Source organism: Mirounga angustirostris, unplaced genomic scaffold (assembly GCF_029215605.1).
Source record: "Mirounga angustirostris isolate CCGP_5_RB_7025 unplaced genomic scaffold, mMirAng1.0.hap1 SCAF_10, whole genome shotgun sequence".
Classification (NCBI taxonomy): Eukaryota; Metazoa; Chordata; class Mammalia; order Carnivora; family Phocidae; genus Mirounga; species Mirounga angustirostris.
This window is the reverse complement of record NW_026991718.1, coordinates 1704668-1776756: the sequence shown is the minus strand read 5'-3', so window position 1 is coordinate 1776756 and position 72089 is coordinate 1704668. Positions and strand designations below refer to the sequence as shown.

The window sequence follows — 72089 nt, the reverse complement described above, 5'->3', positions numbered from 1 at the left end:
CCAGGCGCCCCTAATTGATCTTTTAATGGTTTGTATGCTCAAATCTGAAAATAGCAAGAGCCATAACTGATAAGTACACATCTACCCCAGGGAGTCTCAGACTATAGGCTCCCTTGAACCATGCTGGATTTCAGCTAGAGGCTAAACCCAGCACAAAGAACATTTCCCAGCAGGTATCTTAAGGCATAGAACAGCTGCTCAATAATATACGAATATAGATTGAATAAGTTCACCAATGAATGGGCCACTGACATTGGGTTCAATCCAAATCTGCCATCTTTTAAATTATGTTCTTGTCAAATTACTCAAAAAGTTATTCAACTGCAGTCACAACCTCACTTTTTCCTCAACTTCTTCAAATCAGTAGTGATTTTTTTATAACTATCATATGATTGAAGAGACTGTGTCCCAGAGAGATTAAGTCACTTGTACAAAGTCATCATTATGATTTGAACTTTTCCTTACTGGGAAGGAAACAGTTTGCATGCAAGCAAAGTTAGATACATACATATTTTAAAGCCTGGAATGGCTCTGTAGAATATCCTAAATCTTTACATTTTTAGAGCCCAGCATGTTGGATTAGGAAATAAACTTAAAGCTTCTAGGTCCCCATATACTCTTGTTTTCTTCCTACTTCACTGCCATTATTTTTAATTTCCTTTGATAGTTCTTCTTTACATTCTTGATTGCAAAGTTTTGGACTGTCCCAGTGCTTATTCTTTTGGAAACATCTCCCTCTCTCTCCATCTCTCTCTCTTTTCCTTAAAATTCTACACTGTTTAACGCAACTCCTCTGTAATCCCATCCAGTAGTATATCATTGAATACCATCCATACATGTTGACTCTGATATCTATATCTCCAATATGGATCCATTCTCCAAACTCAAACCCATACTGTATCTCCAACTGCCTTAACTAGTATGCCCACTTGACATTTTAGTAGTCATTTCAAACATATGCTTCTTTTCATTCTAATCATTCCTTCCTTCCTCACTCTTAATCATCCTCGTTGATGTCAATCTTTCCAGATACTCAAGTCAAAAAAAAAAAAAAATTGGATTCATCCCTGACTCTTCCTTTTTCTGACAGTCCATATACAGTCGGCATATTTAAAGTACATCCAATATTCCACTACTTCTCATACTCATTATGTGTTAGTTTGGGTCCTCTGAGAATCAGATACCAAGATAGGATTAAACATGCAAATGTATTAAGGAAAAAGGCCTTGAGATAAAATGAGAATGGAAGCTGGAGAGACAGAATGAAATGCAGGTCTGACTCCAAGTTAAAGGAGAAAGAGAAGACAAGAAATTGGGTCTAAGTGGTTTGAATGCAAAACAATTTTTTTTAATGATTTTATTTATTTATTTGAGAGAAAGAGAGAGAGAGAGCACAAGCGGTGGGGAAGGGCAGAGGAGAAGCAGATTTCTTGATGAGCAGGGAGCCCAGTGCATGGGGCTGGATCCCAAGACCCTGAGATCATGACCTGAGCTGAAGTCAGATGCTTAACTGGCTGAGCCACCCAGGCACCCCCAAAACAATTCTAAGGAGAGCTTGGCAAGGCCATTGGAGGGTCTTTAAACCAAAGTCACCTGTGAGGGGATTTCTGCATTGCCCAGAGATGAGCTTGTCTTAGAATCTCTGCCACACTCAGTCACTGGCTAGGCAACCCATGGGAAATGTGGCCCTGTTGGAACTCACTGATGGATTTCAAGAGTGTTCCCAGTGGTCAGAGATCTGGGAGGTGCGTTCTTATGGTGGACACATAGTGCCATCATCTTGCTCCTGGCCCTTATCATCTCTCAGTAGAATTATCAGAATAACTTGTTAACTGATCCTATTTATTTGCCTTTCCCTCAGTTCACCATAACTTCTACCGTGCCTCTTTCAAGACATAAGTCAGATCTTGTCACTGCCTACTTTATTTATTTATGTTTTCTACTTCCTCCAGAGGGATGAAACCATATGAGGGCAGGGGTTCTTTCTTTCTTTCTTTCTTTTTTTTTTTTTTTAAAGATTTCATTTATTTATTTGAGAGAAAGAGAGAACAGATGAGAAGGGAGGAGGGGCACTGGAAGAAGGAGAAGCAGACTCCCCACTGAGCAGGAGCTTGATATGGGCTCCATCCCAGGACCCTGGGATCAAGACCTGAGCCTAAGGCAGATGCTTAACCTACTGAGCCACCCAGGTGCCCCAAGGGCAGGGGTTCTTATCTAACTGCCACATTGTATTGTCTATACAATTATGGGCATGGATTAAGTGCTCAGAATATAGTTTTTGCATTTATAAATGGTGATGATCCAAGACTTCTGTGTAAGAGAGATGGGCATTCAAATTCTAACTTTAACAACTATTACTTCTCTCTGAAGAAACCAATTAGCTTCCATACCTCAGTTTTCTCAGCTGTAAAATAGTAGATTAATCCAGTCCAGAAACCACTATATAAGTTTTGTGGGTACTAAAACAAAACAAAACACAACAAAACACAAATCTTTATAATCTTTCAGATGTTCCAAAATCCCCTTCATCATTATGATCCTTATCCAGTTAGAGTGGAGTCTGTCATCCTCTCATTCCAGACCCAACTCTTCAGGTAATAATTCAGTTACAACACAGATCAGATACACTTTCATTCTGAGGTACTTTGTTTTTAATTTCCTTGTGGGATTATAAATTACTTTTCCTTCCTGACCAGAGATATTTCAAGAATATAAATTAATGGACATAGAGTTTTTATTAATTGGGATTCAAAATTCAGCTTTGCCTCAAACAGTATGTAAACAGAGAAAAATTATTTTATATGTCTCAGACGCAATCCCTTCATCTATAATAGGGTAGCGATACTTTTCTGTCCAATGGGTTCTAATATAAGGTTCATAAAATGTGTAAGATAGATTTAATCAAGTAGTTAGTACCCTTAAAGATGCCACTTTACCTGAAGGTGATGGAAGGTCAGTGCTTCTTAATAAAGATAGTAAAAGCATTAGATCATTTCCATATACCTGAAGGGCATATTTTCCTACTTGATACAGCTTTGGTTTCTAGCACATCACTGCTCCTACACTGACTAATGAAATGAAATATTAGTATTCCAAATTCAGTGTATCATAATTCTAGGATGACTGAAGAATAAGATAAAGTCATCATCAAATAAGGTCATCTGTGCATAAAACACATTTATCCCCCAATTTCTCTCCAGGAGACACACTACTCCTGACCTGAGATGTCCTATGTCAATATGATGTACTGGATGAATTATTTCCTGTTTAATGTTAGGGCAACAACATGTCTTTTCTTTATTGACCTTGATATCTCATTTTTAGAAATACAAGCATCAGAGTTTCAAAAGACCTGATCATGGCCTTGCTCTACCTTTCTTCCAGTGGATTTTTTAGTTGCATCTCACCGTCTACTCAAGAGCCCAGATCCTCCCTGCTGTTCTATACTTTCTGCAGAGTACAGACTTATTCCTGCTCTTTAACTATGCAGTCAAAGATAGAGGATCTGTAAATAATTGGTTTATAAAAACAGACCAATGTATAGTTTGCTAAAAATTTGCTCATGGATTTTTAAAACATGGAGCCTTATTACAAAGCCTGAAAGTATAATTGATTACATTTTGTCACAATAATTTCTAGCCTAATTATTAATTACCTAATTCATATACTGAAATTTCAGTCATTTGGTCTGGTGAGATGAGCATCAAAAAAAGCCAATCCTGAGGCCATGGTGCTACTAGCTGAGAGCAATGGAACCGCCAAGTTCTTAAAAATATATTTTTTTCCCAGAAACTATGTTGATTAAATCCAACAAATGCAATTATAATAAAAGATATATATATATATATATATTTAAAAATTTTATTTATTTATTTGACAGAGGGAGACACAGCGAGAGAGGGAACACAAGCAGGGGGAGTGGGAGAGGGAGAAGCAGGCTTCCTGCGGAGCAGGGAGCCCGATGCGGGGCTCGATCCCAGGACCCCGGGATCATGACCTGAGCTGAAGGCAGACGCTTAACGACTGAGCCACCCAGGCGCCCCTAAAAGATATATTTTATTAATAGACTTATAATAAATTAGTAGTCATAGCTTATCACCCACCTGGAACACACTAAAAGTGGAACGGGGGTGTAGCTAAAATTATACCAAGACATCAGCAAAAACTGGATCTGTTCCAGACAAACTAGGGAGTAAATTCATCCTGCACCCTTTCAGTACATCATTTCCAGTTTCCAAATAAGCCTGCAAGCATGCTAATAACTTGCCCAAGATCACACCAGCTTATGTAGAACCTGAACACTTTTTCTCCCAACTAGAAAATACATGTTCTTTGTATTGTGCTACATTGCCTCCATACAAACATGTGCTTCAGATCCATCCTTCGAAAAACATCACATAAAATAAAGAAGGAATAAATGAATGTCTGTGTTGAAGACGCTGCTGGACTAGAGGTTATAGCCCATTGTGAAACACAGAGCATGGCTATGAGAGAAAGTATATATATATATATAGGAGAGATCCACTCTGAGACAGTTACTTCCATGGTAACATGGTGACAGACCAGTTAGTTTGTAAACACATCCAAACACATCCAGAGCAATACATCTAAAAAGCTGGATAAGCTATAAACTATAAAACATTTTTTTTTTTTTTTTTTTACAGAACATTCATTTTGATGCATGGCAGAGTTTTTAAGGGGAGAACAGAAGTATCCAAGCTCCCAAAATATGAAAGAAAACTAAATAGTAAGGAAGTCAGTGGGTACTGTCTTGGCTACATAGAGGGTGAATTTTTATCTTTAGATCTAAAATACTTAAGTTTTTAAAGTTATAAGGTGTGGGGATACAAGACCTGGGGCTCCCTTGAGCCAGGGAAGATAACAGAGACCCTTACCTGTCTACTTCTGAGGTGATGGTTCTCAGTGGGGGGTGGTACCATTAAGCTAGTGCGTGCTGGTAATCTGTATGGCTATTTTTGTTTATAACAGAATATAGGACACTACAGAAATTTAGAAAATTGATAACTTCTTATTTTTTTTTTTTTTAAGATTTTATTTATTTGCGAGACAGAGAATGAGAGAGAGCATGAGAGGGAGGAGGGTCAGAGGGAGAAGCAGACTCCCTGCTGAGCAGGGAGCCCGATGTGGGACTCGATCCAGGGACTCCAGGATCATGACCTGAGCCAAAGGCAGTCACTTAACCAACTGAGCCACCCAGGCGCCCCAAAAATTGATAACTTCTTAAAATATAAAAAGTTAATACAAGCTTATTGTAGAATATTATTTTAAACTGTTAATATTTCTTAAATTCTATTTGGAAACTCAATTATATATCCATAATGAGAAATCATCAGAAAAATAAATACCATAGATTTTGTATAAACATTAATCATAACACACATGATTATCAGGTTCAACCAAAAATGTAAGCATATAGTTTGCAGAGCACTGAAAAAAATTTAAACAATCTCTAAAACATATAAGGTATGACTCCTTTTTATTACATAAATATCTTAATTTGAATATATTGTCTTAAATCATATACCTAAAAATAAATATATGCTGGGTTCTACTAACAGTTCCACGTTCAGGAACTGTGAGACAAGAAACTAGAGAAATTATCATATATTATCTTCAGGCTCTTTGATGTGGTTTGTAAAGAGGAAACATCTGTTGGCATAAATAACAGCTCATTTGAAAGTACAGAATGAGATCTTTAATAATCAATATTTTGTATTCACTGAAATGTCAGTATTTATTTTCTGTTTCCCATTCTGGTTCACTTTATAATCCTCTCTGTGGATTATGTGTTCAATTTAATCACTAGAGAGTGTTAGGTGGAATTAAAATTGGCACAGTCTTTGTGGTTACACAGATCTCAATATCTGTCTGACCAAAGACAAATGCCTGACCTCCTGGAGACCCTGTATTTTTCTTATTTTAAATAAAGATAAGTATGCCTATCTTATAGGATAGGTGTAGAATTATTAATTGTGCATGCATGCAAAGCCTCTGGCATAAAGTAGATTTTCAAAAATGTACCTATTATTATCACTATACACCAGAATTACCTGTGGGATATTTTTACAGTTCAGAGCCACGTGGAAGAAATCATAGTGTCTAGTAATGTGGCCATTGCGGAGACTGCAGATACGCGCAAACAGCAACAGACACATTTGTATTCATATTAGATTAAGGACAGCCACATAAAAGTCTTTTGCTTTACAAATATCCTTTCCAAGCCTCACACATTGCAAAAGCTTCATTTATTTTTCCCCACAGGCACCTCAGATTAAGATAGAATTTATTTGGTGACTACCTTTCATCTGGAAACTTCTTCATTGGCTTGATTTAGGAAAATCTTCAAAACCGTTCTGATCAGTCTTTAACGTTGTGTTACAGGTAATTTAGACTGAGCTTCAGTGAGATAATGTTCTCTTTCTCAGATGACACAAGTAGTAAGCACAGAAGTGAAGCCTGAACTCAGGTCTCTAAGACCCACAGTCTAACCCTTTTCAATACCTAGCTCCAATACCCGCTCCTTTTGATGTCTTTCATCAGGTGGGTTTTCGGTTTTGACTTTCAGCTGGCCTAGCATGTCCTACCTAGCTTCATCCCGGCACTTTTCACTCTGATCTGCACTTTCCTGCTTGCATATTTCTAACACAGAGTGTGGGGTACTACAAGGAAGGGACTCTTACTGTTCTACAACCACACTGTTATATGCTCACTTAAAAAAAAAAAAAAAACAAAACTGAATTGTTACATAAACTGGGCTTGGTGCCATTTCCCATCTTTTCCATGAAGATGTGTTGGACGAGGATGCCGGGGTCAGTGTCAGAGCTTAAGCTCTGTGATTCAGAGTCTCACTAGCCAAAAGAGATATCATCAAAAATAACCGAATAATCAGGTAGAAATTACATTTTGAAATATATCTCTGTGATTGGATTCAGACAGAGGGCAGTTCATAAATTCTTCAAGAAGAAATATTTTCTCTTTATAGCAAGTTGCAATGCATAGGCCAAGAGTTTGAGCCAAGAACTCAGCTACTCATTTAAAGTAAAATTGGGGGGTGCCTGGGTGGCTCAGTCGTTAAGCATTTGCCTTCGGCTCAGGTCATGATTCCAGGGTCCTGGGATCGAGCCCCGCATCGGGCTCCCTGCTCCATGGGAAGCCTGCTTCTCCCTCTCCCACTCCCCCTGCTTCTGTTCCCTCTCTCGCTGTGTCTCTCTCTGTCAAATAAATAAATAAAATCTTTAAAAAATTTTTTTTAAAAAATAAAGTAAAATTGGAACTGTATGATGTTGGGCAGTATTTGTCCATCTCAGAGTGTTAAAAAGGTTTTTATTTGTTTTCTTTTAGTTTCATAGTATTATAAATACATTTCTTTTTTTGAATAAAATTATTTTGTTAAATGATTATAAACGTACTGAAAAGTTACAAGTACTGTAAAAAGTTTTTTCTGAATCATCCAATAATAGGCTGCCTGCATGATGTCTCATTAAAACCAAACACTTCAAAGTAGTTTCTTACAAACAAGAACTTTTTCTTAGATCACCTCTATTTAGCTCTCAAAATTAGGAACGTAACAATGAATCATTACTACCCTTTGAATCCTCAGACCTTGTTCAAGTTTTGCCAGTTGTTCTGATAATATACTTTGTAAGAAATCAATTTCAAACCATATATTGCATTTCACTTATTTATGTTACGTTTCTTTGGACTCCTTTTTCAGTTTTTCCTTGCTTTTCTTGACCTAGATACTTTCAAAGATTACATGCCAGTTATTTTATAGAATGTCGTTCAATTTAATTCGATGTTTCCTCCAGGTTAGGTTACCTCTGCAGGAGTGTCTTGCCTTGGTCAGTGTTGGCCATGGTTAAGGCAAGGCTGGATCTTGTGCAAAGGCTCTACAACCTGATTAGGACACACTAAGCGCAAGACTCACATACTCATTGACACTTGGCTCTTCTAGACTTCTCTAGACTTTGACCCTCACCATTTCTCCCAAGACACCCACTCAATTCACATGAGACTGCTGTCTTTTTTTGGCCTTGCTTAGTGAACAACTTTCACATGGTCTCAACCCTGACTGAGAACTGAAACTGGTTTACTGTATTAGTCAGGGTTCTCCAAAGACACATAACTGATAGGGTGTTTGTGTTGTGTTTTAAGGAATTAGTTCATATGATTGTGAAGGTTTGGTGAGTCCAAAATCTGATGAAGGAGGCTGGCCAGATCAATTTTGCAAATGAAGTCTGAAGGCCATCTGCTTGCAGAAATCTATCTTGTCGGGAGAGGTTAGCATTTTGTTCTACTCAGGTTATCAACTGTCTGGATGAAAGGCCCATTCACATTTTGGAAAATTATCTGCTTTATTCGGAGTCCACTGATTTAAATGTAAATCTCATCCAAAAACACTCAAAAAGAAATGTCCAAAATAACATTTGACCAAATGTCTGGGCACCATGGTCCAGTCAAGTTGCCATATAAAATTAAGCATCACAGTTACCTACTCACCAGATAGTCAGAAGCTATCTTATATCAGATGGGCCAAGACCCATTTTTTGCTCTGGTGAGCCCTTCTGTCCCATGTCACCACTGTACCCTAAGAACAGCCAGAGGCTATCAGAGTGTACATTCTAAGGACAAGGATGGGGTTAGGGACCTCCAATTGCACAGGGTAAGCTTGTGGGTTAACCAAGGATCATATTCTTGGGGCGCCTGGGTGGCTCAGTTGTTGAGCATCTGCCTTTGGCTCAGGTCATGATCCCAGGGTCCTGGGATCGAGCCCAGCATTGGACTCCCTGCTCTGCGGGAAGCCTGCTTCTCCCTCTCCCACTCCTCCTTGCTTGTGTTTCCTCTCTCGCTGTGTCGCTCTCTGTCAAATAAATAAATAAAATCTTTAAAAAAACAAAACAAACAAACAAAAAAACCAAGGATCATATTCTCTTGATGACCTCCCCCAACAATTTCACAGGTGCAGGACCTGACCAGAGAGGGGGTATGGTATTCTCAATGTAACGATGCATGTTCAAGACACAACAAAGTATCCTCACACCTAAGAGATTCTTGTTATCTCTGTCACTTTCTAAATATTCCCACAGAGACTGAAAACAATAAATGCTATTGTTAAGACCTAGAGACATACATTAGGGTGGCCTGCAACAAGAAAAAAAAAGGTCTTTGACAGTTTATGTTCTGTATTAAACATCACTGTAAAATTTGTACTCTCTACTATAATATATATGTGCATTTTTAATATGTCTTAAAATAAAAATTCCCCCAAATCTCAGAAGAAATTCCATAATCTAATAAGGAACTGACTTGCTGCAGTCTTTCTCTATAAAGAATAATCCACTGCTTTCTGCCAACAGTACGATTCCGCATTCTCCATTCTACCATCAGATGTAGCCATAGAAACCCTCCCTCAGACAGAAGAAGAATTTCCACAGCCACCAATTAAAGTAGAGTCGGCAACAGAATCTGAGAGTAATGAATCAGTACCAGAGCTTTAGGAACAGGTTCCACACAGCTAACTGTACATGTAGCCCAGCTAGCACTAGCTGCTGGACTCAGTGTAGACCTAATCAGTAAAGCCAAACAGAATCAGAGTGGGAAAAAAACAAAACAAAACAAAACAAAAAGAAGCATAAGAGTCTATACCCAAAGGTCATCAGTCACTGTCTGGGAATCTAAGAAAATCCTCTCTGTTTTCACAAAACCATGTATCTGCAGGTTCCCGGCTTCAGATATGTAGGTAGCTTTTGCAGAATCCAACATCAGGTAGGAGCTACTGAGAAAATCAAATTTCAGATGAAGTTGTTGCAAACATTCCAAGCAAATCTCACTCTAATGGTACAGGAGGAGAAGGAAGAAGAAGGGGCGGATGAGAAGGGGATGAAGGTAAGGAATGGAACTGGTTATGAAGCAAGAGAATGTGTAAGAAGGCTGGCAGTCGGGGCTCTGAAGAGCCACAGCGTTGTAACTGTAAAAGCCAGGAAGGAATGAATGACATAGTCATCTGGAAATGTGGATTCTTTCAGAGTCTCGTAGTCTTTTAATAATTTATGAAGTTGTGGCTTCTCCTTTAATAAAAATAAGTAACTCAGGCATGAATCACATTTTATTTCCTCATTGACCACAACATTTCATAGAGATACCCAAGCTGGATTGGTAAATGAACATTTTGTCCAAACAATTCTCTTGTTAAGGATGTGTTACAGGTAAAAGAATTATGACACCTGCTCAAGGAAGACAAAAATGGCAGCACTTCCGGTTGTGCCTTAATTATTTGATTATATTCCCAATTTAAGTGAGGCAACTGATTTCTAAAAATCATGAAAATTAATTTAAGCTGAATTTAATCCCCATATCATAATATTTAGCTTCATTCAAGCATCCTTAGGTTCCAATAAAATTAGCTTATTGAATAATTCTTTAAATGCAATTATATTTAGCACTTAAATGTACTGTTTGGACCTATTCATTGTAACACAAAGTCTCTAATTATTCTGTTCTTAAAACCATATTCATACCATTTAATGGTTTTATAGAGCCTTGCAAAGGGGCACACAAAGGAAAGTTATGGTGAAATGGATTAAGAAATTTTCTTTTTCTACTTAATGAAGTATATTTTAAAGCACTAAAAGAACAATGTTTGCAAATGACCCACTGAGACTCACATATATGTTTCTTCAAATATATGATAAAACATGCAGGTTTAATATCATGTAATTTCCTAACAGTGGATCAAATTCTCAACACCACACATATTGTATTTAGTCTTTGTGGTTTGAATAAAGTGCCGGAATAATGTCTTTTTATGGTAATTACAAATAAAGTAATTCACGTAATTATTCTGTAATAATGTAATTGTTGCAATGTAGACTATAGACCATAAAAAAGCATTAAGTAATTGTAGGGTTATTTATGGCCTGAAAATTGTCTGGCAATTATACTAGAGGTAATAGTAGCATGAAATTCATAGCTTAATTGTTACTTGATTTTAAAATGTAAAATGTGGATATCTTTTTATTATAGACCTAAGCACCTAACCACATAATTATATCACATGCTCTGCATAGAATGGAAAATTGGGCACAATCTAATACCGAAACATATTCTCCTATTTAGTTTTAAGTACTTGAAAAATTAGCAATTTTAAAATTGTTTTTTACTTAACTGCAATTTCCACATTTTGGTTTAGATGGCATGTGATACTATACTCTGTGACAGTTAACCAGTAAATAATAAAAGTGTGGAGAATTGGAGTAAATTATCATGCATGTGTGGGCAAAGGGCAGAACCTCCTCTGTTCTTTGAAAGCATTATCTAGGAAGCTGGCACCATTTTTGATGAGATTATTTATAAGAATGTGGCACATACGATATATTTCACTTTAGTACCGATGTGAACCTTACTCTCTGAGAATAAAGCAGAGTCCTTTTGGAAGATTTAGCTGAGAAGAGTAGTTGGCAGCCACAATTTATATTCATCAGGGATCAAGACCAAGATAGAGAAAGTGCCCCTCCTTACCCTCAGCACTCTCAGCTCCACACCAACTTTCCACCCCGAATCTGTCAGGTCCCTCTCATTCTGCCATTTTTACCTTGTTCAGTCACCAAAACAGCATCCCGAACCCCAGATCACCATGCATCCCACATTCCATCCCTGTAAGGCTTCTGGTGTCTTTGGGCTGTATCCTTACCTCACCTCTTGTATGTTTTTGTTTACTTGCTTATGAATGTAATTTTATGATAAAAAGTCATCTCTATCTTTAATCTATTTTAAGAAAATTCCTTAGTTTTTGCTTTTTGCTCTCAAAGGAAGTTTTTCAAGGGATACCAATTGCCAGGCTCTCAAGTGATGGCTGTTTCCTTCTTCTTCATCCCCACCACCTCTCATCCTGCAAAGTGTCTTCTTGTGCCACGTGGCTGCTTGAACTACTCCTTCCCCCTCCAATCTACCAGCTGGAAATCTGTTATCAGCAAACTTGTCACCCTCTGCCCTTCATCTCTGCTGGTGTCCACCAACTCCTGTGATAATTTACTCCAATTCTCCACACTTTTATTATTTACTGGTTAACTGTCACTCCAAACAAAACAACTCATGTCTTAGTTATTGATTTTAAATATATATGTTTAATGATACTTCCACAACTCTGGCCTCTCGGCAGCTCAAACCACTTCTTTCCTCCAACAAGCCTGTCCTCCACTCTATACAAGCCACTCATTTCCAAGTATGATACCCTAGATCTAAAGAAATGTATCCTTTTATGATGATGCCTATAACAGTGGTGATAAGTTTTATTAATTAAATACTGAATACAGTTCAGTGGCACTTTCTGATGCTATATTCAATAAATAATTTAAAAAGCCTAAGTGGTACCTACTTCAAGTATTTAAAAGACACCCACTCACACATCTATAAAAGGCTTCCCATCCGTTGACCCTTGTTCACTTGTGTAGATAGTCATTATCAAGTTCAGGAAGTCCCCCTCTATTTCTTTTACCAATGGTATTACAGTTTGTCAAATTATTTTTCTGCATCTACTGATATGATGATAAGATTTTTCTTTTTTATTCTGCTGATGTGACAGATTACATTAATTGATTTTTGAATGTTGAACCAGCACCTTGCATACCTGCCATAAGTCCTACTTGGTCATGGTGTGTAATTCTTTTTTTTTTTTTTTTTTAATTTGACTTGCTAATATTTTGTTAAGGATTATATTTATAACAGATACTGTTGTGTTTTCCTTTCCTGTAATGTAATAACATGGCTGTGTTGTTTGGGTAATGATGAGATCATAAAATAAGTTTTGAAGTATTTCTACTGCTTCTATTTTCTGGAAGACTGTAGAGAATTAGTATCATTTCTTCCTTGCCTGTGGAGTAGAATTCACCAGTTAGGTTGTACGGTTTGGGGGCTTTCTTTGTTGAAAGGTTATTAGTAATTGATTCAATATGTTTTTCTGGTTTGGGTTTTTATTTTGCTTTTTATGAATAGAAGGCTAGCAAGATTATTTAATTTTCCTTTTGTGAGTTCTGACAGTTTACATCTTACAAGAAACTGGTCCATTTCATATAAGTTATCAAATCTGTGTACATAGAAGCTCATAGTATTCTTTTATTACCCTTTTAACATCCAGGGGATAAGTAGTTATGGGTCCTCTTTCATTTTAGATATTGATAATTTGTATCTTCTTTTTTTCTTGGCTAAACTGAAAAATTATTAATAGCTTTCTGTATTGCTTATGGAAGCATATATTCCTTGTGGAAGTTCCTGTTAGAAGCACCTTCTGAACAGTCCTTTAATATCATAGAAAAATAATTCATATTCTCAAGAAAATATTGGTAAAATATTGGAGGAATGATTTGGCAGAGAATAAAATATTTCTATGCTATTTCTATATATTTTCCATAAATCACTCATGCATTTATTTATCCATCCATTCTAAAACATTTGTAGATTATCTAGTAAGTGCTATTTCGATAGCTTCTGGGAATAAATGCTATATGACAGACCATTTACTTAAGGATCTGGTCCCATTTTTATTTCCATTTACACAAAAAGACTGTATTTTTTTATATCATAGATGGAAAAGGATCCTCAAGAAGAGATAATGGATTTCTCACCAGTCACCGTAGGCAGGTTTTAAAGGTTTAGGAAACAAAGTTTGCTTTCCTTCAACTAGAATTCTATGCACCAAATGACATCTGTAACATGTATAAATAGAATGAAAGGATTGTAGTCATGTTTTTGTCACCATTCAAATAAATCAACCCCATCAGTCCATATTGATACAGATTAAAACTACCAAAATCTGAAGGAAACTGAAATGTTCAGTGCTCACCAATACACAAGTCATTGAATATTTTCATTAGGGCTTATAGAGCTCAAATGAAGAACTGAATTTATGTCCATACAAATTAAAAGAAAAACAGCAAGGTGCAATTTTAGAGGCCCTATGAATTACTACAAATACTTCCTCCACAATCACCCATTCATACCTTTGAACAAAGGAGATATCCTCTACCATAAGCCAAGACTCAGAATATATGAATTCTATCAAATGTATTCATTTGGCTCTCTATCCTCAAAGAAATCCTTGGAAATAAAAATCATGTTAGAAAAGATGACGTTCTGGGGCGCCTGAGTGGCTCAGTCAGTTAAGCTTCTGCCTTAGTCATGATCTCAGGGGCCTGGGATCAAGCCCCACAAAGGGCTCCCCATTCAGCAAGGAGTCTGTTTCTCCCTCTGCCTCTGCAGTTCCCCCTGCTGGTGCTCTTTCTGTTAAATAAATAAATAAAATAAATAAAATCTTTAAAAAAAAAAGAAAGAAAAGATGATGTTCTAAGCTGATATACATCACAGTGTCTATACACTAAGAGACTCGATAGGGAGTTATTTCTCTCAAGGAGAACGGAGACAGGAAAGAGGAGTGGGAAAGGCCTCTTGTCAGAGATAATACATTAAACCAGGTCAGAGATTCTACATGCGGCCCTATTAACATATTTGATCAGAAGACTCTGTTTTGGGTGACTGTTCCATGCATTGTGGGAGGTTTAGCCGCACCTTGAAACTCTATGCATTAATTGCTAGTAACAACCTTCCAAATATGACAACCAAAATTGTCCCTAGACATTGCCAATATCCCCTTTGTTGAGGTCATTGTCCCTGGGTGTGAACCACTGGTTCCAGCAAAGATACCAGTTGTTTATTTCATGGAAACAAATATACGCATATTTGCCTTTAAAAATAAAAATATATATATATATATAAAATCTACTATACAACGAGGACAATTTCACTCAATTGCTGGCAGGGTTCACTTTGCTTTTTTTCCAATTATTAAATATCTTCTAAGTGACAGATGATTTTTAACCTTTTCCTAATGGGCAACCCATCTAAATGAGATATGTAGACAAGACATGAAAAGAGGGAGAAGAGCAGCAATAGTGGTTTTCTGATAGTGTATGTACAAATCCACTTTTCTTAAATGATTTTAAGTGTCATTATTATAACAGTTATATCCCAGGGGATGAATGTGTAGGCATGTGTGTGTGCGCACATACATGCACGTGTGTGTGTAGCTCAAGATGAAGAACTGAATTTATGTGCATACAAATTAAAATGAAAACCAGCAAGGTGCAATTTGAGAGGCCCTATGAACTACAGCAAATATTTCCTCCACAATCATCCAATCATACCTCTGGACAAAGGATATATCCTCTACCATCTCCAGGAAGGACACATCAAGGTTCTTCCACTACTCACTGTGACTAAATAATGTGTTCATGATGTCAGTTGATAAGTTCCTTAATGCTGTTTTCCTCCCTGTTTATTAAAATTAATGATTTTTCTGAAACTCCTGAAGCTAGCAATAATGAGAATGATATTGAGCTTGATTTTAAATCTCCGGTGACATACATCCAATCAAGGCATTCCCCTAGGCTTTTAGCCTAAATAATTTTAAAGAATTCAGCAAATTAATAAATTAAAAAAATATAGTAACTATCTACTACCTCATGATGATTATAGAGGGAACAGACCAGAAAGTTTTAGATACTGCCAATTAAGAAAATCTGCCATCTAGCTCCAACTTGTGAAGAGCTGTAGGTCATCACTCCGTGTTTACTGCAAAAAAAAAAAAAAAAGCTGAATAAATTGAAAATCAGTGACTTTTCCTGGACCCATCAGAGAATTCAGGTTGCAAGGCAAGTTGGCACACTAAAATCTGGAAAGACAAGCCAATACAGAGAATCCCAGCAGAGATCAGATTAACTAGAGCAGAAGCTGCTGGAGCCATAAACTGACAGAAACATTTAAATGGTAATTTGATGACAGCGGACTAGCTTGAGAGTGAGAAAATCCTGAGGGCACGCAGTCTCAGGGAAGCCCCTCTGCTTTTATGGGTTTTACATCCAGGACCCCATTATTTTTTTTAGTGAAGGACAAGAATATCACCCTGTGTTTTTGGCAGGGGGAGTGAAGAAATAACCATGTGAAATATGCCAGTGTGTTCTCCAAACAAACACCTAGTCTCCAGAGCAAAAGGCTTTGCCAGAGCCTATCCTACATAGGCTTAAGGGTAATTATCCAACTCCAATTACCTAACTCCTTCTACCAATCCTGTCACCTGAAGAGGGGATGGGGGAAAAAAAAAAAAAGCAATTTGAAACACTCTGGAAGTTATCGTCCATGAAAAGAGAGATTTAATCTTAAGATTATGAAATCTTTCCCCTTTCCCACACATCAACAGGGCTTCAGAATAATAACAGTAATAATTACAGCTGAATGAGCCAGCAAGACTCACTCAGTTTAAGAAGGAGTTGTTAAGATAATCCAGAGGAAACAGGGGAGAGTAAAGCAAAGATACTGGGGATTTGGAAACCTCTAACATCTATCATTACAGACAAACATAAATGTAGCCCAATTCAAAGCCAGATTAAAATAAAATCTCAGTCTAAGGGATTATTACCTGATAGACTATGTTCAGGTTTCAACAAAAAATTACAAAGCATTCTGAAAGGCAGGGGAAAAAATAGAATACAATCTGAAGAGACTAAGCAAACATTAGAACAAGATTCATATATGGTACAAATTTGGAATTCCTGGATGATGAATTTATTTTTTAAAAGATTTTATTTATTTATTTGTCAGAGAGAGAGAGAGAGCACAAGCAGGGGGAGCGGCAGCCAGAGGGAGAAGCAGGATCCCTGAAGAGCAGGGAGCCCAATGCAGGACTTGATCCCAGGACCTTGGGTTCATGACCTGAGCTGAAAGCAGACGCTTAATGGACTGAGCTATCCAGGCATCCCTTGGATGATGAATTTAAAATAAATATGATTAAAATGTTAAGTGCTCTAATTGAAAATTTGACAACAGGCAAAAATAGGTGAGTAATGTAAATAAGGAGATGAAAATACTAGAAAAAAATGCTAGAAATTAAAAACAATGTAAGAAAAATGAATATCTTTGCAAAGCCCATTAATAGAATGCACATGGCTGAGGAAAGAACTGGTAAGCTTCTACATATGTCAGTAAAAACTTCCCATAATGAAATACAAAGGGGGGAAAAATGAAAAGGAAAAAAACTCAGGATATATAAGAACTGTAAAAATTTCAAAAGGTGTAACATGCATATAACCAGAGTATCAAAAAGAAAAGAATAAGAGAATGAAACTGAAAGAAATATTTGAAGAAATAATGGCAGAGAACAAAAATAATAATAGTAATAATAATAATAATAACACCAAAAAAAAATAATAATAATAATAACACCAAACCATAAAATCAGGAAGCTCAGGGAACATAAAGCAGAATAAATATAGAAAACAAACAAAAATTATTAGGCATATTATATTGAAAGTGTAGAAAATCAAAGATAAATACAAAATTTTCAAAAAAGGTATAGTAGAATAACAACAACAGCAAAAAAACAACAAAATGCCATACCTATAGAGGAACAAGGATTAAAAACTACAGCAGGCTTTTTGTCAGAAATCATGCAAGAAAGAAGACAGTGGCATAAAATATTTAAAGTGATGAAAGATAGAAAACACCAATCTAGGGTTATATATCTAGAACAATCATACTTTGAAAATAAAAGAAAACGAAATTGTAATGAATTCTTAAAGGCTAAGTACAGGTGAATGTGCAATTTAACTACCTGGATACCTTAAAAACAAGCTTCATTGGGTGCTCACAAGAGAGGCTAGGGAAGGCTCTAGATTGGAGGAGGGCTTGCAGAGACACAGAGATATGTGGAGCAATAAGCTGTCACGAGGGGAGTGGTACAGAACCCAGACCCTTATCTCATATGAAACAAAAACTGTCTATGTAAAAGAGAAACTAGAACCCTTCCCACCCATCCCCACTGGTTCAGGGGAATGGTTGTTCACTTCTAGCAGAAATAAAGAAACCAAAGCCATCTGTTCCTAGGACAGGGTAAGGACATGCACTCTCATCAAGGACTGTGCACTGAAACAAATCAGGATAAGAACAGGAAAATCATTCTTCCTAAAGATACCTCAGTGTTGCAAGGCAGTATTTGGCTGACTGCTATCAAGTAGGAGAAAAAGGGGGGGTGGACTATGTTGGAGGCACAAAAACACAGACCCTAAGACTAAGGCTAAAGGAGAACCAAGAACACATCCCTTCATTCCGTACTGCCCACCCAGGGTCTTGTATTAAGTAAGAGCAACAACAATCTACCACTGGAAGAATAGAGGAAGAAAAGAGAACTCCTCCGTGTCTCAGGTGTACAAGTCCTGTTAATAGCTTGACTAAAGCAGCAACACTGAGAAAACCTATGTCACTCCAGAGTGAATAAGATAGCCAGAGTAATTTGAAGTCTATGGTTCACTGGAGGTGACTTTAGCAACAATAAAAGCTAAGCCCACCTAATTTATGACTAGATTAATTCCCCTCTCTCCATTAACACAGTAAGAAAAGAAGACTCATGTCTCTCTCTTTCTTTCCTTCTTTTTCTTTTTCTTCCTTGCTTCCTCCCTTCCTTCCTTCCTTTTCCTTCCTTCCATTCTCTTTTTTTTTTTCTAACTAGGCTCCATGCCCAGCATCGAGCCCAGTGTGGGCCTTGAACTCATGACCCTGAGATCAAGACCTCAGTTGAGATCAAGAGTCAGATGCTTAACTGACTAAGCCCCCCAGGCACCCCTGAGCCATGTCCATTTCCAAGCAAGAATAAAATTTTGCTTAGTCTTTACTCATCTTTTATGCATAGTAACTGAAATGCTATCAAATATATGACATACACTGAAGGGGGGGGCAAGAATAAAATTACTCATTTTAAAGGGGAAAACCAGTCAACAGAATCAAACTTAGAAATGATGGAAATCTCAAGTAGGGATTTTGAAGTAACTGCAATTAATCAGTTAAAGGATATAGTGGAAAAGATACACAGAATGCATAAGTAGATGGGAAATTTTAGTAGCAAGATGGTAATCTAAGAAAGAAACTAACAGAAATGCAGAATGTGGTATCTGAGATACAGAAATCAATCAAAAAGCTTAATAGTACACTGAGCAGAGAAAAAGAAGTCGTGTATTTTAAGACAGTTCAATAGAAATTATCCAAAATAAAGCATAAGATAATTTTTAAAATTTAGAACAGAGCTCTAAGAGTTAAGAGCTTATATATCAAAATGTTCAACATACATGTAATTGAAGTCTGAATAGAAAAACAAAAAAACATATAAAGGATAAGAAAGGATCAGAGCAATAGTTGAATGGGAGTGGCAAGCGTTTTCTTAAATTAATGAAAACCAGTACAGTAGACCCAAGATGCTCAGAGAACCATAAACAGAATAAATACAAAGAAAATGCATAATAACATGTTATAGCCAAAGTGTGGGGAAACAAAGATTAAGAGAAAATATTGAAGGCAGCCAGATGGGGCGAAAAGTAATAAATATAAAGGGTAAAATATAAGAAAAATATCAGACTTTTCAATTGATGGGAAAACAAACAAAACCTGCAGGATTTACTGAAAGCAAACCTGCCTTACAGATAGAATAAACATGTCACCAGATGGAAATTTGGATCCACAAAAAGAAATGAAGGGCATCAGAAGTGGTGAAAATTAGAGTAAATAGAAGAAGTATTTTCCAGGACACAATGCTGGCTCAGTCAATAGAACATGTGACTGATCTTGTGGTTGTAAGTTCAAGCTCCACACTGGGTGTAGAGATAACTTAAAAATAAAATCTTTAAGAGGCGCCTGGGTGGCGCAGTTGGTTAAGCATCTGCCTTCGGCAAAGGTCATGATCCCAGGGTCCTGGCATGGAGCCCTGAGTTGGGCTCCCTTCCCAGTGGGGTATCTGCTTCTCCCTCTCCCACTGCCCCTGCTTATGCGTGCGCTCTCTCTCTCTCTCTCACTCTCTGTCAAATAAATAAATAAAATCTAAATAAATAAATAAATAAATAAATAAATAAAATCTTTTTCAAAAAGTATCTCCCATATATTTAATCTCTTTAAAGAAAAATGATAATATTAACAAAACAAAAAACTAAAAGTGTATTGTGAGTTTTATACTAAACATCAAAGTAAAAGATTGGATAATGAAGTACAAAGGAGGAAAGTGAAGAAATGGGAGATTATTGTGATAAGATTCTTATACTGTGTAATACATAGTACTATATGAAGGTAAGTTGTGATGAAATATATTTTGTAATCCTAGAACAATTACTAAAAAAGCAAAACATAGAATCATGAGCCAAAAATCAGTAGTACAGATAAAATGGAATAATAAATATTACATTTCTAAATAAAGGACAAAAAGAAAAAAGAGGAGCAAAGCAAAATAGGAAATAAATAGCAAAATAGTATATTTAAAAGTAAATATATTGATAATTACACTAAATACATCTTCTAAATACATCAGTTAATAGATAGAAATTGTTAAGTTGGATAAAAAAAAGCAAGATTCACATATATGCCCATGTTTAAAAATATCCACTTTAAATATATAAAACAAAGATAGATTAATGATGAATTTATAAAATATATTAAGCCATGCAAACACAAATCCACAAGCTCCTGATTGTCTACATAAATATCAGGCTAAGTAGACTTTACCACAAGGAATACTACCAAGGTTAAAAAGGGTTTTGTATGTAAGAGTCAATTCATCAAGAAGACATAACAATCCTAAACAGAGAAGAATATACCCCCCCAAAAAAGAGCTTCAAAATATATAAAGTACAATTGATAGAATTGAAAAAATTTATAATAGCTTGAAAAATCTCAAAGGTTTAGGGAAAAATGTCATAAAATATATGTAAGACCTGTACATTGTACACTACAAAGTATTTCTGAGGAAACTGAAGAGGATCTAAATAGATAGAGAAGTATATGATGTCCATGAATCGGAAGACTCAATAATAGTAAGATTTCAATATTTCAATATTCCTCCCAAATATATGTACATATATATTCAATGAAATCTCAATAGAAAATTCCAATGGAATTTTGGTAGAAATGGACCCACTGATTGTAAAATATTTTTATGGAAAAATAAGGTATGTAGAAAAGTCAAAAAGATGGAAAAAAAGAATAAAGCTGGAGGACTCAAGACCACCTAGTTTCACAACTTACTAAGAACTGAAATTATTAAGATAGTGTAATACTGGCTCAGAAACAGTCATGTAGACTAATGGAGTGTCCAGATATCTAGCCACTTTATAGGATCAATTAATTTCTGACAGATATTCAATTACAAAAGTAATTTAAGGGAGAAAAGGTAGCATTTTCAACAAATAATTCTGGAAATTGTGGAAATATACATGCAAAAAATGTGTACTGCGATCTCTATCTTGCACCATATTCCAAAGTTTACTAAATATTTATCACAAAATCAAATATAAAAATGAAAACTTTGAACTATCCAGTTGAAACTATCCAAGAAAATCTTTCTGACCTTCACTTATGCAAAATTTTCTTTGCTAAAAACTCAAAAAAGCAAAAATCTTTTATAAAAGAAAAAAAATGATAAATTTTACTTCCCCCAAATAAATAAGTTTTGCACTTCATAAGATCCCTTTAATAAAATGAAAGGCAAAGCAACCAACTGTCAGAAAATATTTTAAAAATAAATATTGATACAAAGGTTTATATTCTGAATATATAAAGAATTCATATAATTCAATAATCCAATAATTAAGAGAAAAATGATCCAATAGAGAGAGAGAGAAAAAAAAAAAAAAGATCTCAATAGATTTTCCCAAAGAAGACATACAAATTGCAACAAGATATGGGAAAATGCTCAAATCCATTAGTCTTTAGGGAAACATAAATTAAGAGCACAGTGGATACCACTTCAACCCAATTATACTGGAAAAACAGAGAAAATCAAAGAATGAAAATAAGAAATGCTAATGAGGATGTGGACCAACTAGAACTTACACACATTGATGGCATGAATGTAAAATGTTCCAGCCATGCTGGAAAATGTTTGACAGTTGTTGACAAACCTAAAAACACATTTGCCATTCACCTCAGCCATTTTACTTCCAGTTATTTACTTATAGTGAAAACATAGGCTCACCACCAAGACTTGCAGGTGAATATCCACAGTATTTTTTGCTTTTATATATATAGCCCCAAACTGGAAACAACCCAGTTGTTCTTCACATGGTGAATGGTCAAATTTGGCATATTCATTCAAGGGACTAGACTCCACAATAAAAAGAAAAAAAATTGCTAAGATTGCAGCAACAGGATGAATTCCAAAGTGTGAAGGGTGAGAAGCAGACACAAAGGCTTCATATTATACAATTCCATTATATGATATTCTCAAAAAGGCAAAATTACGGAGATAAAAATACAGGTCATAGGTTGTGGGCTCAGGCTAGAGGTAAGGGGTTAAGGGAACTTTCTGATGTGATGGAAATGATCTATGTGCTGAGTTTAGTGCTCACTGTTCTGTACCTATTTGTCAAAAGTCTTTGAATTGTTCACTTAAAAGGTTCAATTTTATCGTATGTAAATAATGACTTAAATAATTTGAAGAATTTGCTTTAATATCAAAGAGCTGCTTTTGTGCACCCTACAGTGCTTTTGAGCAGAGTAATAATATTATTGAGAAAAAGGTATATTTGCATCAATATCAGTAAACACTTCATCAGGACCATCTACTAGAAGAGGATTGTGACATGGAGCAAATTTCCATAGAGGGCCACAACTCCATCCTGGTTTTGATGAGTGCCATTGACGTCACTTTTCAGCCCAAGGCTGATTATTCCCCATCCAACCATTCTCTCCTTAAATTTAAAATATATCCATATTCGACTAACTTATTAAAGTTCTTTTAATTACAGAAACCTCCAGTGAGAGAAAACTGAAACGCTTTCATAGGGGAATTTCAAAAGCACATTATCGTAGTATCATAAACAGAAATCTGGTTGGAGAATGTAAAATGGTTTCTTATAATATTCAAATCCATACATCAATTTAAACTAAATAAAAATATTCTGTACGTATACTTGGTACTTTGAAAAAAGTAAAAGAAAGGCTGAGATTTTTCCATTTCGATTTCATGCAATTATTTGTAGGCCTATAAATAATTGCTCTTACTCAGCTGTTTCCAAAACCTAACTGTTACTGGAAGCAAAGATAATTAATTTCACTTTTTATGAAACACACTCAGGAATATGATTATAAAAAAATTCGAGCCTAATACAATTATAAAAAGTTATTTTTCATCTGACATAATTTAAGATGCTAGATGTTACCCCTCTATGTTTCAATGTAAATATGTATTTACCTCTCTCACACTGTATTTCAGTTAAATATTTTAATTGTTTGATTTGATTCATCTACCTGTTTAATTTTACTCTCTCTAGATTATGAGAATTTATTAAATAAAGCACAGAAAAAATGTATTTTATTCCTATTTTTTCAATCCTGAGATAAAATAGGTACTCATGATGTATAAGTTGAGGGTTTATTTTCAGCTACTTAGGAAAATGCAAAAATACTCCGGAAAAGTCTTAAACCATGAGATTTAATACTGAGTCATCATAGAAAAAGAAAAATCACTTCTTGCCTTTGTAAAAGTGGGTAACTTTTTAAAAAATTTAATCCTTAGTCTCATTCTCTAAAATTTTAACGATTACACTTATCTCACCTACTTGGTACAAGAATGTGATAAAACACATTATTAAAACAAAAACAAAAACAAAAACAAACGTAGCACAAAGCCCAGAATATATTTTATTCAAAGTTGTAGGAGCTAATTTGTGCCTTATGGAAAATGGTAGACTTGGTGTTTCCTCTAATATTGCATGTTAACTATTGTATGTGTTACCCATGGGTTCCACTTCCCATCAGTTCACAAAAATATAATATGAATCATGGAATCCAAATCTTTTCCTCTATCATAATCCAGGCCACCCTTGTAAGGATCCTTTGTAGTTTGGTGGCTCTCCCCCTGATTGGCTTGCTAATATTAGTCATGGACAAAGCACTGGTTTTAAAGGATGACTGGTTCTTAATCTGGTGCTAATGCCAGACATAGTTTAAAAATAAAGTTCAGGGACAGTCCCAAATTGCCAAGAGGAAGGCTAGCTTCCAACAACCCTGGGACATTTTCAATGATCCTAACCCTTAGTGCCCTGCCCCAGCAGGGTACTGCTACTTGGTACTTAGCAGAAATAGTCTTCAGTATCACCAGCTGAGACCTCAGCCCAGAGGTCAGTACACAGGCCATGTCATCAGGCTGTGGGGTTGGACTGCCTTCTACGGCTCCTTATGCAAAGCCTCTTGTTGACCGAGATGGCCTCACTACGCGGTATTGTCTGGTATAGCAGGGCTGCAGTCCCTCTGCCCCTCCCTGGGGCACACTTGGGGCAGCCCCTGAGTGGCAGGCTACTGAAAGTGCTCTGGTAGGGATACCATGTGGGGCTGCTACCACAAAGGTGGTCTAGCCCAGTAGATGCTGGTAACTGGGAGCTTCCTGAGCCACTGCATCATGTCTGTTGAGTGCTGGATATCCAAGCTCCTCATCTCCTTCCTTACGAAACTCCAAGACTGCACACAGTCCGGCTCACATGCCTACTGCCCTATGGATGCCTGGGATAATTAGAAGAGCATGTGGCAATGGTACCTCTGGTCTTTGGTGGTTGTTTAATCACTCCAAAGCCAGGATCTGTAGACTTTATAACTGGGCCACTTGACATTAGTAAGGTACTGTCTCAGTTTGGGCAGACAACATTGGAAATAAAATCATTATTAACTGTTTGTGGAGTACAGTAGAAATCTTTGCTCCACGTACAACATCTTGCTTTTGATTTAGAATTTTTTAAAAAAATGCAATGACTTTTAGAGCCTGCATATTTGAAGCCTAAAGTAACTATGATTTAAGGACTGTTCTAACTATCAAGAGATATCCACTAATAAATATCATGTTCTTTACTTCTGTAAGGGAAGGCTAACATCATCCATCCACCCACTTGAAGAGACAAATGAGTTCAACCATAATAAAAATAACTAACTTAACAGGTAGCAGATGGTATTTTGTCCATTGGGGTAAACTCGGGAACCATTCAGAACCTCAGCATACCTGGCCTGAATCATACTACCACCTGTATGTGCTATGCACCTGCTATTTGATTTAAAAACAATTATAGCCATACTTCTTTAGAACAAATTATTTTCCTCGCTTTTATACAAGCAAGTAGCTTTTAGAATTCTATACTCATTGAATCTTAACATTGGAATGAATAATAAAAACTATCTGGTCCATTGGGGCGCCTGGGTGGCTCCGTCATTGGGTGTCTGCCTTCGGCTCAGGTCATGATCCCGGGGTCCTGGGATTGAGCCCCGCATCGGGTTCCCTGCTCCGTGGGAAGCCTGCTTCTCCCTCTCCCACTCCCCCTGCTTGTGTTCCCTCTCTCGCTGTGTCTCTCTCTGTCAAATAAACAAATAAAATCTTTTAAAAAATAAATAAATAAATAGGGGCGCCTGGGTGGCTCAATCGTTAAGCATCTGCCTTCAGCTCAGGTCATGATCCCGGGGTCCTGGGATCGAGCCCCGCATCAGGCTCCCTGCTCAGTGGGAAGCCTGCCTCTCCCACTCCCCTTGCTTGTGTTCCCTCTATTGCTGTTTCTCTCTCTGTCAAATAAATAAATAAAATCTTTAAAAAAAAAATCAAAACTATCTGGTCCAAAGTCATGCTCAAGGCTGCAAAAACTTGTGTTTTGATCCTAACGGATGGGGACCCTGCCACTGTTGAAACTGTCCCAGTGTCAATGTGTCCTCTACCCTATACACCAGCTCTGCTTCCACTTTGGGACATTTTTAGTTCATCTTTCATTATCTTTCTAAAATGCTTCCTATCTAGACATACACAAGAAAAGTCATTTCCTTATTAAAAGTTTACCTATCTCAGAAAACGCTCCAGTGATTTATAATAGTGGGAACTCCACTTTACAGTAAATTCTTTTTTTTTTTAATTTTTTTATTTATTTTTGACAGAGAGAGAGCGTGTACAAGCAGGGAAAGCAGCAGGCAGAGGGAGAGGGAGAAGCAGGCTTCCCACCGAGCAGGGAGCCTGACATGGGGCTCAATGACCTGAGCCGAAGGCAGACGCCCAACCATCTGAGCCACCCAGGCACCCCTACAGTAAATTCTGAGGAAAATTAACATGTAATTCATTTTGGCATCGAAAATTCATTTGAAAATTCATTTTAAATTACTATTGAGTGGGGCGCCTGGGTGGCTCAGTTGGTTAAGCGACTGCCTTCGGCTCAGGTCATGATCCTGGAGTCCCGGGATCGAGTCCCGCATCGGGCTCCCTGCTCAGCGGAGAGTCTGCTTCTCCCTCTGACCCTCCCCCCTCTCATGCTCTCTCTCTCTCTCTCATTCTCTCTGTCTCAAATAAACAAATAAAATCTTTAAAAAAAAAAAAAGAAAACCTGGAAGTTAAATCAAAGCAACGAGTAGGGTATGGTATTTGCCTGTCCTAAAATGCTAACTGCTAATGATAATCATATCGTATTTTTTAAGTCACCAAAATGTACAAAGGGTACACATAGACTGAAGCTTAAGGGCAACTTTTCAGAATCATTGCTCACTCCCACTCCCTGCCCAACTGCAGAGAGGGAACAGGTACCCAGGTGTTAAGAATAATCACACACTGGGCGCCTGGGTGGCTCAGTTGGTTAAGCGACTGCCTTCGGCTCAGGTCACGATCCTGGAGTCCCTGGATCGAGTCCCGCATCGGGCTCCCTGCTCAGCAGGGAGTCTGCTTCTCCCTCTGACCCTCCTCCCTCTCATGCTCTCTCTATCTCATTCTCTCTCAAATAAATGAATAAAATCTTTAAAAAAAAAATTACTATTGAGTGGATTTGTGATAACCATGTGATCTTTTATGTAACAAAAGAAATCTGAGAACAGTTTTCTAGGCTAATTACAACTGAGAATAGGGTTCCAGTTATTAGAAAAAGTCTAGGGCACCTGGGTGTCTCAGTCGGTTAAGCCTCTGACTCTTGATTTCGGCTCAGGTTATGATCTTAGGGTCTTGAGATCGAACCCCGTGTTGGGCGGCACACTGGGTGTGAAGCCTACCTAAGATTCTCTCTCTCTCTCTCTCTCTCTTTCTCCCCCTCCCCCCACCGCTTGTGTGCACTCTCTCCCTCAAAAATAAAAATTAAAGAAAAACGTCTACATTTTAGCATATTTCATTTATTCTGGAATTTTGTTACACATAACTAGACTTTGTTTCAATAATGAGCAAAAATCAAATTTAATATCCTTATTAAGCAATAACCGTTTTGACCAGTAGTCTCTGTTAAAAACTCTTAACAAAACTGATCATTGAGTTCTCTCTCATATATAACTGAGTATCTTCATCTGATTGACTATTACAATCGAGTGAGCATTAAACACCTATATGTGCTAAAGACTATATTTAGAAATACATTATACACAGCCCAAGTGTTCATGGAGAAAAATATTTAGACTGATAGTCAAACAACTAGTAACATAATAATATTAAGCAAATACTAACGAAAGAAGTAATTTAGGAGAAGGTGTAAATTATTTTGTTGAGGCTCAAAAATTACTTCAATGATAAACAGAATTTCTTTAAATAGAATTTCTTTAATTAAAACTGAAATATTCTCACACACACAAAGGTAAAACTCTCATTAGAATATAAGACTGTAGCTAAAATCCTTCCTTTGATATTACTAAACTTATTCTACCAAATAAGAAATCTCATCAAATCTCGATAAAATATGAACAAAATGAAAATTTGTTTGCTCTGTTAAAAAAAAAAAAAAAAAAGCTTATTATGGAACCCTTAGGTACTTTTCAAAAACATACAGAATGAATCATTCTGACTATATTTTCTAAGTTTGCTTTCATCCAATAGCCTAAGCATTTTTCTAAGGGTCCAGGTAGTACCTTACAACACCCCAATATCAATATATAACTATAGAGGCAATTTCTGGAATAGACTCCAGGAAATGGTGACTCACAAGCATTTTTCTTCCCTTCCACTCCCAGCTATAACTCAGCCAGTTTCTGGGCCCTGTGGATAACTGAGTAGGAAGGAGGATTTGGGCTCTAAGGGGAAGCCAATAGAACAAAAGGCGTGCAAGGCTCTTGTGGCCAGCAGGGACTAGAGGCCACTTTAAGAGAACTATAAAGAAAAACACATAATGCCTATATATCTGTATCTCTATCTGTATCTTTACCTCCTAGAAAGAGCCTGGCCAACAGAAGCGTAAGAACCACATTGATCCTGTGTGAATTTGCCTGATCTGCCTGATCTCCAAGTACCAAAAGTGTTTGTGTCCTTCCACTCGTGAGTCTGGGAAAAACAAGAGCATTAACACCTGGATGAGAATGTGCCCTAACTTGATGACAGGCCACCAACCATCTTTACCTGCACCATTTATAGAACTACCATTATTCAAGGCATTCTAACAAGACTTGGGCTCCAGTGAGCTGAGGAAGAAAAATAATACCACAAACAGGAGTTTCAAAGTCACACACTAAAAAAAAAAAAAAAAAAAAAAAGAAGGGAAAAATCCTATAAACCCAGGATGGGGAAACATTTTCTTAAAAAGGAAAAGATCAGGGCAGTATTAGATTTTTCATGTGAAACTCCAGAAGCTAAAAGGTGGTAGAAAAACCACCAAAAGAAAATAATGTGATACAAAGATGTTACACCCAACATAGCTGCCAATATCTTACTAGGGCAAAAGAAGGATATTTGTAGATATTGAAGAGTTGATCACCCATGAATCTCATTTAAAGGAGATATTTGAGTGAGGACTCTAACCAACATTTTTCTTTAAATCTCTCCAATGAGGAAAAATTTTGAAAAGAAGAAAGTGATGAGTAATGAAAGATGTGAAATATTTAGCAATACTTAATTTACATAAATATCCATGAATATACATATAAGCAAATATAAAATAATATTGGCAATATAATTTAATAAAATACAGATTAAGCATTATAAGGGAATTTTTTATTTTTATATTTAATTTTTAAATTTTTGTTTAATTTTATATTTTTAATTTTTAATTTAATTTTAATTTTTTTTCTTTTCATCTATATAATAGAATATGATCTATATAAGTAAATATAGATATTGATAATGAAGGGGAAAAAAGGAAGAAAAAGAAAATAGAAGCATTTTGAAGATCTCATTCTGGGAATAATGGGAAGTGATAGTAGAACATTCTTGTGGGGGAGGGGTAGAAGAACCATGAGAGACGATGGACTCTGAAAAACAAACTGAGGGTTCTAGAGGGGAGGGGGTGGGAGGATGGGTTAGCCTGGTGATGGGTATTGAGGAGGGCACGTTCTGCATGGAGCACTGGGTGTTATGCACAAACAATGAATCATGGAACACTACATCTAAAACTAATGATGTAATGTATGGGGATTAACATAACAATAAAAAAATTAAAAAAAAACATACTTGTGGGGGAAAATGAGAGTTTTGATTTTTAATTAAACAAGAAAAACATGTGTTTTATTGTCAGAAATATAGACCCTTCTCAGAATTTTCCCAAGTATCATGACTAATGAAACAGTCTTACCAATATCCAATCCATTACCTGATTTATATTTGTCTTCATAGCACTTATTACTTGACATTTTATTGTATATTTATTTGCTCTTTTCTTTACTAAAATAACTAGACTATAGACTCTACTATGGCAGGGTCTTATCTATTTTGCAATGTTTTATTCCTATGCCAGGAAGAAAAGATAAGCAGTAGGTAATCAATAAATATTCACTGAATAAATGCATGAGTTCCAGGTTAAGAAAGTCAAAAATTAATGGAATGGAGAAGCACACTAAATTTTCCAAGTTGGCAATAGGAAATATAGAATCAATAGTAATTTGACCAAACCAGGAAAAAAAAGAATCAAAATGCAAAAAAGGATATAACTAACATAAATTCAAATATAAAGTAAAACAACAAGAATAAAAGCCATATTCTATTTATAAAAAATACATTAGACTTCTGATTTCAATTCCAACATGTACAAATCCTGGAAGTTATCACTCTCATTCATTCTTATAATAAGGAAGCCTAAACAAACTGAAAGTCAATGGCATTTCTAGAACAAATAAGACAATAGGAGCTACAGAACAAACTGCTTCCTGGAAACCTGGACAGACAGGTGCATCCAGAGAGTCACAGCTGGGAAACCATAAATTGGTAGGAACAATCTCATGGAACTCTCGATCAGTTGTTGTGACAATGAAAAACCCCTGGGATCTCAGTCTTGGAGGTGCCCACACTTTCATGGGCTTTACTTCCAGGAACTTTACCACGTTCTCACAGTGAAGATCCTGAAGTTTCTTTTCTTTTCTTTTCTTTTTTAATTTAAATTGAATTAGCCAACATATAGTACATCACTAGTTTCAGATGCAGTGTTCAATAATTTTATCAGTTGCGTATAACACCCAGTGCTCATCACATCACGTGCCCTCCTGAAGTTTCCATTGTGGATCTGGGGAGGGGGTGGGGATGTAAAGACAAAACGCAAACTGGGAGAAAATATTTGCCAAACACATATCTTATCCAGGACTTGTATCCAAAATATACGAAAATCACCTAAAATTCAACAATGAGTAAACAAATAACCTACCTGAGGGGCACCTGGGTGGCTCAGCCGGTTACACGGCTGCCTTTGGCTCAGGTCATGATCCCGGGGTCCTGGAATTGAGCCCCACATCAGACTCCTTGCTCAGCGGGAAGCCTGCTTCTCCCTCTGCCTGCTGCTCCCTCTGCTTGTGCTTGCTCTCTCCTTCTTTCTGTCAAATAAATAAATAAAATCTTAAAAAAACACCTACCTGAAAAATGGGTGAAAAACCTGACAGACACCTCATCAAAGACATACAAGTAACAAAGAAGCATATGCAAAGATGCTCAAAATCCTTTATCCTAAGGGAATTGAAATTAAAACAATGTGGTACTATAGTACAACACACACACAGAAATGGCAAATTCAAAAAAAAAAAAAAAAAAAAATCACACTACTAACAGCTGACCGGGATGTAGAACAACAGTAACTCTCTTCACTGCTGGTGGGATTGCAAAATGGTATAGCCCCTTCAGAATACAGTTTGGTAGTTTCTTAAAGAGCTAAACATCATCTTACCGTATCACCTAGAAGTCACTTTCCTAAATATTTAAACAATTAATTTGAAAATTATAGTCACACACAAGAAAACACAAAAAAAAGTTTATAGCAGATTTATTTATAATGGTCCAAAACTGGAATCAACTAAGATATCCTTCAATAGGTAAACAGATGAACTGTGTTATATCCATACAATGGAATGTTATTCCGAATAACAAGGAATTGGCAAGAAAAGGAAACATGAGAAGACGTGAATAAATCTTAACTGCATATTGCCAAGTGAAAGAAGCCAAGTTGAAAAGATTACATCCAACGACATGCCGTTCTGGAAAAGCAAACTCATAAGATAAGAGTTTAGTGGTTGTCAGGGGATGAGGTGGGAGGTTTTTAGTGGGAGGACTGAATACATAGGGCACTGGAAACTTTTAGGGTAGTGAACTCTTATGTATGATACTGGAATAGTGGATACATGACACTATGCATTTGTCAAAACTCTACAGTTCAATATTGGACTTTGATGTATACAATGCAGACAAGAGTCATTTTGGAGATCAGTGGGTCCCAGGATGGAATGCAGAGTGTGACAAAACAATCTGTTTTACCCATGTATGAAACAGTTTTACTGACGGAAGTGGGGGGAGGGGAAGATGCTGACTTAAGTAACTTTGGAAATGAGTGGAATCTCTAAGACTAAAAGCAAAAAGTACTGTACAAAACATTATACTTTGACAAAATTGCATCTCACAGAGATATGGGTTATCAATTTTGGAAACATCTACATGAGTACTTGAACAACAGTGGTTATAACTGTAATTGGATAGTGAATTGAGGGACAGAGTTTCTCACTGTTGGAGTAGAATAAACAAGTAGAAACAGGAAACCAAGTAGAAGAGGACAGAATGATCTCTATGGTAATGGATTAGAGGTGGACATGAATACGGACTCTTGTTGAACTAAATACAGATATAGATGGCACACACAGGAATATTTATAGATATGTGTATATACATATTCATATCCTGATGGAAGGACAGAGCCCATTATGGAGGGAGGGAGAAATATACATCAAATTGTGTACCTTCTAAATCCATTGCTGATAATACCAAAACACAGGTTCCATGTGAGCTGTACACCAGGGAGGGATCAGATGAGTTGAGAATTACAAGGGCCAGTATTAAAGTTAGGAAACCCAAAAGTGATTTCAAATCTAAAGGAACCTCAGGCAATAGAAAAGCACCATGCTGGGCAGGTCCAGAAAAATGAAGGATTGATGCATTCCCACAGAGAACTTCCCCAGGCTGGGTCGTCTTAATAATACTCATCAATACTCTGCTCCTGTGGACCACAGAACACTCACCAGAGTCGAGCTACATCCACTATTTTTAAAACCCAGTTAAATCACAGATAAGGCGACCAGGACAATGATGTTTGATCCTTTCCTAGTTTCTCTGAATAAGAAAATCATCAAAATCCTCAAGTCCATAGGAAAGAGACAATTATGGGGGGGGGACCCTAATCACTGACATGACTGTGACATTACACAATTTTCTGTTTCTCTTTGTAACAGATTCTTCTTGAATACAATGAGAGCTTAATACATAACTGAAGGTTGCTCTACATTTAAATTTTTTGCCAATAAAATAAACGGATACATTTTATGACCAGCTGTTTAAGAGAAATGGAACTGCAAATGGCCAATAACTAACATGAAAGGTACTCAACCACTCTTGTAATTAAGTAAATAAAAATTAAAAGCACAAGACACATAATATTGATATTTTTATAGCTTGACAATGTCAAGAGTTACCTAGTAAATAAGAACACAGGAACTCCCATATACTGACAGTAGGAGTATAAATTGTTACAATAATCTTAGAGAACAACATGGCAATTCTATTACAGTTTTGGGATATGCCTGACCTGTGGCCCATCAATGCTAGTATTTGATATGGGTCTAAGAGAAACTCTCACATTTCCGTAGGAATCATGTGCAAGCATCAGCAGATGTAACAAAAACTGAAAAAAATCTGAATCTGTGCCGCCCAGTACAGTAGTTACTGATCACATGTGGCTATTCAAATTTAAATTTTAGGGGCCCCTGGGTGCTTCAGTTGGTTAAGCATCAGACTTGATTTCAGGGTTGTGAGATCAAGCCCCATGCCAGGCTCTGTGCTCAGTGCAACCTGCCTGTCCCTCTCCCTCAGCTCCTCCCCGCCGCTCTCTCTCAAATAAATAAATAAAATCTTTAAATTGTTTTAAATTTTAATTCACTAAATTAAAATAGAATAAGATCAGTTACTGTGTTGCACCAACTACATTTAAAGCGTTCAATAATCATATGTGCATTTACATCATTGCAGAAAATGCTATTGGACATTGCTGATCTAAATTACTATGGGTAATTAAATAGATAAATCAGTTCTCAACTCTGATATATTTATATGGTGAAATTGAAAAATATCAGAGACACATGTGCCAATAAGTACAAATTTTAGAAATATAATGTTGAATGAAAAGTAAGTTTAGATTTGTGCAGATATATATGTAAATATGTATACATGCAAGTATTTTCTTCTTTTTAAAGATTTTTATTTATTTATTTGACAGAGAGAGACACAGCGAGAGAGGGAACACAAGCAGGGGGAGTGGGAGAAGGAGAAGCAGGCTTCCCGCGGAGCAGGGAGCCCGATGCGGGGCTCGATCCCAGGACCCTGGGATCATGACCTGAGCCGAAGGCAGACGCTTAACGACTGAGCCACCCAGGCGCCCCCATATATGCATTTTTAATAGCATTTATATAAGGTTTCTTTTAAATTAAATTGGTATGTATCACTGAGTTGAAATATATAAAATAATAGGTAAGCAAAAAGATATATAAGATGGAATATTCAAATTTCAGAATATTGGCCATCTTCTAACAAAGAGGGAAGGTAACAGAAGATAGAATTCAAGGCATTTCTAGTACATATGTAAAAATTTTATATTTTATCCTTTATTTTATGTTTTATATAAAAATTTTATATTTTGTATTTTATATTTCTAGTACATTTGTAAAAATTTTAAATTTTATATTTATATTTTGTCAAGTGCTACAGGTCAAATCAAGAGTATTAAGTCATACTGAGAGCATGCGCCCCTGACATGAGGTGATAAGAATGGCCTTTTACCTCTGTAATATTCTCCTCTAAAACATCATATCCCATTCTAATCATGAGAGAAAAATCAGATAAATCTGATTTATCAGTGATGGGTATATGAAATCTCATATTTTGCTCTCTTTTTTATATATATAAGATGATTCATTAACATGAAATTAAACAGAATGACATTAAATATAAAATTGTTTTGATAATGTAATATCAAACAGGGAATTTAAAAACTCATTATCTAGATACAGACAACGTTGTAGGGATACCTCATCTAATTAAATGAAGTCTACACCATCCTTTATCTTCACACTATAAGTTAGGTATCATTATCCCTACTTCAGGAAAACCCAGGCTTACAGTTGGAGATTCCCCCAGTTCATGAAGTTAATAAGCAGCAGAATCTCGATTCAAACCCTTTTGTGGGTCAATAAAGTCAGACCTCTTCAGTAACATGCAGATACGTGTATTTATTGAGGTTTGATGAGAAAAGCATTATGAACACAATTACGGGCAGCATTATGCTCTAGTAGGCATTATCATCCTTCATGTTGTAGCATGCGTCACAGATTTGAAAATACTTAATTTGATACCCACAAAAAATCTTGTAATAATAGTTTCTTTATTAATGTATGAGAAACTTAAAAATTAAAATGATTACTCAGCAGTTAATATATTCTTACATGCATTTTAGGGCTAATTTACAATGTAGATGGGGGGAAAAGACCCTCAGTATTAGGAAAAATTATGGTTATAATAATCTCTATAAAGATAAAAGCTGGTTTTGTGTTCTAGGATCCACAAAATTCAGGGGTCTATAACTGAAAATTCTAACCTAAATTTTGGATCAAAGATGGCAACTCTGAGGATGTGATATGTAAATAAAAGACAAGAAAGAGCCAGAAGCAAGTACAAGGAGAAAATAAGAGCATTCCAGAGCTTATTTATCATGCAGGGGATTATTGCATGTCTTTATGTAACTTTATTATATATGTATATAACCCTGAATGGAAATGTTTTGCTCTTATAAACTTTATTAATTATGACATTAATCTGTATATATTCAAATTTAATTTGCCTTTGGAGGCAGTTGGAGTTGTCAGAGGTAAAAACAGATGGGAAGAGGATGGTGGCAGCAAAAAAAGGAAAAACTACAATCATTGAAAGGTAATTAAGTGGCAAGACTTTTGCACAAGGTGATTGATAGGATGTGGCAGAAGAATGTTCTAAGTTTTTAACGTGAACAAAGATGGTGCTGGGGCGCCTGGGTGGCTCAGTTGGTTAAAGAGACTGCCTTCGTCTCAGGTCATGGTCCCAGGGTCCTGGGATCGAGCCCCGCATTGGGCTCCCTGCTCGGCGGGAAGCTTGCTTCTCCCTCTCCTACTCCCCCTGCTTGTGTTTCCTCTCGCACTCTCGCTCTCTCTCAATTAAATAAATAAAATCTTTAAAAAAAAAAAAAAAAAAGATGGTGCCACTTCCTGAGATGTGGAACATGAGATTAAGTGAAGTTTTCTTAAAGATCGCAAGCTCAATCACGGACATCTTGGAAACTGAGTCCTGAATCATTTTTTTTTCCTTGCACACCATTTTGTCTCTCATTATATATAAACTATACCACCCACACAACCACACAGCAGATATTAGTGTCAGAAATGCAACACATGTAGAACAGTATTGTCCTAGGAATTTGGGGAAATAAATTATTTCTTGTTCTCATGCCAAAGACACAACTCATGCAAAAGGAGCCAACTCAAAGAGCTCCCAATGGCCAAAGCTGGAACAATTTGAGCAATGAAATAAAGGAGAATTATATATACAAAATATTCATGAGTTCACAATAATACAAGTTAATTAATGACTGAAGAAATACATGGAGAAGAGACAGACCTCCCATGCAGGATTCCAAATAATTGGTATAGATACGTCACTTTCAGGGAAATGATGTCTGACTCCTCATTCCTTAAGTGTGAGCTGCGGACAGTGACTCCTTCCAAAGTGTACAGTATGGAAATGGGGAAAAAACAGTAAGTTTTCGTGAAGAAACGTGACAAACCCTTGTCAAGTGCTATAGGTCAAATCAAGAGTATTAAGTCATACTGAGAGCATACACCCTTGACATGAGGTGATGAGAACGGCCTTTTACCTTTGTAATATTCTCCTCTAAAACATCATATCCCATTCCAATCATGAGAGAAAAGTCAGATAAATCTAAACTGAGGGACATTCTACAAAATATCCAGTATTCCTCAAAATTCTCAAGATCACTGAAAACAAGAAATGTCTAAGACTGTCACAGCCAAGAGATGCCTAAGAAGACACGACAATGAAATGTAATGTACTATCCTGGATATAATCCTGGAACAGAAATAGTAGGTAAAAAAATAAGGATATTTGAATAAAATATGGACTTTAGTTAATAATAATGTACCAGGAACGATAACTATTCAACTATTCTAGTTTAAAATGTTAATCATTCAGGAAACTGGGTGTGAGTATATGGAAACTCTGTAGTATCTTCATATTTTTTTATGTATCAAAAACTGTCCTAATTATAGTTTATTTTAAAAAAGAAAAACAGCAAAGAGTTCAAGATTTATGTGTTAACAGTTAATAGTGGACTTAATTTAGGAAGTATGTGGGACGGTGTCATGGAAAATTTCTCAGAAGGTAGGGCTCCTATGATTTTTTTTTTTTTTTTTTTTTTGCTGCAGGTTTTAATGGAAAAGGTTTGTGGACTAATGGGATTCCTTCCCAAGGGCATGCTGGAAACATGGAAAATGACAAAAGAAACTGGGAATCCTTCCTCGGGCAACTTCTTATCCTATTTTAGTTTCCTGAAACATCCCTGGTTAAGACTCTTGTGATTAAAAAGACAAGCATTTATAAAAGTCCATCAGGTTCCTCATTAAAGCTGAAGTCACACACTAGAGATAGGTGGTCTGAAGGATAATTAAAAGATGGTAGCCGGTTGGGTCCAATCTGTTCTTCAGTGAGCAAATCAAGAGCTGCCCTCACACTCAGAGCACGTTTAGAGTACCAGATATAATCCAGCGTGTGCCGGCATTCCCCTGACATCCGGATCTTCCAGGTCGTATATGGGGGTTCTGACTGCCCATCAGGGCTCAGCAGCTTGTACGCACTGTTCAGGTTGAGGCTGGAGGAAGCTAAGTGTTTGTAGACCTCCTCTGTTGGCTCTGCATTGAAGTCCCCACAAACAATAAGGGGAATCTTGGCTCCTTGAGGGATGTTCTGCAGGTTCTGGAGGAGGTCACAGCCTTGAGCTGAGCGAAATCGTTCCCAACCAGTACGTGCTTTTAAGTGGGTGACAGCAATACAGAACTGTCGACTGGACTCCTTGCATTCTAGAGTTTGTGCAATGGCCACCTGATTGGTTTTCAATGTCATGGCTGTCAGCCTAATATTGGCACTGTCGACTAGCTTGAATCGGTTCTGGAGGAAAAACAAGGCACAGCCATCTGGTCCATTGTTGTGTTCTACATCTAGACAAGGTGACCAGGGCTTTGGGAAAGACGTGCCTTGATAGCCCAATCTACTGAGGAGTGGTTGGAAGGTGTCAAAATAGTGGTCCACCTCTTGGAGGCACAATATATCGGGCTGGTAGGCTAGGATTTCTTCTAGGATGAGACATTTCCTTTCTTCCCACTTGAGCGCTTCTACAGGGCATTGTACAAAGTTGTCTTTTCCTTCTCCAAGAGCTTGGGCGAGGATGTTCCATTGCATGACCCCAATAGGTGGGTGGCTCCTGGGGCAATCTGTCCTCAGATCCACAAAATCCCCCTGGAACAGGGGAGGTCGAGTGTGCAGGACAGCCCTGCACTCCTCGAGGGGTTCTTTGGGATCGATGGGCTCCAGATGTTCTGGGTCAGGTGACACCAAATATTCTGGGTGCTGGGAGGCAGCCCTGCTGTTCAGTGCCTTGGCGAGAGCACTATAGAGTCGCTCGTACCGTTTCCCACGGAACACACTGTTCGGGAACACGACCGCGCGGCGCCCGAGGCCGCCGCCAGGAGCGGGGGGACGCAGGCCGGGGGGCGGCCCGGGGGTGGGCGAGCGGCGCGGCCCGACGCGTCCCTCTGCAGCAGGGCGGAGCAGAGCCGCCGCGGGCTCTGACACAGGCCGGGCGCCGGCGCCGCAACCACCGAGGCCCCTCGCGCGCCGGAGGAGCGGAGCCTGGCGAGGTCGAAGCGGGCGAACCGAACAGACTCCCGGGGCCGTCCGAGCGGATGCTCTCAGGGTCCTCGTCGCCCGGCCCCGGCCTAGCGGCAGTCTGGGGCAGGGGAGTCCGAGGGGGAGGCGCGCGAGCAGCGGCGCTGTCTCAGGGCCCTATGATTTATCAAGGGCTGCAAGAAGTCTAACTGAGGATGGTCGTGGATCCCAAGCAAGAGGACAGTATACTGTATAAACGCTATTTAGTAACAGAATAGATACACCAGGAGGAAGGGTGTATTTGAGGCTGGGGAGCTTGTGAAAAAACGGACAACAGGAGCAGAGATGACAACAGAGGATGTATGTGCCATTCAAAGCAGGCCAGTAATAATTAACCTTTGGGTCCTTCCGGCTGTTGTGAGAAACCTAGAGACCAGAAGGTGAAATTAAAGCTGATGGGTGGCTAATCTAAGGCAGCAGATGTGAGATAAAAAACTCAGAAGCACAAGGGAATATAAAATAGTCTTTGTAACTATTCAAGGCATGATAACAGGATAGCATGTTGAAACAAAATGACATTTCTCACTGGCGGATGCAGGCAAGGCTAATAACTTATTAATGCTTTCATGTTTTTATACATCTCTAGAAGCTTGTTAAAGGTCAAAGCCAGAACTTCATAACTGAATTCAGAACAACAGGAATAGTTGCTCTAGCTTGAAATGTACAAATAAACCCCAATATTGAGGAGCAGATTTTAATAGATTAATTCAAATATGAAATTTAATCTATGAAGTTTAAGATTTCAGCATTTTGAAATTTATTAAAATTTATGTTAGCAAAACCCAGAGCTAAAAAGGAAGTGAAGATTTTCATTCCTGCTGCACAGTAATGAGTGGCCCACATCCTCAATGAATCAGTGGAGAACACACGAGATCCTCAACTTCTGCCTCCACCTGGTGATAGAGAGATATCCATCCATCTTCTAGTTGGAGTGGTGTGAGCAGAGGCTTCGTGGCGAGTGGAGAGTCAGGACTTTCAATAGCACCCAGCTATAACAGGGCCAGACTCCCTTCCATGTCAATGGAAACCATATGGGAAATAGTAATAAGGCATTCCTGTCCTTCCAGATAGGATAGTATAGTAGAAATCTAGTAAACAGCTGTACCCTCTTCCTCAACCAAGCAGTAACAAAGAACTTTTCCCCCAGGTTTCAATAGATGCTGAATGGAAACATGATCTTCTACCCTCTATGTCAGTAAGGAATCAGTGCCCTACTTTCCCCTGATGGGGAAGTGTCATAGAAGGCAAGCTCAAACAGAAGACTTAAATAAGATTGAGAGAGTCATAGCATGATATGTCAAACATCATGGCTTCTATCAAAAATCACCTGTCATAAAAAAATCTGGAGACTCTCAACTTGAAGGAGGAAAATAATCAATAAGTGCTCATACCAAGATAATAGAGCTAATACATTACCTGTGAGGATTTTAAGGCAGCCATCATACAAATGTCTCAATGAGCTTTATGAACATACTTGAAAAAAAATGAAAAAAAAAAAAGTCTTCACAAAGAAATAGAAAGTCTCAGAAAAAAAGTGAAAGATGTAAAGAAACACCAAATGGAAATTGTAGAACTTGGAAATGCAATATGTAAAATAAAAGTTTCAACACAAGAATGAGGGGGCAGGAAAATAATCACTAAAATTGAAGACGATAAAATAGAAATTATCCAAACTGAACAAAAGAGAGAAAATAAACTGAAAATTAAAAACATTCCCAACTTGAAATACAGATTTAATATAATTCTTAGACAAATCTCAGCAAGTTTTGTTTTTTTTTTAGAGACAAGACAAGCCTTTTCTAAAATGTTTATGGAAAAAAAAAAAAAAAAAACCAGAGTATCAAAAACAAACATTACAAAGAATATAGTGGAAGGACTCACGCTTCCTGATTTCAGGACTCACTATTTACCGACAGTAATCAGGACTGTGTGCTATTGGTGGGGAAAAGACACATAGATCAACTGAACGGAAGAGTACCACAAAACAGCCCTGTACGAGTTGGGCGCACTATTTTTGGACAACGTCATAAAAGCAATTCTATAGAAGAGGAACAGTTTTTTTGACAAACAGTCCTGTTGGTTTGCATCCTTAGGAATTTTCCCGGGTCAAATCTGAAACTGGCCCCCATAAGGGAGGGCAAGGAGAGACTGAATAAAGAGGCAGGCCATGCCAGATTGGTAGGTGGTAGTTTTAATAAGCAAGGGAACTTACACACGAGGCTTGTCTTGCATGGCTGCAAGATGAGTAGATCTCCACACCTGCCTGCTGGAATCTTAAAATAGTTTATACAGTGGTGCTGAGTGCAGTCACAATACACCATCCAGATGGTCTCAACAACACCTTTCTCTCTCAAGGCTGCATCCTTGAAAATGGCTTCCACTGTGGGAATGGTGGGCAGAATGTATATCCCAGAGCACCCCCTTAAGAGGGGGTGAGGAGCCTCCAATTGCCTGGATCCAGTTCAAAGGTCAATTGACAGTCACAATTTCTTGATGACTTCTCCTGGCATGTTCCACAGCAATTAGATATCGGTAGGCAAAACAAAGAAACATTGATCTAATCTTTCATGTCATACAAAAATTAATTCAAAATTGATGGGGCGCCTTGGTGGCTCAGTAGGTTAAGCATCCGGCTCTTGGTTTCAGCTCAGGTCATGATCTCTTGGTCATGAGATTGAGCCCCATGTGGGTTCCGCATTCAGCATAGAGTCTGCTTGAGATTCTCCCTCTGCTCCTCCCCCAGCTCACACTCTCTCTTTCAAATAAATAAATGAATATTTTTTGAAAAACTGATCTTAGGTTTAAGTATAAAATGAAACTATAGAGTATTTGGAAAAAAAACAGGATAAAATCTTGCAAACCTTGGGCGTGATAAAACAGCTTTCAGCCTCACATCAAAATCATGATCCATAGAATAAAATTTATAAAAAAACATTTTAAATTATACTTGGTCAAAATTAAAAACATTTGTTTTGTGAAAACCATGCTAAGAGAATGAAAAGACAAGCCATGGACTGTGAGAAGGTATCTGAAAACCACATATCTGGAAAAGGACTCTTATCAGGAATACATGATGATCTCTCAAAACTCAGCAGTAAAGAATAAAGAAACAAATATATAAAATAAGAGCCAAATCTATCCAATTAGAAAATGGGTAAAAATACTCCGGTTTCTCCTCAGAGTGAATAAATCTTTCGCCTTTAACAACAACACACACAAAAAAACAAAATAAAGAAAGGAAGAGAAAGAAAGGAAGGGAGGGAGGAAGGAAGGAAGGAAGAAAGAAAGAAGAAAGAACGAAAGAAAGAAAGAAAGAAAGAAAGAAAGAAAGAAAGAAAGAAAGAAAGAGAGAGAAAGAAAAATGGGTAAAAGACACGAATATATATTTCAATGAAGGGGATATTCAGATGGCAAACAAGAGCATGAGAACACATTTAGCATTCACTACTCATTATGGTAATGGAGAGTAAGACCATGATAAGATATCACTATCTGTTAGAATTGCTAAAAACATAAAAACAAACAAAAACACTGATAATACCCAAATGTTGGCAAAAATGTGGAGAAACTGTATTACACACATACATTGCTGATGGCAATGTAAAATAGTACAATCATGCTAAAAATAGCTTTGTGTGTGTGTTTTTTTTAATGTAAATATACACGTATCATATGATGCAGCAATCACACCCTGGACATTTCCCCAGAGAAAATAAATACTTATGTCCTCATATAATTCAATACAAGAGTGTTCATGGAAGCTTTATCTGTACTATGCAAAATCCGGGAAAAAAAATTTCCCATAAAAAACTTCAGTAGATTCGTACCATGAAATACTATACAGTAAGAAAACAAAAATTAAAGGGCACCTGGGTGGCTCAGTCCATTAAGCGTCTGCCTTCAGCTCGGGGCTCGGGTCATGATCCCGGGATCCTGGGATCGAGCCCCGCATCGGGCTCCCTGCTCAGCGGGAAGCTTGCTTCTCCCTCTGCCCCTCCCCTGCGCTCCTGCTCTCTCTCTCTCTCAAATAAATAAATAAAATCTTTAAAAAAATTTTTAAAAAGAAAACAAAAACTAAGAAACTAGTGTGATACCTACTGACTTAAATGGATCAAAAGAAAAGTATGCTGAATAAAAACAAATCCAATATTAAAAAGGTCACATATTTTACAATTCCATTCATGTAATGTATGAATATCATACTTAGTAGGAAAGTGGAAAGTCTCCCAGCCTACATTCTTCCTTTGTTCTGTTTTTCATAAACAGCATTCTGTAAACTAATAATGAATTTATAAGTTGCCTTTTACTTCTTGACCTACAGCATTCAGTCATAACTGTCCATTAAACACACATTTCTTACATAGCTCAGACTTCCTCTAATTGTGCACACCAGATATTCATATGATATCCAGCCTTTAACTCCTACAGGGCTCTTTTCATTATGGTTGTGAATAAGTTCTCACTTTAATTTTTATGGGAATACCCTATGGCACTGGCAGAAAATGAAAAAGCATCTTGTTGAAAACAAGGATTTAGGAAAGAGAGTCCCAGTTGTACAGTAAAGATTGCACTGGTAAAGGAAGATGAACCTTCTTCAAGGACTTGTCTGGTGGATGAGGTTATAGTGTTCTCATTTATAAAATCAGATGCAAACGGAAGAACTATTAAATACCTCATATATACTTTAAATGCAAGAAGAGTATACTGACTACTTAATATATACCAGGTGATTTTATACATGGTTGAAGTTAATCATCTCTAACATCCTACACAACAACTGTCAATAGCTTCATTTTACAGAGGACACTGAGGTTTGCCAAATTCAAGCAGTATAGGCAAAATCGCTGGAGGTATGGAGAACTAACGCCTCCCACTTTTTTTTTTCTCTATACCCTGTTGCCTTCTTAGAGTGAAATGTATCCTTATAACTTGCTTTAAGACTGAGATTTTTGGGTGGCAAGGTCTCTCTGGCATACAGTATTATCATACTCATTTCCAGATGGGAAAAATAAGAATTATATTTAAGTCTAGATCCTGGGATGCCTGGGTGGCTCAGTCGTTAAGCGTCTGCCTTTGGCTCAGGTCATGATCCCAGGGTCCTGGGATGGAGTCCTGCATCGGGCTCCTTGCTCAGCAGAGTGTCTGCTTCTCCCTCTGCCTGCCGCTCCCCCTGCTTGTGCTCTGTCTCTCTCTCTGACAAATAAATATTAAAATAAATAAATAAAAGTCTAGACACTCCTGAATGGTGAGGGGCAATTCCTGACATGACAGAGGAAATACAGACACTCTGCAGAGTTGCCCCAGGGTCTCTGTCCAGGCTGGACCTGCCACATTACATATTTCCTTTTAGATCATGCTGATGATGCACCTCGGCTACCGCACAATGTACTCACTTTTCCTGAAAGCATGGCTTTCACAGCAGACTGAGTTGGCCGCTGCAGAATTTAAAGTTTCTGCAGCGACAAGGCAGTGATTCCTAATGATGAATGAATCCTGCACAGACGACCAGAAACATGTTTTGTTTTGTTTTATAAATATGGTTCAGACTGAGTTATTCCTAGAAATAGTGTTGGAAGTGGTTAATATCTGTTATTTGGAATTTGCAATTACCTTCAAAATCCCTATTGTTTTTTAAATGTTTTGTAACATGCAAGTCAGGCTACATAAAATACAACGAAAATGCCAATATCAATGAAATAGTGAAAGACAGTTCTTCCACTCCTTATAATTCACGTGAAGAATGTGTAAAGACAGAATGCTATGCGGTGAGACTTCCACCAACACAAAAGATGCTCACTCTTCCACTGTTAGCTCACAATGAGTAGGTAGTTAGTTCCCTGGGGGAAAATGTTTATCTGACAATTTATTCTGAAGGTAATTGGGGAATAATAATTTACTGCATCTAAATTCCAGCAAGTTACTTTGTGGGTATTGATGAACTAATTCTCATATTTATAGGAAAAGGCAAAAGACCCAAACAGCCGACAAAATCATAGAGAAGCACAAAGTCGGAGGACTGGTGCTCCCCAACTTCAAGTCTTAGCATAAAGCCACAATAATAAAGCCAGAGCAGTATTGGTGAAAGAACAGACAAATTGGGGGCGTAGAACAGAGTCGACAAACAGACCTACAGAATGACAGTCAACTGATCTTTGACAAAGGAGTAAAGACATGGCTTTTCAACAGATGATGCTGGGACAACTGGATGTCCACATGCAAAAAAAAAGAAAAAAAGAAAAAGAATCTAGACACTGACCTTACATCTTTCACAAAAATTAACTCAAAACGGCTTATATATCCAAATGGAAAACACAAAAAACATAAAATTTGTAGGACAGGAGAAAATCTAGGTGACTCTGAGTTTGGCAATGAGTTATTAGATGCAATAGCAAAAGCAAGATCCATGAAAGAAAAAAACTGGTGAGACTTCATTAAAATTAGAAACCACTCCTGTGGGAGCTCCTGGGTGGCTCAGTCGGTTAAGTGGCTGACTCTTCATCTCAGCTCAGGTCACGGTCTCAGAGTTCTGGGATCGAGCCCCATGTCAGGCTCCCTGCTCAGCTCTGCACTCAGCAGGGAGCCTGCTTGAGATTCTCTCTCCCTCTGCCCCTGCCCCCAACCCCACTAAAATAAATAAATAAATCTAAAAAAGACACTCCTCTGTGAAACACTGTTAAGAGGTTGAAATGACAATCCACAGACTGCAAGAAAAGCTTTGTGAAACACCTATCTGATAAAGGGCTTATATTGAAAATATACAAAGAATTCATACAACTCAATAACATGAAGTCAAGCACCCCAATTTAGTGGCTTTTGCCAATTTCAGGCAAAAGATCTGAACAAACATTTTACCACAGAAGATATAAGATGGCAAATAAGCATGTGATAAAATGTTCAACATCATAGGTCATTAGAGAAATTTTTTTTAAAGATTTTATTTATTTTTTATTTTTTTAAGATTTTATTTATTTATTTATTTATTTATTTATTTATTTATTTATTTATTTATTTATTTGACAGAGAGAGAGACAGCGAGAGAGGGAACACAAGCAGGAGGAGTGGGAGAGGGAGAAGTAGGCTTCCTGCGGAGCAGGGAGCATGATGCGGGCTCGATCCCAGAACCCTGGGATCACGACCTGAGCCAAAGGCAGATGCTTAATGACTGAGCCACCCACCTGGCTTTTTATTTTATTAGCCCCAAGATTTTATTTATTTGACAGAGATATAGAGAGAGCACACAAGCAGGCAGAGGGAGAGGGAGAAGCAGGCTCCCCGCCGAGTAGGGAGCCTAATGTGGGGCTCAATCCCAGGACCCCGGGATCACGATCTGAGCCAAAGGCAGCGGCTTAGCCAACTGAGCCTCCCAGGCGCCCCTAGAGAAAATTTTTAAAATGAGATAACACTATCCATACCCTGTTCAAATGGTTACAAAACCAAAACACTGACAACACCAAATTCCAGCAAGGATGCGGAGCAACATGAACTCTCATCCATTGATGATGGGAATGCAGAATGGTACAGCCACTTTGGAAGACAATTTGGTGGTTTCTTACAAAGTTAAACACAGTCTTACCACCAATAGACCTCCTAGCCACCACCCAAATGAGTTGAAAATTTATACCCACAAAAAACATGCACGGGAATGCTTGTAGCAGGTTTATTCATATTTGCCAAAATGTGGAAGAAACCAAAATATCATTCTGTAGGTTCTTGGATAAACGGACTGTGGTACATCCTTGCAATGGAATATTACTCAGCACTAAAAAGAACTGAGCTATCATTCTATAAAGGACATGGAGGAACCTTAGATGCACATTGCTAAGTGAAAGAATCCAATTTGAAATAGTTACATTCTATATGATTTCAACCATATGATGTTCTTTGAAATACAAAACTGCAGGGAAAATAAAAAGATCAATGGTTACCAGGGATCAGTGAGTGAGGGTACAGGGATGAATAGGTGAAGGACAGGGGAATTTTAGGGACATAAACTATTCTGTATGATACTGTAATGGTGAATATGTCATATTTTGCATTTGGCAAAAGGCATAGAACTTTAAAATACAACCCTATCCAAATCTAAAACTGCTCTAAAAATAAAGTCTATTAAAAAAAAATTACTGAATCTTAACTACTTGTCTTTGAGTTAAAAATGTGGCTCGTGGACAGCAGTTTGATAACATCTGATTTGCAAGACATGTAAATAGTTGAATTCATAATTATATATAGCTTATACTGAAGGTAATAGATATGCCAATGAATACTTAAATATCTTTAACTTTTTATCATGTAGGGTTTTTTCCTAAAAGTTTTAAATTCCATGTACTCATATACATTTTAATTTCTTATCAATGTGCGAGTAGCTAAAATTTTTTATCTTGATTGGTTAAGTGTATACATTGACATCTCATGCCAAAGAGTTTAAATTATGATCTTGCAAAATCCAATAGTGGTGAGAACTGACAGTATGTTAGAAGCATCCTTTGCTGAAGTGCGCATTTCTTTATCAATATATTTTATTGCATCCTTTAAAACAGAAGCCATTATCTTCTGGAGGGGTTACAAATGGCATCTATAAGGGAGTATTGTTGCAAAAGAAAAATATCTTCATTTCACAACAAACTTCAAGTTAATGTAAAGGACATTCATTTTCTTTATTGAAAACCCAACATTTTAAAAAGTGTTGAGATTAATCCAAGATGATGAAGAAGCCAGGAAAAGGAAGATGGAGAGTTCCCAATGGCCAACCTTCTGGTAAGGAGGAAGTCACAGAGGATAATGAAGGAAAATAGAAAGCTTCAGCAAAGTGTCACAGAACAAAGCCAACTGGATCACGAAACTACAGAAGCCATATTGCAAGAACTGAGGAGAAAACAAAAAATCAAAAACCCCCAGAAAACCATTTGGCATTGTCACAGAGATGGAAAAAGGGAATTAAATCAGAATATAGGCCTGACAACATGAAATCCTGTCAAGTGTTTAAAATTCTGCTTATGAATTCCAAAGTTTGTCCTGCATAAGAAAGGGCTTTCCTTATCCTCATGGATGAAATTATTTATACAAACCTTGGAAAATGAAATGAAGGCTCTTGGTGACTCAAAAACTATACTTGACTTATTTTCTAGAATGTGAGCTCTCTGAAGACAGGGGAGGAATCTGTCTTGCTCTATCTAGACATAACTGGAATACAGTAAGCTATACTTCTTGAAGTAATTCATGAATAAAATCTTTAAGACTAGGGGCGCCTGGGTGGCTCAGTTGGTTAAATGTCTGCCTTCAGCTCAAGTCATAAATCCAGGGTCCTGGGATGGAGCCCCATGTCAGGATCCCTGCTCAGTGGGGAATCTGCTTGTCCCTCTCCCTCTGCCCCCTCCCCCCTCACTCCTGCTTTCTTTCTCTCTCTCTCTCATGTAATAAATAAATTAAATCTTAAAAAAAAAAAAAGACTAATTTTTATAAAAGTGGTTTTCACTGTGTTCCTTATTGTAACACCTAAGGTCATTGGGGGAAAAAAATGTTATAAGAAACTGCAATGTCAGCAATTTTTGAAGGGTTAAATTGGTAGTTACATTTAAGAAGTTAATCAGATGTCATTCATAAACGTGACAGATGTATTAGTAAGATTCTAAATTATCAAAGAAAAAATATTTTTGGTGAAATAAAAACGTATACTACAGGTGTTAGGGGAAGTTTTTACTTCTACAAGTAAAAAATTGATTCTCAAAGTCCCCTAGTCCTAATAAAGTTGATTTTCAGTTAACCAGAAATTTAAGAACACCCATTTCTTAAATTTGTGGTTTAATTTCCATTTTTTTCGTCATTTTGTTTTCAGCAAAAACTCTGCCTGTGATGTTACATAAATAAAATTACGGTATCATACGCCATTGAGTGATTTTTACTTAAGAGTTTTACTTAAGAGTTTCCTTCATGGTTTTGAAAATTTTTTGAAAATTTTTGTTTGTAGTAAGTTCTTAAATGAAAAGCACTTTTTTATATCCAGAAATGTTTTTCTTAGATAAATGTAATATGTGCAGGATTATTTAACGCAGGATGATTTGAAATATTGTATTTACTTTAAATGAATTGCATGGTACATAATACCTTATGGAAATACATTTTCTTATACTATTAAAAAATCTACTTATTCTTTGTAATAAAAATTTCTGGCTCTATTTCCTCCACTCCAAGCCAATATTAATCACCATATGAGTAGGCTCTGGGAACAAAGAGTGTCACAATCATGTCAAAGAAATCTTGGATCCTGGTGAAATGTGGCATGTTGGAATGAAGTGGTGATGAGGACCCCCCTGGAAAAGAAGTGGGCAGATTTGTCCCGATTAGGACCAACAGCGTGTGTTCATTTTGTGAACTCACCAGGCCCCGGGTTCAGTAATCAGACAGGGCTTCTTCATGCACCCAGAACTGTTGAGAGTCTTGGTTATAGTTAGCAGGCGATGTAAATAAGAAGAAACCAAAATAGAATCTGTGTGCCAATAGAGTTACATATGTGGGTATAGTTTTTCAGAATCAACATCTCCAGAAAGCCAAATGAATCATCCTAAATGTGAATTTATTCAGATACAATTAAAGGGAGACAGACAGTTTTAATAAAAAACAGTAATAATAAGGGGTGCCTGGGTGTCGTCCGCCTCTTGGTTTTGGCTCAGGTTATGATCTCAGGGTTGTGAGATTGAGCCCCGTGTCGAGCTCCATACTGGGTGTGGAGTCTGCTTGAGATTCCCTCTCTCTCTCCCTCTCCCTAAAATAAATAAATAAATCTTTAAAAGAAAATACTAACAATAACAATAGCTCTCAGAGACTGGGCACACAATCCCTTTGTAACTCTCACCTTCTCCAATTATAACTGCAGTTCTGTGAGACAGAACTGTATTCCCTTCTTTGAGTTGGAAGAACGAAGCAATCCAACCATGATGTCTAATTTCAAGGACTGTGTGCTTTAGAATAATTTCCTTAATAGCTCATGGCTCTCTGTTCTCTCTTAATTATTTTAGATACACTGTCTAAATACTTTAATACTTCCAGGATGGAACGATCAAAGGGGGTAGATTCAAGTTCACTGTATGTCTACTGCTCTGGAGTGCAACTTTCACTTTGAAAAGTGAAGTCATTTGGTATTTTTGCTTTAATTTGGTGTAATTTCTTTGGGAAATCTTTTCTGAAATAATGCTTTCTTGGTTCATGATACTCTTTGCTGGCTTCCCTCATTCACTTGGTTAATAGTAAATCCGAGTCAGCCTCCAGTTGGAACTTAAGTCTTTTCTTGCCCTCTACTCCTTCTGTACATTATAGCTATTTCCAGGTATTAAATTCCCCATTTGAAAAAGGTAGCATATCACATGGTTTCCAGACTAGACACTGGCTGATACACATACAAGATTTATAACATGCAGAGAGCCAAATGCATGAGGGATCAATGCCACTTGGGGAGGAACAAAAAGCTTTCACAGCAGAGATGGTACTGGCCAATTCTGAAGATGGAATAAAATGATTCAGGAAAAAGGTGTTAAAAAAAAAAAAAAAGAAATCCACAAAGATGAAGAAAACAGAAACAGCTCAGCAAAGCAGAAACTGAATCATTTATTTCATGTCTAATCCAGCAAAATATGTTTATAAGACAGTGAATTATGAATCATTTGGATTGCCAACGATTAGAAGTTCTTATATTAATATCAATACTATAGTCTTACTAGAAATTGTCTTTCTCTTATAGTTATTTTATTCATTACCTTTATTGTGAAATAATGGAAGGTTATTTTTTCTTTAAAAAATAGCAAGGCATGGTGTCTTCATATAACTTTCCTCAGACCATGTCTTTACAAATGGTCTGCTTTCAAAAGTATTTGGATTGAGGTTGAGAGGAAGGGAGTTGCCAAACTCATCTAGGGTAAATGGTTACAAATCACAATATGAATGGATAATTTATAACATACCTTTTCACTTAGAAAATTATGGAAACTACATATTATTTCCTCCATGTTTTTCATAAGATCTTTGGATGTGTTTCTCAAATCATATCTTCATGATACTTCACTGGGAATAATTCATTAATTTTAATTTTAAAAGAGGGCACCTATGAATATCAATATATTCTTTTTGACTGATCAGACCAGGAATGTAATGTCTAAATTGTATATTTATTCTCTCTAATCTTTAAAGATGATGATTTCCTGATCCATGTATGATTTCTCATGGTGAGGACCCTTTCCTATGTATAGTCACAGTTGACTTAACTTCTTGCAAACAATAACCAAAACCATATATATATATATATTTTTTAATATGTGAAAGTACCTAGTGTGTGGGATGCATAGAGGGAGCACCTAGTATCTAATGAAAATGAAAACTACACTAAATGAAATATTAACACATGATAATACAAGAGCCTCTCAAAATTATGGGTTTCAATTTCAGACTTTTCAAAATATCCTCAGATTGGGGCACCTGGGTGGTTCAGTCAGTTAAGTGTCTGACTCCTGATTTAGGCTCAGGTCATGATCTCAGTGTCATGAGGCTTAGCCCCATGTCAGGTTCCACACTCAGCAGGGAGTCTCCTGAGATTCTCTCTCTCCCTCTCCCTCTGCCCCACCCCCATTCACTTTCTCTCAAGTAAATAAATCTTAAAAAAAAAAAAAAAAAATATATATATATATATATATATATATATATATATATATATATATCTCCTCAGACTGTATCCTATTTCCAGCTCTGCTCTAGTAAGTAAACTCATGAGATCAGTTCACTGGAAATACTCAAGGAAAAAAAAGGGGGGGGGTGGAATCACTAAGTGTAGAGTCCTTTACCACTCCTTGATTCAAATTTACAATAGCATTCAACATTGTAATCAAAGCTTTCTTTTCTCTGCTTCCTAAGTCATAAATTCAGATTCTCTAGTTATTAATGCAGTTTCCTGTTTCTTTCTTCCTTATGTACTCTCATGGAAGAATTCCATCTCTCTATCCACAGATGGCTTCTGTTTTTATTTTTCCCCTTTCCATCAGAGAGTTCCTCTTTTTTTCATCTAACACCAACAATTCCCAAATCTAGACCTCTAGCTTCTGAAATATTTTTACTCTTGCATACTGAATTTCCTGCTGTCTATTAAACAAACAGCATAATTAAAAACTAACTCATTATTTCTTCGCCGTCAACTTCCCTTCTTTCCTTTTGATGTCATTATCTGAATCCTCATTAATAATGTGCTAGAATATTTTTTTTATTTTTAAAACCAAATGATCACTGAAATTGTTTTTGATTGTACTGTGATTTAAATGAAAAATTAGATGAGCATTGTATGACTCATGAATAAGTCATTCCTCTCAGCACAGAGAACAGGTAGTCGGAATGGTGTAGTAGAAATACAACGTGAAGCACACCACGTACGTAACCCATCAGCACTAAAAAAACTGACCGAGAAGGGAGTAAATGTCAGGGGTAGCTCCTTTTCTGCCATTGGCATCTCTGGCCATTAGACCTTACTGCAAAAGACAAATGGGGGCTGCCTCGGCCAGTAATGTATCTACAGCCAGGATGGATACTTTGACTTCATTAACTATGGGTATAAAAGAGCCCAGTGCCTGAAGTGAAATTTGCCTACAAAAAATTACACAGGAAAAGCAGCTCTGTAACAGACACCACTGATATCTATGGCACATCCCCTCGGATGCAGCCGGGCTGTAGGGAGCGGCTCTAAAGAGCTCAGATTCAGCCCTCCCGCCAAGGACTCACCTCAAATTCCCTCAGGTCAGCTGCCTGCATTCTTTTCCAGGGTCTTCTCCAGTGGCATCTGCCATCTGGAAATGCTAAGCGTTACCGTTCCTGGGGTAGCCTGTAATCAATGGGTAGTGCAGCCAGTTGGTAAAGGCTACAGACATTTAGGTAGATAATTCTGGAAAGTGTCCCCTATGATTGTCAGAGGTCTCGTGGTGCCTACAGATGAAATATTTGTAATATACCTTTCACTGGTTTTTCCTCCTTTCCTATCTTCACTCACTGCAATCTGTTATTCTTGGGATCACCTCACCAAACAACTACCTGCAACCAAGTTCTTTATTCAGGTTGTTTTTGGTGACCCTAAGTTAAGGCAAGTGAATTTGATATCACTTTCCTTTCTAACTCAATAATAAATGTGCCACTATCTTCGTGCAAGAAATACTTTTTTCTAAACGGATTTTGTTCATTTTCCTTCCAAATCCCAGAAATTTTCTCCTGTCCTGTGTTCAGTCTCCAGCATCTGGGTGAGGATGTGACTTTTTGCTTGAGTGCTCTTATTTAGTATATTTTGGTATTGTTCAGCTACTCCAACTACAATGGAAACACCAAAAGCTCTTAATTGATTCCCACAATATATTTTAATTCTCCACAATATCTTCTGAAAGTGTGGATTCTTTTTTTTTTTTTAATTTTTTTTTTAAGATTTTATTTATTTATTTGAGAGAGAGAGAATGAGAGAGAGCACGTGAGATGGGGGAGGGCGAGAGGGAGAAGCAGACTCCCTGCGGAGCAGGGAGCCCGACGCGGGACTCGATCCAGGGACTCCAGGATCATGACCTGAGCCGAAGGCAGTCGCTTAACCAACTGAGCCACCCAGGCGCCCTGAAAGTGTGGATTCTTTTTCATTAATTGATCTGTGGAATAAGAGAGTGGGACTCCATTTTTATATCAATCTCTTCCTCTCTAAACTAGGAGGTTTTTCACAACACCCGTGTTCTCTGTTTTCAGGCTGCATTTGTCTCTGTCAGAATCAGTACATTGCTCAGGCTGTGGAAATAAGAACAGAATTTTAAATATTACCTGGTGAGAAGAGTCACTTCTTTTGCGGTCTGCGCTAAAAATGTACTTCTCGTTGTGTGGTCACCGTCCCATCTGTAGAAGATACTAACAGTTTCTTAGCGGTTGTATCTCCTGGATTCAACCTGAACTCTACTAACGTGTGGTCTGCAGGAAATCGCTGGGCAGGGAAGAGACCTGAGTTATTATACCTAATATGCTCTGTGGTCTTCGGAATGTTATTCATCTTCTCATGGTATCCATTTGCACATTTTAGAAGTAAGATGGTTTAACTTAATGATTCTTCAGGTGCCTTTCAGCTAGAAAAATGTCTACGCCCAACGGATGTCTTTTCTTTTATAACCTTCTTTATTATCTAGAAAACAAAGCGTCTCTTTGTCTCTCAACAATAGCCTCTCCTCCTCTTCAGGGCCAGACACCAGGATAAACTTTCTCCAAAATTCTGTTGTCACACAAAGCCACATAGTGTGCCTTCATACACTGCAGTAGCTTGGTTGTAAAGGTTTCAGCTGGTGGGGCAGTCAGTTAGGCATCCGACTCTAGGTTTTGGCTCAGATCATGACCTTGGGGTTGTGAGATGGAGCTCCACGTCGGGCTCTGTGCTCAGTGCAGAATCTGCTGTAGATTCTCTCTCTCTCCCTCTCCCTCTACCCCCCCCCTCCTTGTGTGGGCGCCCTCTCTCTCTCTCTCTCTTTAAAAATAAATAAATAAATCTTAAAAAAAAAAAAGAAAGAAAGAAAAGGTTTCAGCTGGTAAGTGTCATGTGTGCACCTGGTATCCATCCTCCAAACTTGGGTTTGTTTATATAGGTTCCTAGCTCAGCTATCACCTACATTTAATTTTCAGTGTATGTTAATTTAAATCTCAAAGCCCAATCTGATGTAATATTTCAGCAGCTTGCCAGAATGAATTACCAGTTTCTTTACCACATTGAATTAAATTTTCTGTCCCTGAGAAATTTACTCCTACTTGAATATATATTAACTGAATATACTTAGGTTAATGGAATATACTGAAACTCTCTTAGGTTTTTCTGTAAGAGATCACGCCTTTGGGACAGTTGAAAAGCAAAGGGGTTTAGTCCGAGTCTAATCAGCCAGAGTTCAAAACTGAACTCCCATTCTTATGAACTCTGTGGACTTTTATTCCCTGATTTTGGAATCCTTTCTTACAGTAAAGGGTAGCATGTTTACTCAGAGGGCTTGAGAATAAAATGATACACTGTTTATAAAACAGCTAACACAAGGCCTAGTACATGATAGAGTCTCAGCAAATGAGACTTCCTATAGAAATGATAAGTGGAGTCTAACCCACAGGAATTCAGAAGAAAAATACAGTGCTTCACACCAGTTACCAGTAATCTAGAAACATGTAGTCGAGTCTTAGGGCCTTTGTAAAGTGGGGAAAATAGTCCAGACCTTGGAGTCAGAACTATGCTCATTCCCACCATCCCCCACCGCCCCACCGTCTGCTAATTACTACATATATGCCAACTAGCAAGTTGTATAGTTTTACTTTAGTTTTCTATTTCTCAGTAAAATAGATGCTTATGGGACTGCAATGAAGAGAGGCACCTGGGTGGCTCAGTCGGTTGAGTGTCTGCCTTTGGCTCAGGTCATGATCCCAGGGTCCTGGGATCAAGCCCCATGTCGGGCTCCCTGCTCAGCAGGGAGCCTGCTTCTCCCTCTCCCTCTGCTGCTGCATCCCATCCATGCTCTCTCTTGCTCACTCTTTCTGTCTCAAATAAATAAATAAAATCTTAAAAAAAAAAATTGCAATGAAGATAAAACTACAAATATAGAATGGCAAATGTGGCACCAGGCAAGGGGATGGTCCTCAACCAACAGTGGTTCATAATAACTAAGTTACAACCACCTTCCAAAATATATTTTGAAATTTTTCCTATTGAAAGGCCCTAATGTAGACCACCTGTCACAGAGCATATCTAATAAATTTGTAACCAATGCAATAGGGTCATTAGGCAAATATATCTAATATTGGTTCCAGTCTTAAATACGTCTCTTCCTTATGAAAGCATTATTTTAAAAACATATAGGTTTGTAGGCTACAACAGAAAGTTTCCCATATCTGGGAGGGCTTTCCTAAATGAATCTATAGGCACTATTTGGAAAAAGAAGAGATATCTTTGTCTGTCACAGGACCCCTGGAATATTCCAATTTCTAACTTGGCTAAATTAATATCAATTCCATTTGTCAGTTTAAATGTCCTTTCCTCTATCGAGCCTTCTCTTACCCTAGGTGAGGTCTTCTACTTCGACGTCCCATAACAGCACTTTAAAATTAAAACCGCTTGTTTAATTTTCACTACCACAGTGCCTAAAGTTGGAAACCAATATTTTTTTTTCCAGACTCATAAATTATCTGTGATATCTTATAACTTGGTCTATGACATGTCCATTACCAAGGAGATACCATGCTAAACACATGCCAAATAATTTGATTTCCCAGAAAGAAACATGACATTGTGACTCTATGGGAAAGAAATGCTAAATTTATTTGTGCAAAAACTGGAAAGTTAGTGTCAACTGTGGAAAAATGTTTCAATATGATTTTGTCAGAAAAACAGAAGGCATTCTATGTATTCAAGGAATGAATGGTTGCAATAGAATTCAAGATTTATGCAACCATTTAAAAGTCTAGGGAAGCAAAGTCATAGGGGCCAATGCCTAAGCTCTCTTCAGCACCAGAATGGTGGATCTCAAGGATTCCTCCAGAAGCTGCTCAGCATCCTGCATGAACCCTCTGAGTAGGTAACCGCCCCTAAGTTGCTCAACACAATAGTGAGTGACCTCAGCTTCTATGTTTCAAATATCACATTTTATTTTTCCCTCACAACAGGGACCAAAACGGATAGACTATATTATTCCTCGCTTTTCCTCAACAATGCAGTAGAGATCTTAGAAGGAGTTTTTGGTGGTAGAATATTAATAATCATAGGCTTTGCCAGAACGTAGGCAAAATAGTCTCAAAATCGTTATATTTTCCTTACCAGATAGCCAGAACTACTATTTTATGTATGAATGAAATGATGTAGACCACAACATAAACATGTCCCCATGAGTTGTGCAATAAAGTTATACCAGCAACCACTGAATTACTCTGCAGATGCTAGAACTAAAAGAGGGAGCTGATGGACTGTGTACAAGACTCTAATTGCTCAGGAAGAAGAGGTTCCATATTAAATCACTTAATTGTCATACTGATTTATATATTAATATGAACTTATTAACAAATGACTAATAACTGAGGTTGTGGGATAATTAAGTATCTGTGTAGAATAAATAATATACTCAGATAAGCCAATATAAAAACATTTTCAAAGAAGGAAGCTTATTAATTTTATCCATTCTGGGATCAGTATTTAGATTGGAAGTGACCTAAGGAGAATTCTATAGGAAGAAATGACTGAAAGGTTTTTCTTTTTTTCTCTTCCTTTCCTTTCCTTATTTTCTTTTCCTGTTTCCTTACATTTTTAGAAAAAAATTTTTTTTTTTAAATTGAAGTGCAACATTGAGGGAAGTACACAAATCTTACACATAAAACTCAATAAATGTTCTACAGTGTGTTTATGTAACCACTGCTCAGACTGAGATGCAGCATATTTCCATTCCCCGCCCCGCAGGATGACCCCTCATGTCCCAGCCCACTCAATACATTCAAGGTAACTTCTGCTTTCATTTCCATTTTGCCTGTCCTTGAGATACATAGTTAATTATATAAATGTTCTCTTTTGTGTTTGTATTTTTCCATTCAATATAATGTCTGTGAAGTTCAGCAATATTGTGTGTTATCTATAGTTTATTTATTCTTATTTTTGTGTAGTGCTCCATTATGTAAATATATTCTTTTAGACATTCTTTATTTGCTGTTTACTTAAGCTGTTTTTTTGGGGGGTGGTTTGCCTCTTATGAGTAAAGCTACCATGAACTTCTTGCATATATGCCTTTTGGTTGACATACACACTCATTTCTCTTGGGTATATATCTAGGAGTAGGAATGTTGGGTTACATGGTTGGCTTATGTTTAGCTTGAATAGATATAAAGCTATTTTCCAAAGAGAATCACTTTATATTTCTATCAGAAACTATGGGAGTTCCACTTCTCTACATCCTCTTCAGCATTTATAGTGATCATGTTTTAGACAGAGTCATTGAATTAGTTGTGTATTATGATAGCATTATAGTCACTTTTTATTAAATTTACATACAGTAAAATAGACTTTTTGGTGTACAGTTCTATGAGTTTAACAAACAGATAGAATTTTGTAACCACCATCAAAATTGGGATGCAGATCATCTCCATCACCGGAAAATGTTTCCTTGTGCTGCCTTTTAGAGTCAACCTATTCTCATCTCTAGCACGTTAATACCACTGATTTGCACTCCGGCCCTATAGTTTTGCTTATTCCAGAACATCACGTAAATGTTATTGTACAGTAAGGAATCATTTGTGGCTTTCACTCAGCCTTGGAGATTCCTTCCTGCTGTAGAGTACCTATCAAGGGCAAATTCCTTTCTATTGCCCCGATAGTAGCAGTTCATTTTATGGATGTACCACAGATTGTTTATCCATTCACCCACTGAAGTACATTTCATTTGCCCCTAGTTTTGGGTGATTATGAACATAATATATTTAAATATAACAGAAGATTTCCAGGGTGGCTGTGTAATTTTGCATTGCCACCAGTGACGCATGAGAGTTTTAGTAGCTCCTAAACCACACCCACACATGGTTTTGTAAGGATTATTTTATTTTAGCAATGCTAAGAGGTGTGTAATAGTATTCCACTGAGGTTTTATTCTGCATTTCTCAAATGACTAATGACATCGAGTACCTTTTCATGCGATAATTTGTCATATGTTTTATTTTGTAAAATGTCTGTTTAAGTCTTTTGCGCTTTTCTTTTTTTGGTGGTGGAGGGTTGCTTGTTTTGTACTCCTTAGTTTTGAGGGTTCTTTAAATATTTTGCATCAATGTTATCTCTTCAATAAAAAAGCTCATATTCATTCTCTTGGACCCAGAAGTCATTTTCTAATTAGTGTCTAAACTGAGAGTAGGCTTCCTTTATTAATAATCATATTATTAGATGTATAGCCTGTTAATAAAAAATCTCTAATTGCACAATTTCTTTGTACTATTTAACCCCTAAACCAATCATTTGATTGTTATTATCTAATTATAGTACAATATTGTAATCATTTTCTTAGTGTCTGTCTCACTACTAGATAGCAAGTTCCTTGAGGTAAGGGTTCATGTGTTATTAAATTTTGAGTTGTACTGAATGTCAACGTTATTTTTACAGAGGGTGAATTTTTGCTTTCTTCTGAGTAGTGACATGTAGACAGTGTTTATTTTCTAATTTGTGCATTTTATGCAAATTATTCTATATATATTTCTCATTTTGTAGAATTTGTGACAGAAGTTGTCAGTGATATTTTTAAAAATCAAACATTTACATTAGCTAAATGACAAATAAGTCATTAAGTTATCTTAAGACATGAAAAAGTTGTTTAGATTTTAAACTACCCAGTGAAATATTTATTTTTCTATACGACCAATAATTTATGCAAGATTCACTACATATAATAACCTACAGTTTAAAGCACACTAAATTGGCATTCAGGACACTAATGATAAAATGTATCCATTGAATATAATTATGAAGCATCGGTTATGCTGTTTCTCAATTTAGGTCTTAGATTCCTCAAGTATAAAATAAGTTTTCCTTGATAATATCCAAGATTACTTTCAGCTACGATATCTTTCCAGCCCTCAAAACAGTTCCACCTATTTCTAAACAGATACCAAAAAAGAAAAAGAAAACATTAGTTTTCAGCCTGAATTTCCTTGGCTAATGGACTCTCAAAAATAGATGTTAACCAATATGTTAGCATATAATGCCTCAGGCTATTTTCCATAAAGACACAAAGTAATCCCTACAGAATTCTATTGCAAATAAGAAAAATGTATTTTGCCACCACTGAGATATTTTCAAAACTTCTTATCACCATGAAATTTGAACTTAAAGGGAAATAATTTGTACTTTTTTTAAATGGCACAGAAAAATCTATCACTCTTTCAAAATGGAAAAAAAAATTATGCATGTTGGGCCACAGACCGGAGCAACCCAGAAAACTTACACAGATATAGAGAAAGTTGGATTTCCTTTCTTATTCAATGTGATCATTACTGCATTAGTAACTCAATTTATATTACAACTTTGATGTTTCTTTTTGTTCTGTCACCTCTCCTGTCTGCCTTGTCACTCCCTAGACCTACAAAGCTCCAAGTCTCAAACAACATAAAACAATAAGACATTTGAATCTTAATGGAGTCTTTATGACTCCATGCTTAATAGCACTCCATTCTGCTGGGAGAGATAAGTTTATTATCTTATTATAAGTTTAAGTCTATTATTCTCTTTTAATCCTCCCCATATTCCTATGACCTTGACAGCAGAATGCAAAACAGGAGAGCCTAGAAAGCCCTTCCTGAGATTACATTTGTTGACTTATCAATATTATTCTGATACTATCTTCAGTGCTATTTATGCTTTATGGACTAAAGGTTCTTCTTAGAAAAAGTGTCTTTTCCTCAAAATTAGCTAAGGGTGGGGCGCTTGGGTGGCTCAGTCACTTAAGCAACTGCCTTTGGCTCAGGTCATGATCCCAGAGTCCTGGGATCCAGACACGCCTCAGGTTCCCTGCTCATGGGGAGCCTGCTTCTCCTTCTCCCTCTGCCCCTGCCCCCCCCACCCCCCGCCTGTGCTCTCCTGTGCTGTCAAATAAATAAATAGATAAATAGATAAATAGATAAATAAATAGATAAATAAATAAATAAAATCTTTTAAAAAATTAGCTAAGGGTTTAAATCTGTAAACCTATCTATTGTTGCTTGTTTTGTTTTATACAAGTTACTCATATTTACTAGTTCAATTTGGCACAAGGAAGAATTAGCTCTGCCTCCTGTGCCAGAGAACAGAAAACAGCCATTCTAAGTATATTACAAGCTGTCCAATTTCTGGCTCTGCACACCCTACCAATACCTCTCATCCCATAGATTCTTCTTCACCTAAAAAACTCCATGTTTCAAATAGTCCCTGGTAAGGCCTAGAAGTAACGGAGTTCTGCATGTGATCAAGGTGTAGAAAGATTCAACAGAATGTCGCTACTATCCTAAGGATGAGAAAAACCACCTAATCTACAAATCATAATTTTTTCTTGACTCCATCAAAGAGCTAAGGTCACAAGGCAGCAAAGGGAACTGCTCAAGAATTAGCATCAGAGAAACCAGACTCAAGATCCATATAACAAGAAGGTAATACAAAAGTAATACTAATGTTAGAAGGAATAGGAGTCATAAGAACAGCTATTAAGGGCTTATTTTGTATCCAATGTTGTAAATAATGATTCCATTAGTTCTTTAACATAACATTTTAAATGGGGAAGCATTGGCCTCACTTTGACTAAGAGAATAAACCATCAATGACAGAAGAGAAGTCGGCATTCAAAAACAGTTATGCCCAACACAAATATTCTTGTTCTTTCCAGGACAGTACTTTCTATCTCTCCCTGCCAAGTAAAACTATGTTATGCAGGTCAATTTATGAAATATCTTTTGAAAATTACTTTCCTCTTCTAAATATGAGGATATTATCTATATTAAGTGTTGTTTGAGAACAAAATATGAAAACATATTTAATGCCTCAATAAACTATATGTTATTAAATAGCCATTCATCCAATAACATTTACTGAGAGGTAACTTTGTGGAAGACTCCTTTCTCAGTGTTCTAAGTATAAGAGCAATAAATAAAGCTGGCCCAAACCCTGGCCTTCAAGCCATTTTTATTCTAGTAGGGAGAAACAGACAAGCAAAATAAAAAATCAAAGTGAATGAGTCCTTAGATCCTTTGATATGAGATCCTTAGTTTGCCTTGAATTGCAACAAAGGCCTAAGGCCTAGAAGTAACTGAGTTCTGCATATGATCAAGGTGTAGAAAGATTCAAGAGAATTGTTGCTACCATCCATCCTAAGGATGAGAAAAACCACCTAATCTGCAAATCATAATTTTTCTTGATTCCATCAAAGAGCTAAGGTCACAAGGCAGCAAAGGGAACTGAATTCCAAGGAGTAACAAGTGCCTCCAAGGAGAGCAGAGATATATGAACTGTTTCACCTTTGACAAGCATGGGAGAAAGAAGCAGTCTCTGCAGAAGTGGGAAAGAATAAATCAGCTACAATTTTAACAAACTTTTAGAGGCCAAATGTGTGCTGCCATATCAATTTAAAATAGATCTAGACGTGGGAATGTTCACAATTACTCAAAAGCTCTTTTCCATGTGTCTCTCCTGAGTATACACAAAAAGAGGAGAGGCAAGAGGGAATGGCCTGAGGAGCCTTCCTCAATGGAGCAGTCCTCAGGGGAGAAGATCAACTGCTGATGCTCCACAGGGGCAAACACTTCCCAGAACTCTGCTCTCAAGCATTAATATTAGTAAATATTAACTAAAAAAAGCTTTAAGCCACTACAGAAAGGTCATCAAAGTCTCTGGTACTCAAGGCACTGTTGGAGAAGTAAAAGCAGAACGCTCTACCTTTAGAAAACACTCTCTTCCCCCAGGAAGCCAAGTGAAGACTCAGGAATTTTCTTCTTGTTGATGATGATAATGATGTATTTTGGAAGAAGAGAGAAGCCAAAGCCACCTGCCATGAGGGGAAAGGCAAGGAATTTTTGCATGCCCAGGATCCACAACAAAAGCAAGGAAGTACTGGCTACAATGAGGAAGGGAGTGGAAGACTGCTTAAAGGGCTGAATCTTGAACCCAGGAGCAGCACAAGTCTTACCAAAAGTAGAAGTTGGACCAGAGGATTAAGAAAACTTTCCTGCCTGTACCACAAGCTTAACACTGAATAAGAAGCAACAGACGTCTTACTAGAGGAATGTAAGGTGTGTGGGAAAATAAGAATGACAATAGTAACAACAAAGCCCAAATCCAGTTCAACCAAGTGACTAGACTGACCCAACCTTACACACTAATGACTTGATGGAAGAAAACGTCTGCCTACTTCCTGTTATAAATTTCTTGGTACCTACTTTTCATTTATATACAACATTTTGTACTCAATTACAAAATAAGATATATAAAAAAAGATCTCAGAGATGACCACATGATGGAACTATTCTACAGGGACTTTAAAATATCTATGATCGGGCGCCTGGGTGGCTCAGTTGTTAAGCGTCTGCCTTCAGCTCGGGTCATGGTCCCAGGGTCCTGGGATTGAGCCCTGCATCAAGCTCCCTGCTCCACGGGAAGCCTGCTTCTCCCTCTCCCACTCGCCCTGCTTGTGTTCCCTCTCGCTGTGTCTCTCTCTGTCAAATAAATAAATAAAATCTTTAAAAAAAAAAATCTATGATCACTACTAAGTTTATAATATCCTGTAGGTTGAATTGTGTCCTCTAAATGATATACCGAAGTCCTGAGCCCAGGTACCTGTAAATGTGTCCTTGTTCAGAAATAAGGTTTTAACACTGTTATTATTTAAGTTAAAGTGAAGTCATAATGGATTAGGGTGGGCTCTAAATTCAGTATGGCAGGTATTCTTAAACGTTTAAGAGAAGACACAGACACACACACACACACAGGACAATGCCATATGAAAGCAGAGGCAGAGATTAGAGTGATATATCTACAAAACAAGAATCACCAAGAATTGCCAGCAAATGATAGAAGCTAAAAGAAAGGATTTTTTCTAGAGACTCCTGAGGAAGCATGGCCTTTCTGTAACCTTGATCTCAAACTTTCAGTCTCCAGAATTGTAACAGAATATATTTCTGTTGTTTTAAACCACCCAGCTTGTGATGATCGGTTACAGAATTCCTAGGGCATTAATATACAGTGTAAATGATAATTAACATGCATAAATTGAATACAGAATGGAGAATCTCAGCGGACACAGGAAAAATGATTTTAAAAAGTCATTTGAAACTGCTAGGAATAAAAATATCATAGATAAAATATTCCTTCAGTGGGTTTATCAGCAAAATAGAATAAAAAAATCAAATACCTTGAAAAGGGTTCAATAGAAATTATCTAAAATGAAGCAAAGAGAAATAAAATCAGAACAAAGAATCCAAGAGGTATAGGTCAATATCAAACATCTGGACCTCATTACATAATTGGAGACCCATAAAGGAAAAGAGGCAAGTCAGAGAAATATTTCCAAATACAACAGGCGAGAATTTTCAAAAAGAATACAAGGAGGAAAGAAACAACCAAACACAGATTTAAGAAGCTCAAAGAAACAAACATTATTAATAATAATTTTATTTTTTTTAAATATTTTATTTATTTGACAGAGAGCACAAGTAGGCACAGTGAGAAGGAGAGGCAGGCTCCCCGCTGACCAGAGAGCAGGATGCCACAGGGCTCAATCCCAGGACCCTGGGATCATGACCCAAGCTGAAGACAGATGCTTAACTGACTAAGCCATCCAGGCACCCCAATAATTTTAAAAAGCTATGCATATCACAGTCAAAATGCACAAAAGCAAACATTAAGAAAAACTTTTAATGGCAATCTGAAGAAAAAATATGTATATATATACACACAGAGGAGCAAAGATAAGACATACAGTATGACATCTTTAAAAATTGAAAGAAAGGAAAAAAATAATCTTCCATTACAGAATTCTATATACAGTGAAAATATCCTTCAAAAATGAAGGTGAAATAAAAATTTCTTCAGAGTAACAGAAACTGAGATGAGTCACTGCTAGTAGACCTAATTATAACAAATGTTAAAGGAATTTGTTCAGGCAGAAGGAAATGATATCAGCTATAAATCTGGGTCTATATAAAGAAAAAAGAGAAATATATATGGTCAAAATGCAGGCTCATATAAGACATATTCTCCTTGTTTTTAATTACTTTAAAGAATAATGGACTGTCTAAACCAAAGAAGGTAACTGTATGAATTGTATGTTTTACAACATATGCGCAATTAAGTTGAATAAAAAGGATAGTATAAAGGATAAGATGGAGGGAATGAAATATATTGAGTATATTATAAGATTCTTACATTCTACATGAAGTGGCATATCATTTGATGGTTCACAATGGTAATTTAGAGTCAATATTTTAAAATAAACATGTAAAAATGTTTTTAAATATGCAATAAGCAGAGATAAATTAATGCATATCAAATAACAATTAATTTTTAAAAGGCAGAAAGTTAAGATAAAAAATAAGTGATGAGGGGCGCCTGAGTGGCTCAGTCGTTAAAAAAAAAAATAAGTGATGAGACAACAGAAGTCAGATAGCAATGGTAGATTGAAAAACAAACATATTGTACAAAAAGAAATATTAACAGCCTAATTCACACAATATGAAATGTGTATATATCAACAACAGAACTTTAAAATTCATGAATCAATAAAAGATAGAACTTAAAGGAGTAATAGAAAAAAATCATTTCCTTTTGGAAATTTCATCACTCTTAGTATTTGACAAAACAAGTAGACAGTTTCATCAGTAAGAATATATAGGGAATTAGTAATTTAAAATACTAATATTCAATGTTACCTAATTGACATTTATAGTACACTGTACCACAAAAAGAGCAAAATACCTTCTTTTCATGTGCACATGGAATATTCACTTATATTTTGGTTGATTAAAACAATAAAAAGTCAACAAATTTAAAACAATTGAATTCATTCAAAGTATATTCTCTAACCAAAATGGAATTAAATTAGAACCAATTAACAGAGAGATCTCTAGAAATTCTCTCAGATTTTGGAAACTAAGCAATTTATTCTATTTTTTAAAGATTTTATTTATTTATTTGACAGAGACACAGCAAGACAGGGAACACAAGCAGAGGGAGTGGGAGAGGGAGAAGCAGACTCCTCACTGAGCAGGGAGCCCAACGCAGGACTCGATCCCAGGACCCCGTGATCATGACCTGAGCCAAAGGCTTAACGACTGAGCTACCCAGGCACCCTAAGCAATCTATTTCTAAGTAATCCATAGATCAAGGAAGAAATTGCCAGGGAAATAGACATCTATTTTGAATTTAGTAAAAAGAAAAACACAACATAACAAACCTTATGGGATGCAACCAAAGCAGTTTCTGGTGGGAATTTTATAAAATTAAAGTCTATGTTAAGAAACAGGAAAGGTCTCAAACCAGTACTTAATATTTCCAATATTAAAAAAAAAAAAAAAAAGATTAGCAAAAAAAAAAAAGGAACAAATTAAATCTAAAGCAAACAGAAGGAAGTAAAGATAAGAGCAGATATCAATTAAAAAAAACAGACAAGATTCAAATATCAATGTAACTAAAAGAAGCTCATTGAATAATAGGTCAATAAAACTGGATAAATCTCTAGCCAGGCTGATCAAGTTAAACAAGAGAGAATACACAAACCACCAATATCAGGAATGAAAGTGGTAACGTTACTACAGAGTCTACAGACATTAATTAGACTAAGAAAGGAGTGTTATTACAACTTTATGCCAATATATTTCATAATATAGGAAAAATGGGCAATTTCTTTTTTTTTTTTTTGGACAAATCTCTTTATTTAAGAAATCAAATAAACAGATGGGGTAAAAAATTATGGTAGCAACTTCACACAAGGGTATGAGACCAAACAGAATTACTTGCTCAAGTTATTCAGGATGGAACAAAATTAAGTGCTCACAATTAGCACAGAAAATATCTGGTTACAGTACTTGTTTTTAAATGGACATTTACTAGTTTACAGGAAGATCCCACTTGTTACAGACCACTCCCCACCCTCTTGGTGTACAACCCAAAAAAGCTAAGAATGCAAATGTTAATGTAATATAAACTTTTCTTTGTTTACAATTCCAGAATTACAACTTCTTAGTAGTAGTATAACTATCAACAGGTTCACTTACTTCAGTTTACTGTTGGAGGGAAAGGCAATACAAGAACACAACCTGTCACTTTGGTCCCAGCCTCCCATTTTACAAACATAGATCCAGGATTCTGGCTTTATAGTGGAATCACTTTGACAGAGGCAGGCCTGTGGCATCTGGCACTGCAAAAGCTGTTTGCTCCGGCCTCGGGCAGTGCTATGTATACTGTGCATATGGTTTTATAACAATACCTACAGATGTATAGAAGCCCATGTACATGCTATCAACTTCACTCCCTACTGCAGAAACTTCCAGTTTTCAATGTGTCTCCCAAAATCTTGACCATGACATTTGGTTCTGAATTGTGACATCAAGATAAAGCTATCTGAATGAGTAAAATCAAAAGCTCATTCTTAATTTTTAGAATAAAGATATATTCAAGGTTATAAAGAGTTTATAAATAACACTGTTCACAAGCAAATACTGATCTGTTGATAATCATAAGAAACTGAATGTACTGTTTTGAAATAATACATGGAATTTCATCAGGTTCAGATAAATTTAGACCACAAGTAAAACTTTTCCAGGCTATTTAGTCAACTTACTTACAACATACACATTCCTGAGAATACCCCATTGTAGTAACATTGTTTGTTTCCAAATTTTTCTGCATTCAACTTAAAAGGTGTTTCTTCCCAAGAAACTGAACTTTTCTGTCAAATGTGCTTGATCGAATAGGAGAATGGGGTTCATAAAATGGGTTCATTGCAAACTTTATGTATAAATCATAGACATCAGTAAAGAAGTTCTTTATTCTGTCTTCTTGCCTTATGTCATGAAGCAAAATAAATCTCATATGACCTGCAGTAACAAACGCCGAAACAAACCACTCATTGAACTTGTCCAGAGTTTTCAAGTACATATTGTTGGACAGCCACATATTCTCATCTACGAGGTCGAGAGCAGCATGGCTTATGAACTGGTTCATATGACGATGATCATCTTTGGATTCTGCTTTTCCAGCTGGCAAAACTTCCATTTCAAAAACTGGATTATCGTGGTGGCCCACAATTACAAAGTAGAAGCTTCCAGACATTGTCTTCAATATATGGTTCCTGCAGAGAGAAGCCGACAATGGAAACAGCCAGTCACTTCCCTCCACAGACCCGCGCTTGGCCAAAATGGGCAATTTCTGGACTCAAACTATTGAAGTTTACTGAAAACAAAGTGGATTATCTTAATAGACTTAGTAATAACTTGAATTTTTAAATACCTCTACCAAAATAGACTCATACCTAGAGAACTTCATTGGTAATTTATTTTAAAAACATAAGGGAGAAATTATAACAATTGTACTAAACTAAGCCAGAAAATAAAAGGAGGGAACAATTTACAGCTACTCATTTTTTAGGTCTCCATTACTCTAATCCCTAAACTAGGCATTATAAGGAAACAGACCTGTGCAACAAAAAGAGTGAATTTCAGTGTCTGTAAGCTGGAATTAAAAATAAAGAATTACTTTTTCATACGATCCAGCAATTGCACTACTGGGTATTTACCCCAAAGATACAAAAGTAGGTATCCGAAGGGGTACGCGCACCCCGATGTTTATAGCAGCAATGTCCACAATAGCCAAACTGTGGAAAGAGCCAAGATGTCCATCGACAGATGAATGGATAAAGAAGATGTGGTGTATATATATATATATATATATATATATATATATATATATATGATGGAATATTATGCAGCCATCAAAAGGAATGAGATCTTGCCATTTGCAACGAAGTGGATGGAACTGGAGGGTATTATGTTGAGTGAAATAAGTCAAACAGAGAAAGACATGTATCATATGATCTCACTGATATCACGAATTCTTAATTGCAGGAAACAAACTGAGGTTGCTGGAGTGGGGGGTGGGGTGGGAGGGATGGGGTGACTGGGTGATAGACACTGGGGAGGGTATGTGCTCTGGTAAGCGCTGTGAATTGTGCAAGACTGTTGAATCTCAGATCTGTACCTCTGAAACAAATAATGCAATATATGTTAAGAAAAAAAAAAGAAGAAGAAGGTAGCGGGAGGGGAAGAATGAAGCGGGGGAAATCGGAGGGGTAGACGAACCATGAGAGATGATGGACTCTGAAAAACAAACAGGGTTCTAGAGGGGAGGGGGATGGGAGGATGGGTTAGCCTGGTGGTGGGTATTGAGGAGGGCGCGTTCTGCATGGAGCACTGGGTGTTATGCACAAACAATGAATCATGGAACGCTACATCTAAAACTAATGATGTAATGTATGGGGATTAACATAAGAATAAAATAAATAAATAAATTAATGTAGCTACTTTAAAAATAAATAAAGAAAGAATTACTGAAAAAAAAAGAGATGGAAACAGATGTAAATGTAGATAGATGAAGAATCCTGATTTCCTTGCCCTACCAAAGTCCTTCTCTTACTTTCATCTCCAGTCTCTTCTACATTTAGCTTTCATGTGTGTTTCTTTCTGTGTGTGTTCAGGGAGGGGTGGGAGGGAGGAAGGTGATGTGGAAGTGTTAAAAGTATCCAAACGGTTGATACAGTAATTTTTTTCTATGATCTTTTGGTGCCACTGACACTCACTGTCTGGATATAAAGGTAACTGATGAAGTCACTGCTTTCTCAGAAAGTATTCTGAATTTCCTTCAGTTTTTTGAATCATTACGGATCAGAGAATACTTTCAAAATTAATTTTAGCAACTCCTCCCTGAGAAATTCCTAAAAGCCAAGGCTTTTGAGTGAACAAAATAATTATTTCTAAAGACAGACTTCTGTTTTATTTTTACCACACTCATCGTTTGGACAATCCAGCCATCATTCGTACTGTGAGATCTTAGAAGTTGAAAAGGATCAGAGAAATCCTGGGCTTGAGTATTAAATCTAAACATTGAGCATTTCCTTGTCAATTTCCTTAACCTATGGTCTCTGCTCTGCCTCAGCTCGGATATTACCATTGGTGGGCTGTTTCTTGCCTTTCTTGGGTTTACCCATTCCACCAGTGAACAGTCATTTTGTTGCTTTTGTTGTTTTGGTTTTGCTATTTTTCCGTTAGTTTTAATGTTCTATTCTATATTCTTCTGAGTCATACTAATGCAGCCCTTAGGCAGCAAAGAAGTCCTCTTTGTTCTGCCAACAGAACAAAGAACAAAGAGGACTTCTTTGCTCTGCTTCCACGTGATAGCCCATACAACACGGCAAGATCTCAGATTCCTCTGTGCACCACAGGCTCAAGACCGTCCCAATTACTTCTACTATTCTCATAATCAGAATTCAAGATCTCTTGCCATCTTTTAAGTTTAAATTGATTTGTTAATTTTCTTCTTGTAGATCCGTAGCCAGAACTGAACTCCCTTTTGCTGGGCCTTCTACTGTGTCTGTACATTCACTGACCTAGTAGTTATATCAAATGACTGATTTCATTTAAAATTCTCCCCTTGCAGTGTGTAGCTTTTAGTCTTTGCCATTATTACAAAAACTATGATTTTTACGTGATGTCATGCTACTTACTATATTATAAGGTATTGAGAATTTTTGCTATGTTGAAAATAATTGGTATTTTTATTCATATATTATAATATACCCATCTGTTCAACCTCTTGAACAAGAAGGGAGAAAGAAATTACTAACATTAACCAAGCGTCTATTAAGTGCCAGGCCCTGCACCGTAACTTGTGCATACATTTTCTCATTCATTCTCAAATTAGCCCTGGAAAGCAAGCATTATCATTTCCATTTTAAATGGGAAAACCAGGCTCAAAGAATCTAATTCAACTGCCTAAATTTACACAACTTGTGAGAGAAGAATAAGAATGTGAATCAGTATCTGCTATCATCTCAGCCCAGTGATACATACAATGAAATCTTCAGAGAACAGCAAGCGAAAACACTCTGAATGTATTTTACACTCTACTATTTATAAAAATGAACCATGTATTAAGATGTTGTGTAATAACACATATGGAAGAATTTGTGAATTTGTTTTCATGTTATCTAGAACGACATATACTGGCTATTTAATACTCTGTAACAGTTGTAAGAGCTGGGATTCACACATTCTAGTCACCTAAGGGCGAATGTGGAAGAAGTATTTTATACTGATCAAATTATGAACACCACATATAGATGACTTAATTCATAGTATCTTCTTTTAAGTTAATTATTATACATTGTTGAGAATTAAATAATTAAACACCATTGAAACCGGTGGATGTTTGCTCTACAACTGATTTGATATGTGAGTTCAACCCCGTCAGAAATCACATGCCAAATGGTATGCAAAGAACTGCAATTTTTCCTGGGTGGGGGGTCTTGGTATGCACCCAAGAATACCTCCTTTGCTCTAACCACATCCTCTCAGTTCTACCTCTACTTGATTTTCATCTTAGATAGGTAAACCTGTCCTTATTCATGGCTTGGACATGTAAGGATTTTAGCCGCACTTGATTTCTTGGTTCTTACAGGGATGCATCTTCACAGCACGTGCCCTAGTTCCAGCCTCGTAAGATCCAATACTAACAACATATTCTTTTTTTTTTTCCTATGCCTTTCCTTCCCCTTAAAACTCCCCTCTCTTCTTTAACAAGTCATAACCTATCCATTTTTTAAACTGACATATAACTGACACATCTGACTACATATTCTTGATCACTGCATTGTTCCGTAACTCAATACTGGCAAAGACTGGATGACCAATTTCTGACTCTCTGTCCTCAAAATTCATGTGAGAAAGTTTAGAGAACACTTAGTTCTCTAGAACACTAGTTCAGCTATCCCAAAGATTTTTAATTAGCTTCCACTCCCTATCCTCACAGAATAACAGCATTGGCTAAAACATCTTATCTTGTTGGTCTAGTTATTTGATTGATATGTCTTGCCACTTGTTATGAAATATGATATATGTGACCATAAAATTTTTGGCACCAAATGAAAATAGCAAAACCATTCCACCATTGCATATTCACTTATGAACTTTACAGTTTTTGGAAAGAGGTAGACTTCATTTGTAATTCTTGCAACAGTATTTTTCTGGACCCCCATGCTTACTATCTGGGCCTCAGGAACTACATCTGGTAATTGTGACCATTCAAAGTCCACAAATTCCACTAAGTACAGGGGAATGGCAAAAACCATGAATGCTTTTGGAAAACCACATGATAATGGGTCTCTAAAAAACCTAGAGGATCACTGTGTACATCTGTAAAAAAAATATTCCATCTAATTCTTATGCAGATGATTTTAAGGAAAGTAAGATCAAACTTTAAATGGAATTTCTAGGTCACAGGTTAGCTTTTTGATAAATGAATGCTTCTTAACTATTATTACTTGAGATAAGCAATGGTAAGTAGCTCTTTGTTCCACTTTTTAACAGATACACAAGAAAATAATCTTCAACCATGATTTATTTCTTTATTGATACCACAAAATTGCGTCTGGTTTCTGAAGAGGTTTAAAGAATTAGGGAGCTGACAAGTGACTCTGGAAGGTTAATCTCATTATTCTGCACTCTGTCCATATCAGTCTGGCCTCCTGCACAGAAAGGAGGAATTACCTGTTGACAGTTCAGCAGTGATACAAAACAGTTGGGGAGCATTATCCAGAAAAAGGTAATAATCCACATTCATTTTGCCCAGAACACTAGTGTAATCATGATTTTCTTTGAACTTCTAGTACTTAAAGATTAACACTTAAAGATAAGAAAATATCTCTGGTAATTATGAAAATACAATCTTAACAGGGGTAAAGATGATTTTGCGTGTTGCCATGACTAAATGAAATAATTTATGTAAAGTATTTTGCACTGTTCCTGGCCCATAAGCACT

General features: G+C 36.9%; 2 protein-coding genes across 2 annotated transcripts; both read right to left on the bottom strand.

Annotated features, from left to right (window-relative positions):
• Window positions 1–37007: 37007 nt before the first annotated feature.
• Window positions 37008–39955, bottom strand: LOC123850703 (nocturnin-like). Its single transcript, XM_045883938.2, is given in 3 exon segments — window positions 37008–38250; window positions 38253–38511; window positions 39932–39955. Coding segments are annotated over 3 exon segments (1365 nt in total). The 3' UTR covers window positions 37008–37168.
• A 26024-nt stretch (window positions 39956–65979) lies between these two features.
• On the bottom strand, window positions 65980–67387 carry LOC123850413 (trafficking protein particle complex subunit 2-like). The gene has a single exon (XM_064573527.1). It carries the CDS (start codon window positions 67329–67331, stop codon window positions 66909–66911), a length of 423 nt encoding a protein of 140 aa, XP_064429597.1. The 5' UTR covers window positions 67332–67387; the 3' UTR covers window positions 65980–66908.
• Window positions 67388–72089: the final 4702 nt, after the last annotated feature.

Bases quoted from the DNA above. Each gene is read 5' to 3' on its own strand.
- LOC123850413 (XM_064573527.1), bottom strand. From the start codon at position 67,331: ATGTCTGGAAGCTTCTACTTTGTAATTGTGGGCCACCACGATAATCCA.